The 72,089-nt window shown below is 47.8% G+C and overlaps 1 protein-coding gene across 1 annotated transcript; it reads left to right on the top strand.

Annotated features, from left to right (window-relative positions):
- The first annotated feature begins 35,875 nt into the window (after positions 1 to 35,875).
- On the top strand, positions 35,876 to 64,060 carry LOC126541202 (uncharacterized). Its single transcript, XM_050187884.3, has 3 exons — positions 35,876 to 35,935; positions 61,138 to 61,293; positions 63,168 to 64,060. The coding sequence occupies exons 1-3, from the start codon at positions 35,876 to 35,878 to the stop codon at positions 63,630 to 63,632; spliced, it is 681 nt and encodes a 226-aa protein (XP_050043841.1). The 3' UTR covers positions 63,633 to 64,060.
- The last annotated feature ends 8,029 nt before the right edge of the window (positions 64,061 to 72,089 follow it).

Below are 72,089 nucleotides of genomic sequence, written 5' to 3'. Positions count from 1 at the left end.
TAGCCATGACTCAGCGCGAATGTCTCATGGAATGTACGTGCGGTTTTCTACAACTGCGTGCGCGGCTTTGAGAATGGAATAATGCAGTTCTGCCCCTGGAGACATTGAATGAATCAAAACTGTTGCGACATCCTGCTGGTACAGCCGCGTGCTCACGTGCCCTGCCCAAGTTCACGTTAGCTTCGCACTGAGGCGCATTTGTGAGCTGTGTCGAGATTACGATAGAAGAAAAAATAATCATAGTAGCAAATCATTAGAAAAAGGATTGCGGGCGTGGTCCAGAAAGAGGTCGTGGTTGAACGCGCGATGGCATGCCATTATCACACTAAAGTGAGAAAAACATGAATACCCAGGCACAAGCATACTGGCTATATAGCTGTGACCGCAAATGAGACGTAATTTATTGAGGCCGCACACTGAAAATTGATAGCGATGGAAACGCCTACAGTGTTCCCCGCCTCAGTAATTTGCTTTTGGGTCAAGCATTAAATGACTTAAGGCACCTTGGGCAGCTCATTTGGCACCAGACGTAACGGATGGCATCTCGTATGCGATTTAGTCGTTGCGTATAGAGAATGATAATTTAAAATAAGGATAACGTTTATTTATCATACTTAGTCTTTAGGGTGTGTCCTTTTCAATTCTTATGTAAGTTACCAATAGTGCGGTTTTATTCGTTAGAAAAGGTAATGCATAGCCCGGTACGATATTACACATGATTCTCGCTTCATTTTCAACAGTTCGGCATGTCGTAAGTGTTTCTAGAATTTCCCTTCAGGGACAGGGACTTGTCATGGAGCCCACACATATCATACGTGAAAAAACGGTTGACAGGCATCTGCCACCTGTTCAAGTTTTTCGCTGGCAAGACCTGGGGAATGTCGCCTAGTGCCATGTTACAATTGTACAGGGGGCTTTTTCTAGGATTTCTGCGATACAGCTTGCCAGCAATAAACAACGCAGGCAAAACGAATCTACGCACAATACAAAGTCTTCAGGGTCAAGTGCTCCGGATCTGCTAGGCCTGCCTCAGAGTGCTTCAGCAGTGGCTACGATAGCAATCGCTAGAGACCACCTTGTCAAGACCCACATTGAAATTGAAGATCTCAGGACCCATATAAGGCATCTAGCCAGGACTCCTCGTCACCATTTAACCTCTCTACCAGCGGACAGGCCACACGCATCTTTCAGCCAAACGATAACTGCATATGATGAATCATTGCCAGCTTGTTTCACTCCGGCTGCGAGACCTTCGATCCCTCCATGGTGCCTCGCTCAGCCAAAAATCAACCTCGCAATACCTGGTATCTCGAAAAAAGCTGATCTGTCATCACCAGCCCTTAGACAGCTCACGCTACTATATTTGTACGAGAACTACCGTGACTCTACGCATATTTACACTGATGGATCTGTCCTTCCAAGCAGCTCCGCGGCGGCAATCGTCATACCAGCGAAAGCTACAACAATCAAATTTAAGACGACCCATGCGACAACATCGACGGCAGCAGAGCTCGCAGCGCTCTTTACTGCCCTTCATCACATTGGTGATGAACCGCCACACAAATGGACAATATTCTGCGATGCGAAGGCGGCACTGCAGTCTCTACTGTCACCTTTACGATGAGGACCGCACGAACAGCTAATATTCCATATTACAGAGACGTTACACCATATAAGTGATGCAGGCCATGAAATAACCTTCCAGTGGCTTCCAAGTCACTGCGGGATTATCGGCAATGAACGAGCGGATCACGCTGCCCGCTCAGCCCATACTGAGGAGCGTCACGTCCCAATTCCTGTTTCTAGAACTGACGCGGCACGGAAGCTCCACCTACCTGCTCGGCAGTGCACCACGTCGCAATGGAATGAGCCACATTTAAGATATATGCGACTGTACTCACTTGATCCAACATTAAGTCTTCGAGCGCCATCCCAGCTTCACCGTATAGAGACGCCACGCTTTTATATCGACTTTGGTTGGGCGTTGCCTTTACTAAAGCCTATGCCTTCCGCATAGGGATGACCGACACACCAACCTGTGACCACTGCGGCCATGAAGAATCAATTGGCCATATTTTGTGCGCCTGCCCGCAGTACAGTCCACAGAGGGCATGCCTTATCCACGAACTTGACCAACTGGACGACCAACCGCTATCCGAAAAAATAATTCTACAACATCGAAAGGACCTACCTTCACAGAAGAAGGCCGTGCAAGCGCTTTTGCGCTTCTTGCGATCTACCGGCCTGTGTGAACGACTTTAGCTGGAACGCCTTTTGTGTGTGTGTCTCCATGTGTGCGCGTTCCTTTTTTTTTTTTCGTTTTCCTCTCTGTCATCTTTCTAACCCCTACCCCCCATCCCCAGTGTAGGGTAGCAAGCCGGAGACTCATATCTGGTTAACCTCCCTGCCTTTCCTCTTCATTCTCTCTCTCTCTCTCCCTTCATAAGCAATCATAACAAATGGCAAGCGTACGGTGTTAGAAATAATTAATTATTAGCAATCTGTATACATATGTGTGAGTGCGTGCGTGCATGTGTGCGTGTGTGCGTGTGTGCGTGTGTGCGTGCGTGCATGTGTGCGTGCGTGCGTGCGTGTGTGTGTGTGTGTGTGTGCGTGCGTGCGTGCGTGCGTGCGTGTGTGTGTGTGTGTGTGCGTGCGTGTGCGTGTGCGTGTGCGTGTGCGTGTGCGTGTGTGTGTGTGTGTGTGTGTGTGTGTGTGTGTGTGTGTGTGTGTGTGTGTGTGTGTGTGTGTGTGTGTGTGTGTGTGTGTGTGTGTGTGTGCGCGCGTGCGTGCGCACACCCGGCTATGTTAGGTTTTGCCGTTGACATCTGTGATTCCTCTCAATATGAAACACATCATGGCGGTTATTAAAAGGCAAGCTCTCATCAAAGCAGGCGAAAACGTTCTTGCCGCTATTAGTTACTTTATGAATTGCGTTACAACATTTTGTAACATGTTTTACAAATATAAATTTGTTTCTTGCCGCAAGCCAATCTCTTCAACATATCTTGCCACTGTCAGAACTGAAAGCTTTAGGTCAGTGCTCCCACAGAACATCCACGCTAAAGGCCTTACTCGCGTTATTAAGTTTCCTGCGGTCTGCGGGGCTTCACGATAGACTGTAAGTACGCCAACCCCTAACGCTCTATAGTGTACGCGGTTTGGTCGTGCTCGTCTCTATTCTTTTCTATCTCCCCCTTCCGCTCTCTTTTTCTTTTTATCCCCCCTTCACCCTTGCACCCGTGCAGGGCGGCCAACCGGAACTGCCTCTTGTTAACCTCCCTGCCTTTCTATGCATCCCTTTCTCTCCCTCTCTCTCTTGTGTCGTGAGTTTCGATTCCCTCTCACGAAGATCATATTACATGCTTTGTATTACTTCTGCCATAATTGGCCTTGATATTTATATTCGGAGGCCAGACGCGTACTGAAAGAGTCCGTTTTTACAGAATGAGGTTTACTTAATATGACTGCGTTTGAATATAACGAAAGATAGCAGAGATGCTTCTCGAATAGGGATCAATTCTGACAGAACTTCGTGAAATAAAAGCTTTAGTAAAACTCCAGGCTTTCTTCTACATTTTAAAAGAAAGTTGCTTGTTGCAAACTCTCACTAGGTCTAAGCGAGAATAGCGCGACCGCATCTATGCTCGAATGCCAAAGCCACGGCTTCCAAGCAATTGCATCTCAGATTAAGATGCTTTTAGTGTGGAACAATGTTGATAGCACTGTTGAATGGATAAAACTCTGGCTTCCAGATCAAGAAGTTTAAAAGCAGGACACCATGCATTTTTTGTACCACATACATTCTGTAATGGCACCGTTTTTATTTGGCGAGCAATATTTCGCATTTCTTTTGGCGAGCATATGACTTGATGGAGAATACAGAAATTAAACGATACAAATGTCACGCACTGTGGGAATCAGCGCTATGCGAATAATTTAGCAGGTATACCGAGCAATACAGCACCACTTGGAGTTCTTCGAAGAGTTAGCAGATGACCCAACATGTTGGCGTAAAGCAAGAATTTGTGTTTGACGCGAGCTAATGCGTGACGCCAGAAGCAAGACGACCGTGAGAGTATGACGGCGACGGCCTTGAAAATAGCTTTTTTTGCTCGCCGGGAAGAAACGTGAAAAGCAGGGAAGGAGACAAAGGGGAGGAAAAACAGGGAGGTTAGCCAGTGTAAGTACCGGCTGAGAGAGAGAGAGAGAGAGGGGTAAGTCAGTGGCCGATGCAAACTCGCTCATGCATACGCACTCTATATAGCCCGTGCTATATGAAGTGACGCACGTGTCAGTCATCTCAAAGAGCTAGTCGGCGTTGGCACGTGAGAAACAAAAGAAGTGACCTAACGGTGGGGCGGTGGGATCGAACCTCCGATGCCAAGCGCAGGCTGCTCTTTTTGGCACCAGATGTTCGACCCCACTATAGGGTGCTTCAATTTCCTTTTTTTTTAATAAACGAGGTGAAAGAGCAACCCACCTACCTCTCTACCTTCCTACCACAGACCTAAATACTGCAAAATGGAACACCATGAAACACTACGTAGTTATTTCTGGAAGAAACTACTTTTGTTCCCAGTGTGTATACAGCTCAATAACGGGCTCGGGTAGAGATATCCTTTAGGACGCTGGTATTTGCTTGTCTGTGTTTAGAGAGCACTTGTTTAGAATTACCTATGTTTCTTACAGTGATTTGTTGCTTTTCGTATTCACGATTACTTTCATGTAATTAAACGCTCACTAACGAAAAAAGAAAAAAAAAACTATCTTCTAGGTTGTATCGGGACACAGCCGAAATGGGGTACATAAATTGTCCTGCACGTGGTGCTGATGGTGTAGGGTCAGTATAGGGTACAGAAATGGGACTCAACTAAATACAGAAGTGGTATTTATTATCTCATTACAAAGATAACATGCTTAACTTATGATACAGCTAGTAAGGGTCATAAGGCCTACTCTTGCAATCGTGCTCGCTCCCTATTTCGCAGTGCATGCAGTCGGCGCGCCGTGGTCGAATGTGGTGGGCGTGAATTCGCACCCCTCTGTCTTGATACACGAGTCTTTTCAGGCCATTTCCGGGCCCTACGTGTCAAACACGGAGGCGTCATAGCCGAGCCGTCGTGAAATTTCTGCAACAAATTGCACATGTGTAAGCCTTATAACACCTTATGAGCACAGGTTTGAATTTGATGAATTATGCTTACTACGGCAAAGTGTGCTCTCTCACAAGCGACCACTCGCGCACGGATCGATAAATGCCTACGCATCCCTGAATGCCGAGCGAAAGGCTAAATTTAGCTCCTAATGCGTAATGCTTGGAGCGACAATCTGTTGACGCGACACATGCGTGATCGAGTAATAGCTCGTGTCCTCTACACAAATATACTAAAGTAAAGCACATCGATAGTACGGTTACAAATATATAAGTGATATTAGGGTTTCGCGTTTTAGTTATACATTTCGTTACACGTGGTTTTAGCAAGTGACCTCCTATGCGTGCTGACCAAAATGAGTTACGTTCTGATGTAAAAAAAGAAAACAATAAGAAAAAAAGGGAAAAGCACCAAATAGGTTAGTAGTTTAACGACAGCTGTATGCGGGCTAGATGGTGCATTGCAGATAGACTAGCACTGCAGTAGTTTAGCACGTATACGGTTCGCAACTGTTAGTGCATGAGTTCCTCTCCAACTTGCAGCAGTGGGCACTTCAAGTTTTTCTTTGCTTTATGGAGAGGATGAAGCTTAGAATAAAGAGACGGCATCACGACGATAACACGATAATGACGGCTACAACGCCGTGGCAATAAAGGGTAGACGCATCGACGGATGGACATAGCAAACCTGCCTTCAAACTAATGGCTACTGTTGTGACAAAAAACAATAAAGAAAATTAAAAAAGCTTGAGAACGGCAGGAAGCTGTTATGGGTCGCTCTATTCCAACTATCTGTAACTTACTTAAGGCCTACAAATCAGTGCTCAGCATTGGATGGCCACCAAAATGAACGCTCCTGCAACAGCCACAGCTGAAACGGGAGCAACGCGCATACTCCTATAGGGCGACGAGCCCACATAGTCAAATAGCAGAAGGAAACGAAACTCTCGGGTCACTTGGTTCTTCGTCTGTCCGAACGGTGCCCCCGCTCCACGCAAAAAACGCCGTGACACAGACTCTCTCGCGGCTTCCATTGTTAATTACAATACAACACGGGCACTGCAGTGCGGCGGCGACTCTGACCGCTCGAGCCGCAGACGGCGTCCGCTTATCGAGCGAAGATCAGCAGCTCCCACAAAGGGAACTCTCTATGCGGGAACTGACCTCGTCTCGAAGCAAGAGGTGTACGTGCATTGCTCAACGGCTACGCCAGCGCGGGTTTATTCTCGCACGCTGCCTTTTTGTGAAAGAAAAAAAGGAGGGTAGGCACAAATGAGCTGATGCTGTTGGATGCACGCACGCGCGCGCACGAGCTTCGCCGAACACTATCAGGCGGGTCACGGGTGTGCATGCGGATTGCAGTTCACTTGTGTGAAGACCGCACGTTCTTCGCAACTGTTTGTTCGTCTTTTGTGTCGCTCATTTGTACGCGGAGGCCGCAGCTTTGTGCCGCGACTGGGACATCGGAGAAAGGTGTTGCCTTGTGGGATATTAACGAATGAATTATTTCGACGAACAAAAAAAAAACGAAAAGAAATCCGACGTTTACGGCGAATGTCGCGTTTCGGCACAAAGCCATAAGTTTGGCTGATGTTCGACATGTCTGTAAAGTCAGCTTGTGTTTGCGATATTTTGTGTTTGCATGCTTTCTTGTTGACCCATTGACCAAAGAAAAAGATATTACGGATATCATACGCACGTGAAGGAATACATATGCAGCGAAGCTGTAGTGAAGCGTTCAACTCCTTCCCAAATAAATGAGATCTTTACAATTTTGTTAATGTCGTTGCAACGTCGAATCTCGGTCTGAGGCGCTCTATGATGTTTTTCGAGGAAAGAATGGCCGTGAAAGGTGTATGGCATAAGGAAGTACGCCACACACATAAATCCATTTAAAGATGCGTTCGCTCAGTGCTATCGAAATGCACGCATGTTCATCCCGGAGGATTGTCAAAGACAGGGCACACATCCAGTGGCACATGCGCAATGCCTCAGGAACAGGTACTCCAAGTATAAGAAACTCAAAGAAATCAAGAAGCCATTGAATATGAAGCGCTCTTTGATCGAATGTTTGTTGACGTACTACAGAGATTTCTATTTCTATATTCTATGATTACTATATATATATATATATACATATATATATATATATACGCGTGTGTGTGTGTGTGTGTGCGTGTGACGAGTTGAATCACAGGATCCGGCAGTGAAATACGTAGTTGAAAGAATAGAAGTACGTAGGAAAAAATAATAACGCGTCCTTACTGCCGTTTCGGCCGCCGTACTGACGAAGGGCGGTCCCGCGGCGAGAACGTCAGTAAAGTCGCCTTCTTTTTTTTTTTTTTTTTCATACGTGCTTCTGTGCTAAGGGGCCATGGGCCTTCATCATGCTGCTGCTGCAGCTTTTTACCCAGGTATTCCGCCAGTCCTTTGTTCTGGTAAACAAAACTGACTGATTTACTTATTTATTTATTTCGCAAACAAATGTTTAATTACGCCGAACAGAAGTGCCCTCTCTGGGTCGTCTTGGTAGGTCAGAATTGAGAGCCACATAAGCCGGTCTAGTTGGCAAGGGAGCACCGAAGGCCGCAAATCGCGGGATATGATGCAAGGAAAGCTTCCCTTTAAAGGAACAGAAAGCAATAGCAATGGAGTTTAGAAGGCGCACCTCGTTAGCGGCTCTATTTCTTGTCGTTCTTTCTGCCTACCAGCGAGGAGGCCGGAGGAGGCAGAAACGAGAGGAGGTGGAACAATCACACGCGACAGCCGCTGTCTGTCATCGCAGCGCGCGCCATTCATTCACTTTTTTCCGTGACCCTGGCTCACAAAATAGCCTTGTTCGCCTTCCACGACCGATGGCCGCGCATGCGGTTCTGAAAAGCGTAAAACACGAGGGGTGTCTCGAGCCCCGGCGTCAAGGCTTGCCTGTTTCGTAGCGCTCACAGAAGTGTGTGTGTGTGTTTTTTTTTTTTGTCTTCTTCTAAGCGAAGGCCCTTTTAGAAGCCGCGCGCCAAGAGAAACCGCACGAATAGTGTGTCTTCCCCCGCATTTTCCGCTACAATGGGAGCCGACCGTAATTGCGCTCCCGCGGCTGTCTTTGTATTTTCTGGCCGCGCTGTTTGCTTTTCCTTCTATGCTCCGGCGGCAAGGTGGGGGAGGAGGGGAGGCGGTGAGGTTGCCGGCCAGCGTGGCTGGGACACGTCCACGTGCCGAGGAGTCGCGACCCAGATGCCGTTGCGTAAGAGCTCGGCCGACGTGGGTCGAGGGAAACCGCGCACACGCGCGTATGAGTGGGTGAGAGGGGTGAGCCCAAAATGCCCTGGGAACGGTCGATGGAAAGTGCGCGGTTGCGGTGCGACCGCAGCGTCCGTTTCCACTGCGCTGTGTAACGTAGTTTATGCTGCTGCAGGACATGGCGTAGTTTTCTTGCTTACTTGTTTGTTTGCATGTGTTTTTGTTTTCGTTTTTCGGCGACAGGGGCTCGGGGTTTTGTGCAACGTGCGGGCCGACTCGAAATGACTCATTTGGCCTCCGGCTTGGTCTGGTCGTTTTGTTTCCACCGGGTGCTTTGGTTGCGGTAATTAGGGCGAAAGTTATTTAGCGCGTCGACACCTTGTGCGTTCTTTCAGCAGCTGTGCGTTTCCATGCACGGGAGCGCTGCTGTTAGGTGCTTGAAAATGAGTGTGTTCTAGTTTGTTTATGAATGTGCCTTGCGTCGTTTGTAACAACATATATGGAAGGTTAGAACACCTCATCATTGGCGCTCTTTCTGTCGCCACTAATTTCTTCCGTTGGTTTTAAGCTTGCGCCACAGATCCTTCTTAAGCTCCTCATCAGTTAGTGCACGTCGTGATTTTCAAATAAAAAACGCGATATGCATGAGGACACCAGGATTTCTGAACAACTAGAGTAAAACAACACTTACTGATTGGCGAACATATAACTATGAAAGTAACAGGGTGAAATCTCTGCACTGCAACTGCACGGCAATTTCCACAGCTGCAACTGTGGAAATTTCGTCAGTTACGTCGTTCATGTTTAGAGCGAAGCTTTCTTAGCCAACAATACTGGACTTCCCTGACCATCGCCGATGGGCGGCTGCTGCTGCTGTCTTGCCAAATAGCTTACACAGAAAAGAAAGAAAGAAGTAAAGAAAGAAAGAAAGAAGGAAAGAAAGAAAGAAGGGAAACTTAATTACTCTGCCCTACGCTGGGATATAACCCCTGACTCTAGGGGGCACAACCGTTTTGCAGACCCGCCTAAGTACATTCTGATATGGATGGATGGATGAAAAACTTTATTAGGGTCCTTTAGGGCGCGCACTAGCGCGCAGCGGGCCGCTCCCACGTCGGGACAGAGAGGCCGAGTCTCTCCGCCGCGTCGCGGGCCCGTTGGACAGCCCATAACTGTTCTTCGAGGTTGGGGCTGTGTAGGACCGCATCCCAACGTGAAGAAGTGTTGTTTTCATCGCTGTGTAACGCGGGACATCGCCAGAGCATGTGAGGTAAATTCGCTAAATCATTGCATAGTGCACATGCATTTGTTGTCTGAATTTCGGGGTACACCTGGTGAAGAAGTAGGGGGTTTGGGTAAGCCCCCGTCTGTAGAAGCCTTAGTGTCAAAGCCTGAGGTCTATTGAGTTTGCAATGTGGGAGGGGGTAGATCCTCCGAGCCAAGTAAAAGTGCTTAGTAATTTCGGTGTACGTGGAAGGAGAGTCCCGATTGTCAGTACCCCCAGCGTCACGCTGCCCGGTAGCTACGCGGTTGATGATCCCTCGCGCAGCTCCGTGTGCCGACTCGTTGAGGTTGGGCGGGGCACTCTCGATCTGTCCCATGTGTGCTGGAAACCAGATCAATGTGTGTGGCTTGATCTCCTTGCTTCCTAGTATCCTTAGGGCCAGCTCGGATATGGTTCCTTTGGCAAATGCCCTAACAGCTGATATGGAGTCACTGTAGATTGATGTCCTCTTGTTGTCCAATAAGGCCATCGCTATTGCAGCCTGCTCTGCAATCTCAGAGGACGTCGTCCGAATCGAGATTGCGTTCGTTATCTGCCTTTCATGATCTACGCTAACTACAGCGAAGGCCTGTCCGTCGGCGTAGCGCGCTGCGTCTACGAAACTGTTCTCCGAAGCCCGTTCACGAGCCTTGTCCAGGAGAGCCTTCGCGCGCGCCCGACGTCTTCCCACGTTGTGCTCTGGATGGACGTTTCGTGGGATCGGGGCGACAATGATGCGGTCCCGCTGCTCTCGAGGGATGCTACAGAACTTTGTTTTGATTACTGTTGGGGGAACGCCCAGCTCCTGTAAAATGTGTCTTCCAGCTTGTGTGGTAGATAGCCTGACGAACTGGGCCCTCTCCTGTGCTTCCGCTATTTCCTCTAGCGTGTTATGCATGCCAAGCTGAAGTAAGCGTTCCGTGTGAGTGTATATGGGGAGGCCGAGAGCTCTCTTGATTGCCTTCCTGATTAATGCGTTGAGCTTATCCCGCTCCGATCTTTGCCAGTTGTGCATAGCCGCGACGTAAGTGAAATGACACATTACGAACGCATGTACCAATCTCACGAGGTTATCTTCTCCGAGGCCTTGCTGCCGGTTGGCCACTCTTCTGATTAGTCTGATGGCATTGTCCGTCTTCTTAGTGAGTCGCAGCACTGTCTGGTTGTTTGAACCATTCGACTCCACTATCATGCCGAGAATCCGGATAGCATCCACCCTCGGAATATATCCTCCGTCGTTTGTGCGCAGTTTTATGTCGCATTCGGCGAGTGGTTTCCACCCCTTTGGTTTCGGGCCTCGGCGCTTAGGTCGATAAAGTAGCAGTTCCGACTTGTGCGGTGAGCACCGAAGGCCCGTGGACGCAAGGTATCTCTCGGTAGCATCAATCGCCTCTTGCAGGGCCGTCTCTACCTGTCCGTCACTACCTCCCGTACACCAGATGGTAACGTCATCTGCGTATATGGTATGACTGATACCGTCGATGGCAGAGAGTGTCCTGGATAGTCCAATCATGACGAGGTTAAAGAGGGTTGGGGATATGACTGCCCCTTGTGGCGTGCCCTTAGACCCCAGCTTGATCATGTCTGAAGTCAGGTCCCCGATCTTAAGGGTGGCTTCTCTGTTTGACAGGAAAGATCTCGTGTATGAATGAAAGTGCTTCCCCAGGTTGAGACTCGAGATGGTGTTCAAAACGAACGAGTGAAGAACGTTATCGAAGGCCTTTTCCAGATCTAGACCTAGTATGGCTCTCGTATCCCGCGTATTACAGTCAATGATGTGATGCTTGATGAGCTTCATCGCGTCCTGCGTCGAGAGTCCGACCCTGAAGCCGATCATATTGTGTGGGTAAATGTCGTGGTCCTCCAGGTAGCGTGAAAGCCTGTTTAGGATTGCGTGCTCAGCAACCTTCCCCACGCACGATGTGAGCGAAATTGGGCGGAGGTTATCGAGGCTGGGCGGCTTGCCTGGCTTGGGGATGAGAATGGTGTTGGCCGATTTCCACATTTCCGGGACTTTACCGCTGCTCCATGTTTGGTTAACGATGTCCGTTAGGTATTCGATGGACTTCTCGTCCAGGTTCCGTAGAGCTTTGTTTGTGATCTTGTCCGGACCCGGAGCCGATCTGCCGTTGAGGGCATGGAGCGCCTGCCTGATCTCCTCAATCCCGAATTCTGCGTCGAGCTCAGGGTTGTCGGAGCCTTCGTAGTCAGGGGAAGGTGGTGTAGGGCCCGATGCGACTGATAGGTACTTCTTCACTAGTATGGATAACATTTCATTGCTCGAATATTCTCGCTTTGCTGTGTGTAGAGTGCGCGCCAGTGTGTTGCGTTGGTTGGTCTTAGTGTTCGTCTCGTCGAGGAGATGCTTTAGGAGGTTCCAGGTGCCCCCGTTGCGCAGCTGCCCGTCGATCGAGTTACACACCTCATCCCACTGTTGTTTAGAGAGGGCTCTGCAGTGTTCCTCTATAGTTCTGTTGATTTCCGATATCTTTTTTCTTAGCCTGCGGTTGAGCCGTTGTCCTTTCCACCTGGCGAGGAGCGACTGCTTGGCCTCCAACAGGTGAGCCAGACGGCTGTCCATCTTTTCCACTGGAAGATCGGTACAAACCTCTTTGGTGGTAGCTTTGATATCTTGTCTAACCTGCACAACCCATTGTTCGAGGCTAGGCTTCTCCACACTCTCCGTTCGCTCTTCCCTAATTTTGCGAAATTTGTCCCAGTCTGTGTACTGGAACATACGCTGTCTCTTCTGCTCGACTTGGAGGTGCGTGGCCAAGATATAATGGTCGCTACCAAAGTCTACCCCGAGGTTCGTCCACTTGACGGCTGCATTGCTCCTGACAAAGGTGAGATCCGGTGTCGTGTCACGGCTCGACGATGTTCCGCATCTGGTGGGGAACGCTGGGTCCGTGACTAGCATCAAGTTTAGGTTTATAGCCTCACGCCAGAGCTCCTCCCCCTTGTTAGTGTTATATGGGTAGCCCCAGGTGTGGTACGGCGCGTTGAAATCACCAGCTATGATCAAAGGGGAGTCGCGCGCTAGTTGCGTGGCCTTGGTGATTAGGGCTTTGAAGCGTTGTCTTGGAGCTTTGGGACTGCTGTAGACATTCAGGATGAATATACTTTCGCGGTTAGTTGGGCTAGGAATTATCTCTATCATCAAGTATTCGACTTTACTTGCGGTCATGTTAAGGTCGTGAGTGATGTGGGTCAGCTTGTTGCTAATCAGTACGGCGATCCCCCGTCCTTCTTCGTGTTTGGCTACGGGCTTGTAGCCAGACAGCGTGACGTTAGATGTTAATGTTTCTTGTAAAACGATAACATTTGGCTTTTCTGCGTGTGAGCGAATATATTGTTGCAGGGGAGCCCTCTTGGGAAGGAAACCCCTGCAATTCCATTGCCACATTCTGAATGAGCTAGTTTGAGTGGCCATCGTATTGCTCTTGAGGTGCTGTGCTAACCTTTGTAGGGCCGATCGCCCCCGAGCTCTTACTAGTCGATGCTGTTGCTGGGAGTGTAGGAGGTTTAGGTCCCAGCACAGGTGCTACGACGTTTTCTAAGAAGGATTCAATTTTGCTGATCCGCTGATTAGTGCGCTCCTCCATGGACGTCATGTTGCTGTGGAAGAGCGAGAACTTTTCATTTATCTGCTTTATGCTGTCACTTAGAGCGGAGAGCAACTCGCGAATCTCCGATTTGGCCCTGCCTGGTGCTCTTTCTTGCTCGTTAGCGATTGCCCTCTTCATAGCGGGCCTCTCTGTATCGATCATCTCAACCATGGGGACTTCCATTGGCTGGGGAGATGCCGGTTGCTTATCCGTATCGCTCTTCTCAACCATGGGGACTTCCATTGGCTGGGGAGTGGCTGGCTGCTTGTCAGCCATCACGGGTTGACTGCCCTTCTTAATTTCGGCAATTTCTGTCATCAGTCGAGCTATCGTGTTCTTCATCATCTCGTTTTCGCGCTCAAGTTGTGCTAGTCTGTTGTTACCTCTATCATGCCCTGGCGGTGAGCCCCGCGTTACCTTTTCCGGCGTTCCGCGAACTCGGTCGGCCCAGGTTGGGGAGCACTCGGGTCGGCGATCCCTGGAGCAGGACCTCGAGCAGGACCTGAACCGGACTTGACTGCCTCCGCGCCGGGATCCGGAGCGACCCCTGGAGCGTGATCTGGCCCTGGTTCTGGAACAAGAGCGCCCTCTGGATTGAGAGCGACTCCGTGGGCTCCCTCTGGAGCCAGAGCGTCCCCTGGATCGGGAGCGCCCCCTAGGCTCTTGCGGTGGAAGTTGCTCGAAGTGATTCTTGATCTCGCTGCTATGTGGTGTTGACGAAGCCCCACTTGTTGAAGCTTCCACCGTCGCACTCTCCCATCGTCTCCTTCTGACGATGTACGGGACCTGGAATCTCTCCTTGCACGTTTTGTCCGCCGTAGGGTGTGGGCCCCCGCACAACCCACACTTTGGCGTGCACTGGTGTTGATCGTCCGGGTTGACTGCCCCACATCCTCTGCAGGTGGACTCTTCGGGAGTCGGGCAAACGTCGGCCCGATGGCCGAGTTTGCCGCACGCGTAGCAAATATCAACTTGTTTGCGATAAAGAAAGCATTTCACAAGGACTGGGCCGAATTAAATACGGAGCTCGATACCCTGAAACCGGAAAAAGTGCGTACGCCAGTGAAGCGGAAATTTCTCTGCGACTCAGAGTGAAAATGTTTTCCAGGCTGAATCTGGATTCCATCTCTTCATCAGTCAAATTGTTTGCCGTCTATTTCTCTTTCGACATGTTGAGCATCCGTTCATGCGTGAGCTGTTGCAGCTCAAATTGGTTAATTATTTTTTAATTAGGTAATGCTGTCAGCTGTCAATTATATTCCACAGGCTCATTGGGGCTTTTTGAATGAGGTTCTCGAAACAATATACTTTTCTTGTGGGCCATAATTGTACGTATGCTTCTATCGTGCGAACGTCAGCTAACTCTTTGAGGTAATCACCACGTGTTCATAATGGTGATTGTGATTTTCATACTATGACACATGCCCACATCGGGGGATTGGCCGAGAAGCGGGTGGCACAATTAAACTAAATAAAAGCAAATGATGAAATGAAAGGCAAGAGTCTTCACATTGCATAGCACCGGAGCGCGAGAGCACATATGCGCGTGCCAGTTTTCTTTACGCCAATTAACGGAGGAATAAAATGGGCAAATTTATAGCATTTAATTAGCCGATGCACGACAGCTTCGCTTCTCATAGATTACAAAATGTGTGTGGGACCTTCATATTTCTTGTGAACGCTTTGACCGTACGCTTTTTTGTTCCAGTTTTGAAATGAGATAAACGTCGAAGCAGGATTTTGTGTCTGTTAACTCAACAGTAACCATTCGCTTCAACGCGCGCAGTGCAAATTTTGCATGCTTTGCATTTGTGTCAAATATATACGTTAATAAAGAAACGGGATAAGTGTTTCTTTTTCTTCTCCTTCGTTTCCTTAAACTCAATTGCTCATTCATTTAACGCTTTCAAATGAAAGCACTCACGCTTCCTGAAGACTATACAGTGCAACTCAAAGCGACTTCAGAGCTCATTGATACATCTGCCTTCACTTTGAAAAAAATCCGCCTCCATTGCATGCTGTCAAAGTGAATATACATCGAAGCTGTTGCCGACGTTGGACAAGCACCCCCACCACAAGCGACGTACTACCGCATACGCTCACGCACGTGTGCAGAAGTGCAGCATACATCCTCATTCTTCTAGGCCCTCCGCCAAGCACAAGTGTCTTATTGAATTAATTGAATTTTTGAAAGCAAACTCCGTCAGAAAATTGTTCAATTACGACTTGCGCACAAGCTGTAGATATGGTAGCTCCGGATTGTATTTCGGCTATACGAGAAAACAATCCTGCTGCGCGGAAACTCAGAAACAAAGGCCTTTTCCAGCTGCCGTTTGAGGTCTGTCTAAGTGGTCGCGGCCGCAAGGTGCCGTCAGTGGTTTTGGGTGAGCACGAGTGCACGGAAAATGCCGACCAACTAAAGGCTAACAGCCCCGCTGTAAAAATGACGTGCCACTATATGCGCGGACTAGGTATAGGTGACTTCTGTAAATGAATTGCAGTATTTGCCAGGGCAATTACAGACCACGGCGCATGTAACGGCTCTTATTGTCGGGCCACGTAATGCGGTCCTGTATAAAATTTTTGTTGCTCCGAAGCTAGAGACAATGAGGAACAGACAAACAATTAGGAGCTTAAAAATAATAATAAGATCTATTGCGTCATCCTACCTGCCCTGGTGGCTCAGCGGCTATGGCGGTATTCGCTGCTAAGCAAAAGGTCGCGGGTTCGAATGCCGGCCACAGTGACCGCATTTCAATGGGGGAGAAATGCAGAAACACCCATAAGCCGTGCATAGGCGGGACATTAAAGAACCTCTAGTGGTCAAAATATTCCGAAGTTGCCCCTACGGCGTGCCTCATAAGTATATCGCCGTTTCGGCGCGTAAAGTCTGAGAATATAATGTTGCTTTATTGCATCGCCCTGGCACGCCAGACGTATCGCAGAGCGCACCAAAATGGAAAAATAGAAACCGATATAACGCCAAGATATTCTACTGGGAAACGCAAGAAAGGAAGTGATAAGAGTTTTTATTGTATCAGAGAGTTTGAGTGTATTTGAAGAGGTTAATTAGCGCACTCATAGACTTGACACGCTGCTTCATTAGTGCTCCCGCCAAGCAGCAGCCCCCTAATGTAAAACCCCATGAATTATTGGAGCAAAGCCATCGACTCTTAAGGTACAGAACAACTTCGCCAGGGCGACTCGATAAATGGACTGGGCAGATTCGCAAAAGCACAGACAGATTGATGCACGGCAAGATGGATGGATGAACTTTCTTTCATGCAAATGTTGGGGAGGTATCTGGTACCTGTGCGCAATGCACCCACGTACGCAGGCTCGTTCCGCAGAAGTATACCTGAAGGTGAAATCGGCACGCGCGGAATTGTATGCACTTCCGGCAGAGAGTGATCGCCGCTTTCGCGGTTGACGCGAAACCCGACTCACTGTCACAAGCACGACTTCATTTTAAGGGGTCGTCGGGGGTCGCGGGCGAACGAGGCGGAACAACCGCGTGACACGAAGACCATATGGAATCGTATTTTGACGAGCCGTTGTTTGAATCGAATGCAGACAGCCTGCGAACGGTGGTCCTACTTACTTGGCAGGCTCCCATCACTCTTTTAACTCGAATGCTGTCAAATGGCACGTTTAATGCGTGCAGTTCGGAAGCTTGTGATCTCGCGTATTTCTTAGCATAGTTCCTGGGGGGATTCGCAGGCTTTTATTCGTTGTTGTTGTCGTCGTACTTGTGAGCCCCTTACGTTGCGCAAGCCCACGCTTCTGTAGCAATCTGGGTGTCTGCATGTGTGCATATGGGTTAGTAGACTGCAATCACAAAAGAAAGTATGGAAAACTGGCCACACCCACGCGTTTAACGAAGTCCTCGCCGTCCACCGTGTAAGCTGCAGTAACAGTTTCATTCCAACTCGTTTGTTTCTGAAGTGTTGCCGTCAGCTCGATGGAAAACGAACTTTGATGGGTCCAGACGTTCACCGCGCAGAGACGCCGGCGACGTGGAGAACGTCTCGCGAGATTCACTTTGTCTTTCGTAAGGAGGCGAGCGTCGCCGCCTGTGGTCCTCAGGAACGGGTGCGTTTGCGGCGCCTCATTGTCCGCGGTGGCAGCCGCGTCCTTTGTTATGCGGTCGGACGCAATAGTGGCCGTCTCCCTTTCCGGGTAGGTCGCGACCGGTCGTTTTGCGTGACATGAGCTCACTTGCACGTATGCAACGAGTCTCGTCCGTTAGAGAATGGGCCTTAACGCCTCCGGAAGGCGAAGATGATTTCTGAGAACGGGTACTTCCCTTGACGATGCGTTCAGGTTTTTTTGATGCCCAATTAAAAAAAAACTGAGTCAGGCCAGGGCCCTTATAACATAACACTGCCACTCCAATGCTACTCATTTTCGCTCATCGTCAATGGTACGATCAGCGCTCCACCCACGTTATCGCCGAGATCGGCTGATCGGGAACGGTGGATGATAAGAATGGAATAGTATCGAGTGAACTGAATTCTTAACTTACACCGACCCACACTGACGCCTCATCCATTTAAATTGTAATTTGCATTTACTTTTGGAAGGAGGTAGTTTATTAGCGGAGACAACATACCTCGAACTTAGCTTCCAGAAATTTATAGCCATACTGCCATACTTCGAGCCAGGAAATTCGAGTCAGACCACGATGAATTCGTAGACAGACTTCATGATACTTTCTCAAAGCGTTAGTCATTTCGGCGCGACAATAGTTCATGAAGGTCGAGAGGTTCATTTTCTCGATACTTGGGATGCGATACGAATTAATTTGCCACTTAATCATCAGCTAGCACCGGCAGAGGCATTGAAAATTTACTAATCTAACGAGAGCTCATGTGGCAATACGAAGGTGGCATCTCCAGTTGTTTTGAATGTTTCTTGGTGTGCCAGGCCTTTCATCACCTTAAGATTGGCGTATCTACAGTGCTAAAGGTGTGAGGTTGAAGTCTACTTGAAGTCTCGTCCGTTAGAGAATGGGCCTTAACGCCTCCGGAAGGCGAAGATGATTTCTGAGAACGGGTACTTCCCTTGACGATGCGTTCAGGTTTTTTTGATACCCAATTAAAAAAAAACTGAGTCAGGCCAGGGCCCTTATAACATAACACTGCCACTCAGACTCAGCTTATAATTTCCTTAGGTGCTAAGAATTTTTATTAACGAAACCCGCGAAATAGCGGCACATTCTTATCCTGTACAGATGTCACATGATGTAGCAAAAGTGTTCAGTATTCTCCAAGCAAGAAAATAGGTGTGCTGCCCAAACTATAAGGCCTAGCCGTCATCTGGGTGTTCTGTTTCATTACCGGCACTCGCAAGCTGAATATTACTATAGCTATAGCTATGCTATAGCTGTCCTAATGATATAGAGCATGCAAGCAGTCACTCAAACTGCGATAAGATGAGGCTGCAAGATGCAGTGGGACTTTTAAGACCCAAGACGGTTGTTATGAGCAAGAGATGACAACGCCCAATTACATGTAGTGCTTCGAGCAATTCCGGTGAACACTGCAAGAAAGATGTTTGTCTAAAAGGCAGGAAAAAGTTAAAGGGGGCGGAGGGCAGTGCGTGTATGCTGAAGTCCCCAGGAGGCAAACGTAACTGAAAGCGTACAATAGCGATCAACTAGAAGATCGGTGCATTCTTCCAGGTTTGCGTGCGTACCTTCTTTGATGCCCACCTCTCACGCCTCTCGCACTCTTTATTACAGGGCGCTTTATTGAGCAGTGCATCTCGTGGCGTACTCTTCCTTATTTTGTGTACATATGCAGCCTATCTAAAGCAGAGACAGAAAGAAAGAGACTTAGGATGCTCCTAATGAAAATAAGAAACTTCTGCCACTGTGTACACAACCACCCACATGCATCTCAGGATACGTAATGAGAAGTCTTGCTGCGTCCATATTTAATATCGAGATGGACACTAGGACATTCCAACAAAACACTGAAGAAGAACGGCAGATTGGAGGAGTTGGTGGTTTTCCATAACGTTTAAAAACAGCGCTAAAGACGTACACCCTCTATTATGTTGTCGGGTGCACGTCTTCAGCGCTGTTTTAAACATTATGTAACAAAACACGCTTGACAGCTTTATTTCGTTTTTTTTTTTCGCTCTCACGTACCGTTGAAACATTCTGAGCCACGTAGCTCAGGTACGGACTGCCTGAGTGCGGCCCTTTGCAATGTCCACAGTCTGTAGTCGCCTACAAGATGTAAGTGTAATTTGTAGAGCGCGCATAACAAGAACCTTCAATGCATGCATCATAAATTTGACGTGCACCTCACGGCAACTTGAACGGCTACTTCATACATATCTTGCCTTAGCGAAACTATGACATATTTTGTAGTAATTGCGCGCAGAGTTATTGCCAAAAGAAAACAAATGCACCAAAAGCACAAGTGCGCAGCCGTGTGCCGCCACGCCAATTGCATACTGCTGGTGCTAGACCACTCTCGAGCAGAGAAGACCAGGTTTCCTTGCTTTTCCAAAACACCCGAGCTTCGCGTATGAAGCAAAAGAGGCTCAGACGCAATGAAGAGAGTTGCTGTCATGTGCACACAACGGCTTCGATTCATCTGAACGAGACTTGCCGACCCCGGCTGCTTAAGCTTGTTCCGAATTTCTCTCTCGTCGTTCAGAACAGTAGGTGTCGCAACTTTGGTTTCGTTGGCATAATTGATTAAAGACATGTACTCTACAGCAACACTCACATACGTGGCGCAGCGCACATTTTCCTTAGGGAGGGTGCGCGAGATTTACACAAAGTTGCGCCATTACATTGTCAGTGAGTCAAAATCGCGTTTTCTGCTCTACTGAGCAGCGTCGTTTGCGATCTTGGAGGCGTGCGTTACACACTCTAGCTTCCCTGTCCAGACCTAGGTTCCCATCAGGCGTTGAGGTAAGCCGATCCAGCCAATACTTGAAGCGCGTATCGCCCCATCGTTTTTCTAACAATACTTTGATTATTCCTATACGCTTACTTTCTTTCGTCATGTTTTCTCGCTGTGAAATTGCACCGCTGTGAGGAAAAGTAGAGTAAAGGGCTTCCGATTATCGGTAATTCCACTCGCACGAAGTGGTCGACGACCGGTGTTTTGGAAGACGCACGTGAGCGTACGAGTCCGCACACCTCATTGTTTCTTATTTATGACCAGGCTGAGAAAAAAATTCTCGAGGGAGCCGAGAAAACCGCAGGGCGCGGCCCGGTCGCCGGGCCGCGCATTCGCCTGCTTGCGCGCCGCAAACAACATAAACGCACGCACCTCCACCCAACCAGCCGCGTAGACGATGGTGCATACCCCTGTAGGGGCAGCAGCAGCAACGCGCACGCTCAGCGCCCGCATGCAGTCGTGCGCTTGCGCGAGATCGGGGTGAGCAACCAACAGCGCAACAAAGTCATGGCTCGTCCCCGTAACCGAGTTTCCTTGCTCGAGTTTCGCAGTAGCATACGTCATCGCCGCCGATTGACGAGAAGCCGAAAAATCGCGGCCCACGAAAAGAGTCAAGGAGACGGCGACGAATTTCCCCCGCACGCAGGCCGCGGGATTTCTCTCTCTCTCTCTCTCTCTCTCTGTGTATGCACCTGTAAGTGCGCGGTCGCAGAAATATAAACATTTCGGAAGAACAAACGAGTCGATTCGAACGCGGCTGGCCAATGTTGACTGGTCTAGAGAGGCGGCCGCGAACTTTTGCGTGTAGTATGTGCGTGCCAGCGGCAAGGAAAATACGTTGAGAAATCGTTCTTTTTTTTTCTCCCCCCCCCCCCCCCTCCCCGCCGTCTCGATCGGCAATGAAAACAATCGTTCTCGAAGAACAATGAACTCGATCGAATCACTCATGGAGTTTTTCGAGCGAAAGGAGCGGGGCATGCATTCGGACAACGCGGCTCTAACTCGCGAGAACGTCCGCGCGCGCGTTTTTTTCGCGTTGTCGACATAGCGGAATGCCGCTCCGAAAGTCTACGCCCGCTCGCTGCGCGTGTACAAGATCAAACCGCGGCAAGAATGCGCCTGGGCCATGTTACAGATATATCGACGGTGCCCATGCTCGCCTGCCTCCCTGTAAGCGTGCGCGCGCTGGCATCTTAAGTGAGTGTTGAGGCAACTCTACCTGCGGGCAAGTAGACGCCGTGGAGCCATTCGACGAATGTGCTGTTTGCGCTTTCTTTTCCTTTCTTTTCTTTTCCTTTCGTTTTCCATCGGGCAGCGGGTGCCGGGCACTGACGAACGGGGAAGATAAAACATATGAAACATTTCGAGGACCGCCGGACTCAGTGGTCGGCGGAAAAAAAAAAAAAAGTGGAACGCTCGGACCCTCGCGGCGAAAGTATCAAGAGAGAACCGTGGCTCAATTATACCCGAAGTGGCGGGCGACCGATCATTATGAGTCGTTTCGCGTCTTGCTGGTTTGGCTGCATGGCGGAGTGTCAATGAGGCCATCTCCGTGTGAATGAGTCAGAGTGGAGGGAAGAAAAAAAATGGGTGGGCATTACATTGCGTGAAATTTCTCTTAGGCCAAAGTATATGCTTCTCCTAAAGTTCGCACATCGCGTGTCCTTCACCTCCGTCGAAATTGGCCATGCTGAACAGCTGGCGAAACTGCATGCAGGAGCAGCACTCGGAGGAATAAAAATACAGTGTGTCCTTGAGTTATCTCACAACTTGTATGGTCGAATGAATGCCCACGGGTACTGTGGATAACATACAGGCCTTGTTACCAAGGTAAGTGGCGTGCCGCACCAAAGGGGTGTGATTGACGAGCTCCAGTTAGGCAGCAGTTGATTTAAGTGTGGCGTGACTGCTTCGGCATGTTGGTGCGCACCTTCAGCTACGTGGCTGTGCACAAAGTGCGCTCAACGATGGGTGAATTTGTTGCACTTTGTAGCAAATAAATACTTCGAGGCATGTCATTCCACGTTGATTTTATTAATGCCAAGGTCTACATGGCTTATAGAGGAAATTTGCGGCAGAACAAGAACAGGAACACGAAGGGATTCTATGATAGAACGCTTGTATACTTTTGTCCCAGCCACCGTAGTCCTCCATAAAGAAAGCAAGAAAATCCAAATAAAGAAAGACGTCAGGCAGGGAGATACGACCTCTCTAATGCTATTCACAGCGTGTTTACAGGAGGTATTCAGAGACCTGGATTGGGAAGAATTGGGGATAAGAGTTAATGGAGAATACCTTAGTAACTTGCGATTCGCTGATGATATTGCCTTGCTTAGTAACTCAGGGGACCAATTGCAATGCATGCTCACTGACCTGGAGAGGCAAAGCAGAAGGATGGGTCTAAATATTGATGTGCAGAAAACTAAAGTAATGTTTAACAGTCTCGGAAGAGAACAGAAGTTTACAATGGGTAGCGAGGCACTGGAAGTGGTAAGGGAATACATCTTCTTAGGGCAGGTAGTGACCGCAGATCCGGATCAGGAGACTGAAATAATCAGAACAATAAGAATGGGATGGGGTGCGTTTGGCAGGCATTATCAGATCATGAACATCAGGTTGCCATTATCCCTCAAGAAAAAATTGTATAACAGCTGTGTCTTACCAGTACTTACGTGCGGGTCAGAAACCTGGAGGCTTACGAAAAGGGTTCTACTTAAATCGAGGACGACGCAACGAGCTATGGAAAGAAGAATGATGAGTGAAACGTTAAAAGATAAGAAAAGAGCAGATTGGGCGAGGGAACAAACGCGAGGTAATGATATCTTAGTTGAAATCAAGAAAAAAAAAATGGGCATGGGCAGGACATGTAATGAGGAGAGAAGATAACCGATGGTCATTAAGGGTTACGGAGTGGATTCCACGGGAAGGGAAGAGTAGCAGGGGGCGGCAGAAAGTTAGGTGGGTGGATGATATTATAAGAAGCTTGCAGGGGCAACATGGCCGCAATTAGTACATGACCGGGGTAGTTGGAGAAGTATGGGAGAGGCCTTTGCCCTGCAGTGGGCGTAACCATGTTGTTGTTGATAATGATGATGATGATGACTTTTGTCCCCGTTTTTCGATTTGTTTCCCTGCATTTCTGGGAGCTACCGCTTCCTCCTTGCGGCAACGGATGAAGAGATCTCCGAGGATTTTCCTGATGTGCAGCTGTCAGGTCGGACAGCGTCCAGGAAACGTGGAAGTGCGTCAAGCGATACAGACAGCGAGGCCACTGAGTTATGTTCGGGCAGCTACGACTCGTCGGACGATGACTTCCAGGTCGTGATGAGTAGATCAGCAAAAAGAAGACTACTGCAGGCATCTTCGTCGCCGAGTGCTTCTACCGTGAAGAGTGCACCGCTGCGCTGGCCGCACACTGTGCTCTTCATGCCGGTGGACCCGGCGACCAATTTGCGGCGCCTCAACAGGCAGGTCTTCACTTCGTTACTCGAGAGAATCGCACCAAATGAGATTAAAGACGTGCGAATAAACTCGCGGAAAAATGTCCTCGCAGTTGAGGTGCTACATCGCAGCGCCCTACAAGGCCTACGTAATATAACTGAGATTGACAGTGTAACGGTGCGATCAATGATCCCTACCGGCGGCGATGGCACTGCGGGCGTCATTTATGACGTCGACGTTGCCATCCAGAATGACGACTTGCCAATACTGATCAAGCCAACGACAGGAGGCACTTTTATTACGAGGATTTTCAGACGGGGAAACACACACTGTGTGAAGATTTTGTTTGAACGAGACAGCCTTCCTTCCCACGTGAAAGTAGGACATGTCCACCATCCAGTACGACCTCCAGTGTTTCAAGTGTTGCAAGATTGGCCACGTAAAGGGTGTCTGCGTGAACGTTGTGTGCCCGCGGTGCTCTGAGTCCCATACAGAAGATGCCTGCAGCACAGATGTTCTAAATAGCCCTAACTGCAGCGGTCCTCACAAGGCCTCGTCGAAGGATTGCCCGCGGGTAAGGAAGGAATTAGCGATCCTAAAACGAATGGGGCAGGACAATTCAATGCATCGAGAGACTGCTTCCACTGTTCGGCGACGTCAGCATCGACGCTGAAAGCGTTCACGAAATTCCGCAACTGCAGATAGGAACATGCCATCTTCCGTCAGAAGGATTGCCGCATCAACGCATAGTGCCACTAAGACAGATACAAGGAAAGCGAACAAAGCGGAAAGGCTAGCCTGTTCTGAAGAATGGCCTGAGTTACCGAGGGCAAACTTCCTGCCAAGTTACCTCAAAGCACACCGACTTCGACAGCTTCGGAAACTATTGAGGCGACGCTAGCTGATGATCTCCAGGTCATCAGCATTCTGCGATCACTCATGAATGTCATTCGCGTTGTACTTACCAACATGAAATCTTCGTCTGCACAAAGCGCGCTACAGTTGCTGGACACATTGAGTCCAGTACTTGCAGCTCTTGGTTGAAATCATGGCTCTCCAGAAGCCGTCGTTTCGTGACAAAGTCCCGACCACATCAGTATTTCAGTGGAACGCCAGGGGACTTAAGTCACGCATGTTGGACTTTCCCGACAGTTTGTGTTCACGAATAAGTTCCCAAACATCGTCATCTGCAAGCCCCTATCAGATAACATGAGACTGTCCGGGTATGAGTGTTTTATGTCCGCCACCCACGGAGACTGCAGCAAGATAATCGTATTCATATGACGTGATCTTACGTATGTCCATCATCCAGTGCCACCTGACCAAGAAAACCAGTACGTATGTCTCACAGTGAAGAAAGGCAAGCTCACTATCACAGTAGTTGGAGACTACATATCGCCCTCAAGTCGTCTGGACTGCGAGCGGTTACGGCGAATCACGACTGCGACTCCGCAGCCTTTGGTTATGACTGAATATTTTAATGCACACCACAATCTCTGGGGAAGTTCTAAGGTAAACTCGACAGGCAGAATATTAGTGTCATTTGCCTCCGAACAAGAACTGTCCTTGTTAAATGATGGGAGCCCCACCTTTCTGCGCGGAACTGTCTACTGTAGATGCCTGGACCTTACCTTTGTTTCACGCTCCTTCACTAGAAAGGTCAGGGGGTTTCCGGATATTGAAACGCGGGGAAGTGACAACTTACCTACTTATCTTAGGATTGAAGGATTGACGAGCTCCAAGTTAGCCGGCGTCACGCAATATTTCGACTGGGCAATGTTCAAATCAACTGCCGAAGACTGCTCTCTTAGTGACTTGTCCTCTAGCCTAGAGGACATCATAAAGGGTTCCCTAGAGGCTGCCACACATTCGCTTTCGAGGACGTATCCACGCACCGAATATAACATTGAGCTGGAGAAGCTTTGTGCAATTCGTCGCCGTGCAGAGGGAAGATACAGGCGCACGAAGGCTGTACTTGACTTGAGGTTGGCCAGAAGAACCCAAAAGAAAATTCAGCGTCGCATGGACAAACTTGGATCGCAAAGATGGATGTCCTTTGGATCCACTAAATATTTTACCTCACATATGGAGAACTGTTCGTGATCTCCGTAGAACCCCTCAGCAGCCCTACCCTTTTAAATCTTTGGCCCTTCACCAACAAGGCAGCGAGATTGAAGTCGCTGAAGATTTCTGCAGGATGATTGCTGGCGAAACTAGTTCCGCTGGAACATCGATGCTCCACCACTCACCGATTTCACGCGACCCCCGCATGGACAGTCCATTCTCTATGGACGAACTCGAAGCTGCAATTGCCTTTTGCAAGCGTTCATCTTCACCAGGACCTGACGGGATAACCTACCGTGCCCTATGTAATCTTGGCGAAGACTCGGAAAGTGATCCTGCTCTTGTTAAACAGGCCCTGGCAGACATGTACAGTTCCCCAGGAATGGAAGACCAGTCGCCTAATTCCGCTGCTCAAGCCTGGTAAGTCGCCTGTAGACATTGCATCATACCGACCGATTGCGCTTGCCAGTTGCACCGGAAATTAATGGAGAGGATGGTTCTAGCACGGCTAGAATGGTATCTCGAACATTACCAGCTATATCCAGATGCAGCGGCCGGTTTCAGGCATGGGCCTTCTTCCACAATCAACGTTATCGACTTGGTGACGTACGTGGAGCACCAGAAGTCCTGCAAAAGATTATCTGCTGCCTTTTTTTTATTCTTAAAGGAGTGTACGATAACGTAACGCATGAAGCGATTTTTAACGCGTTAGAGGCAGTAGGACTTGGCAGCAAGGTCTATTTCTGGATCAGCAGCTATCTACATAAGAGATCGTTTTTCGTACTTACCGAGGATGGCCCGATCTCCTAGCATTACAGTAACCGTGGGGGGAGTACTGAGCCCAACGCTCTTCAGTCTAACGCTCATTAGACTCACCGACATCCTGCCAGCACCGTTAGGCTCTCAATAGTCTATGTCTATGCCGACGACATTTGCATTTGGACGTCGCGTGTGACGCGACTGCAGCTTTGCGCGCGGCTTCAGAAAGCAGCCACTTTAACACAATCCTATCTTCGATAACAAGGACTTAATATATCATGTGAAAAGTGTGCAGGTGGTGTTTACCAGGAAATCAATGTCTCCATACGGGATATCCGTCGACGGACAATTGATCTCGTACAGCACGAGTCCCAGATTTTTGGGGGTGGTCATTGACGGAAATCTCTCCTGGACCCCTCATGTGACTTATATGAGAAAACGCCTGATAGGAATTTGCCATATGTTTAAGTTCCTTGCAGGAAAGGCCTGGGGAGTGCCAATACAATCTATGCTGCAACTGTACAGGGTCCTCGTTATTGGATTCCTGCGGTACAGGCTACCGCTCATGTTCAACACATGCAGAACTAACCTGAATATATTCGAAAGCATCCAAGCCCAAGCCCTCAAGATATGCCTTGGTCTACGGCGGAGTACGTCAACGACTCAAATTATTGCAGTCGCTCAATATTCTACTCTTAGAACGCACATTACCATTGAAACAATGCGTGGGCACATAAGACACTTTGCCCGGACCCCTACCCACCACTTCGCAAGTCTCCCAGTAAATGGGCCCCACACGACATCCAGTGCGACTGTCTTCGCGCACCGTGCCTCTCTCAGGTCAGGCTACGCACCTGCAGCAAGACCTTCCATTCCTCCATGGTGTGTGCGCCGTACTCAAATAAACCTTACAATCCCAGGACTTCAAAAATGTTGGACTTGCCGTCAGCAGCACTCAAGCAACTAACTTTACTTCTCTTGTACGAGAAATACAGCGACTGCATACACGTCTATACTGATGGATCAACTACATCAACCAGTTCCAGTGGCGCTGTAGTTATACCAACAATGGGAATACCCAGTGGTTCAAGACTTCCCATGTCACTGCGTCTACATTGCAGAACTCACGGCTCTCCCCGACACGCTTCATGTGATAAATGCTGAAAGACCTAGAAAATGGGCAGTCTTCTGTGATTCAAGGCCGGCCTTGCAATGTGTGTAGTCGGTTCTCCGACATGGAACTCACAATCAGCTCACGTGTGAAATCGTGGAAATTGTCCATCGCTTAAGAGAAAAAGGTCATGATATCTCTTTTCAATGGATACCATGTCATTGCGGTATCATAGGAAATGATGACGCAGATAAGGCAGCTCGGACATCAAACCAAGAAGACCGCTGCGTCCCCATTCCTCTCTCAAGGACCGACACCGCGAGATAACTTCACATTCTAGTACGCACGACCTCGTGAGCAGAGTGAAATACCGCACATACAAGGCACACACGACTGCACAGACTAAACCCGTCACTAGAACTCAGACCTCCGGCCGACCTGCACCGACGCGAAGCGTCTCTTTTGTGTCGGTTGTGGCTTGGAGTTACCTTTACGAATGCTTACTCAGCAATAATTAAAATGGCTGATAGTCCTGCATGTGATGTTTGCGGATGCGAGGAGAACATTGACCACTTATTGTGCCATTGTTCTCAATTCCAAGCACAAATACAATCCTTGTCCAACACATTGAGGAAATTAGATGATCGTCCTCTGAGTGAACACACATTACTAGAGCACCGTGCCCACCGATTATCAGCTCAGAAGGCAGTGAAGGCACTTTTGTGCTTTCTCAGAACGTCTGGTTTGCGCGAGCGGCTTTATCTCAAGTACTGCCCGTACACGTCTCTACACCTTCTTTCTCCCTTCCACTTTTCCTTTGCCCCAACGTAGGGTTGCCAACCAGACTCTTGACTGGTTAACATCCCTGCCTTCCTATATTCCTCTCTCTCTTTCTCCCTCTCTCTCTCTCTTTGTAGCAGATACCGGACTTTCACCGTCACGCGTTCCTTTTCAATGAAACAAAATTATTCGTCTGTCTGCCGCATAAAAGGCGACAGGGCAGTGGCGAAGGCGTTGACTGTGCGATTTACGCTGGCGGTGTGCTTCCCTCGCGGCGGTTCATGATAGCGATAAGCAGCAGACCAGCCTAAAAGCTATGCTCGTTTGTGCACGCAACGCTCGGGAGCAGTGCAATCACGACGCGCAAGTGGGCATGCCACGTGGTGTTTTTTTTTTTATTGTATTTCGCGGGCATCCGCATTAAACTGAAAAACACCAACACCTGGTACATAGAAAGACAAAGTGTTTATTCTGACGTTTTGCAAACCGCGCTGCAACTCTCATAACGGATTTTTTTCCTAGCTTCGTTGCTTCAGAACTTGGTTGATTAATCTTGACTACTTACCTAATTAAGCAAAATACAAACAATACCGTGACATACTACATGCAAAAGGCAGTAACATGCATTTGGTCGCATTATTTTAGAGGGCATCGGCATATTTTTAAACTCTAGCTAAAGTTAGCTGAAACACCCTGTATACGTACTCCGCGCCGTCACTTTGAAAATGACGTGCAAGACATCACGATGACGCGTCCCACTCTTCTCCTCGACAGCCTCGTCACTTCACGCTCAGCGATTTCAATCTCGCCTATTCCAAAAGTCATCTGCTTTCCTTTAAGGAATAAACCAAGAAAAAAAAAAGCAGAACCTGCTAAGTTGGATGGCAGCATGTGCCGTAGCACTTTTCTTGGCCGTCCCATTTGTGCAAGACGTCACTAGGGTGAGCTGTCCAAATTACCTCACCGGGCGGCACGTCGCCGAGCTGCCGAAAGCGTTTAGGCCCACGTCATATTATTAAGTCACCTATATTGAAGGGAAGGCTCTGAACACCGCCTCTCCCGTCATCCTTCTTATTTTATCAATAAGCCTAATGAAACCGCCCTTTTTGTTATTCAGCTCTTTCATTGTACATAATCACAATTATAGATTTCACCTCTTGATGGCTGAAGTTGGGAGCGGCTGGTCAAAAGCCCTGGTTTGTCTTGTTTTAGACAATATGTTAGTATCCCACCGATCAAATTTCTAATTACTACGCCATGTTTTACTTTTAAACTGATCGCATTTCTTGCTGTGCATGTGGGTTCTAGCTATGGGCTTATTTTGACGTTCTAATTTTCCACCTACCGAGCCATCCAGAAAAAGATAGAAAGAACAAATAAAGAAACTGTAAAAAAAAAATACTGCGGTCTTATCACATCCGATTAGGAGGCGCGCCGTAGTCGGGGGATTCGGGATTAATTTCGAACGTCTGCGGTTCTTTAATGTGCTCGTAATTCTAAGTGCACTAGCGTTTTTGCATTTCGCGCCCAGGGAAATGAGGCCGCCAACGGGTCGGATTGAAACCGCGACTTCGAGCTCTGCAGCTCCACGCTGTAGCCGCCGGGCTTCGGCGGGTCAGGATATCTAAGTACATCAAACAGTGGGACGTCCGCTGTACTAGTCTACGCACGTCGAAGGGCACAAGAGTGCAGAATTTTTTTTTATTTTTGAAATAAAAGGTGACCGTTTGAACTACTTACGCATAAGTTGAAGCATGGAGAAGCTACGAATGATCACTCAGGTAGCTTGACCCCAGCAAGGCTCGTGACAGTCGAATAACGTTCTGTGCTATACATGGAATTTCATGCATGTTGTTTACCTTTGCAATTGTTTGTCCAACTTAACAGTAGTATTACAGTACGCTGCCCTACATCTCGCAGCCCCAGAGACGCCAGATAAAACCGTCGTGCTATTTATATTAAACAAAAAAATTTAATTATGGGATTTTACGTGCCAAAACCACTTTCTGATTATGAGGCACGCCGTAGTGGGGGACTCCGGAAATTTCGACCACCTGGGGTTCTTTAACGTGCACCTAAATCTAAGTACACGGGTGTTTTCGCATTTCGCCCCCATCGAAATGCGGCTGCCGTGGCCGGGATTCGATCCCGCGACCTCGTGCTCAGCAGCCTAACACCATAGCCACTGAGCAACCACGGCGGGTCTATTTATATACTACGAATATATACGGTCTATATATACTACGAATCATAGGAACTATGGCGACTTAGCGCGAATGGGAAAAACTAAGGAGAGGAAGGCACAAGGTGAGCGCTCGAGCGCTCGAGACTCCGTGAGAAAATTAGGGAAGAAAAGGTCACAGTTGTGGAGTGATCGATGGCTGTTGCACCAGCACAATGCATCCGCTCAGACGGCGCTATCTGTCGAGCAGTTTCTGACCAGCAAAAACATTACTGGAATGGGGCACCCTTATTCACCTGATTTGGCTCTATGCGACGTTTTTTATTTCCTAAAGTTAAATCTTGCTTAAAGGGAACCCATTTTACCTCAGTTGAAGAGGTTCAGGCAAAAACGGAGAATCTCCTGAAGGGCCTTCCAAAAACCTCGTTCCAGAACTGTTAGCAGCAATGGCAGCACCGAATCCAGAAGTGTGTGAATGCTGAAGGGGACTACTTTGAAGGTGATGATGTCACAGAGAACTGATTATGTAAGTACAATAATTTATTGGACCAGTTTCGTTTTTTTTTTTGTGTGTGTGTGTCAGTCTCGTTTTATTTGTGGCTTTTCAGCGAGCGTCATTCTGGGTATGCGCTGCTCTTCAATGAACGCCTCGCCAACTTAGGTCACTATTTCTGAGGCCAGCCAGGGAACAATTCCCAGTGCTGGCACGCACCTGTGCTCCACGCATTTCATCTCGGAAGCCACGCGCAGACTTGTCGGTGGCACTAATAGATGGCGCAGCGTGCCCAGAAAAAAAGTGGGAGAAAAAAGCCCGGCTGCTGCATGATCCATTTCTAAGCGTTCGCACCGACCGGCGTACCAAACGTGTCAGAGGCTCCCAGCAGGACTTCGCAGTGGTGCTGCTAGGTGTCGCAGCGTGTTAATAGGGAACTGCAAGAGAGGAGTCGGGCTACAGTACACGCCTCGCACATAACGCTTTTGGACGGTGGCAATACATTGTGCCACAAGAGTGCTTCAGTGCTGAACGCATTACCATCGACAATAATCGTGTGATGGGTACCACCAAAGTCTTTCTTACTAAATAAATAAATAAACAAATAAATAATGAAGAAACTTATGTGTTAGCTTATTTATTTATTTATTACGAACCCCAATCGGCCTGCTTTGTGGATGGGGCTCAATATGTGCGCTGATCTCACTTTGCCATAGTGGCAATAGATCACAGACGCCATGTTTTTTCGTCAGCCTCGGTGGCTGGGACCCCTTTTTCTAAAGCGGAGCAGGATGCTGTTGTTTTGGTTCTTTCGGACGACAACAAAACGCAAATATACGGAGAATCTAGATCTGCTGTCAGGGCGTTCGCCTAGGGCTTCATCGCGAAAGAGGCCCATAGTATTCTCAAGAACAGGGCAATCACTACACATACCATTGCTTGGTTTCCGGCCCACTTGGGCCTAAAGCTGGACCTGCTCACCAATCTGAATGACATTGCTCACTCCCACGTGCGCGTACTAACTCTCCGCGCGGGAGGAGGAGCCTTGTCACAGTCCTATGTCCAAGAGTTCCAGGACACTCTATTCATAAAACATTTCTATCTGGAGAGAAGAATCTTTCCTCTACCATATAAAGAGCTCACAAGACGCCAAGTAACAACCCTTAGGATGCTTCAGACTAGCTCTTAACCTAGTCTGCCCTTCATGCACTGTTTATTCGCGAACGTTTTTTAGCTCAATGTCTCCAAGCTGCGGGGAGACATGCAATTTAGAAGACGTGCTCTGGCGGTGTCCCTCGTTACGAGAGCATAAGGACATCACTGAACATAAATGGAACTCGGCCATCAAGAGTTCGGAATGCCGTCGTCAGCTTTGGGCTGTCCAGTGAGCCTGCGATGTGGCTGTTAGGTTAGGCTTAACTGTCCCCAAGGGGGAGTGGCCCACGGTGTCACCCTAAGGGGCGGCGCTTCTCAGGATTCTTTAATTAAAGTTCTTCGTATCTGTGCCCGTATGTGATTAGCATATTTAGGTTACTTCACGCACTTTCAGGAACGTTTCTATATATGGTTCTATATCTCTAACCGTTTTCCCGCCAACTTGGTTTCCTGCGTTGTCCATGTTCCAATGGGAGACTTGCCATGGTTGCTTAGTGACAATATGGTGTTGTGCTGCTGAGCACGAGGTCGCGGGAGCGAATCCGGCCACGACGGTCCTCATTTTGATGGGGGCGAAACGCAAAAATACCCGTGTGCTTAGATTTAGCTGCATATTAAAGAACTCCAGGTGGTCGAAATTTTCGGAGTCCCCCACTAGGGCATGCCTCGTAATCAGATGGCGCTGCCGCCTAGCATTAAGACCTATCTGGAAAATAAACCTGCCATGAGTAACTACTTCACAGGAAAAAATGAAAGCAGGAAAGAAACAATTTAAGATAACTCAAACGGAAGCTCATTACTTTTCGAAGCGAGATCAGGATGCCTTAGAACACGCACCTATAAAGCGAGGTAGAAGAATGAAGAAGAAGCATGTGCTTGCTGCTGTAAAGCTAGGGAAACGATGAACCACGTTTTATGAGAACGTGAATACATCCACCCGACGGTTGATTTAGGCCCCACTGGCCTCCTTGAAGCCCTTGGGTTCAGCGAAAGCAGGGGAAAAGTAAACATGTCCGCAATAGAGATTAGTAAGAGGCGATTGGAAGATTGGTGGAAGAAAACCAGGGAAAGGACAAAAAACGGAGGCGTACAAAAGCAAAGTTCACAATAGGGGCTCACAAAATTTGGTTGTGGGAGTTCATCGTGTTTTTTTTTTCTTTTTGTTTAACGTAGGTATAGGACATTAGGCAGTATAACAGCAAGAGCTTGGTGGCGCAACCCACCACCCCGTTCCAAAGGGGGCGCTAGTAACTTCCATCCATCCATCCATTCATCCATCAGATCCATCACATCCATCCATCACATACATCCGTCCATCACATCACATCCATCCATCCATCCATCCATCCATCCATCCATCCATCCATCCATCCATCCATCCATCCATCCATCCAAGAGCCCGGCTGCATACACGCCTCATACGTGACACGTTTCGACGGTTGCAATAATGTGCGTCGTTACATTGCTTAAATGGTAACCGCATTAGTGTCGACACTCATCGCGAGGTGTGTTGTGCAGGAAACGTTCAACTTTTAACTATTGACGATGAGCTGAACGAGAAAAAAAAGTAAGTTGAGGGGAACAATTATCTTCTACTATGATTGATCTCCCCTTAAGGCAGCAATGCGCATAAACAGACGCGACGGAAAACGTTAAATTTTCATTTATTTATTTATGTATAATTATATACGTACATTCGCAGGTTCTAGATGCCACTACCATAATTCTGAGGCATGCCGTAGTGGAGTGCTCCTGATAAATTTTGACCGCCTGCTTTTCTTTGTTTTAAGCATGAAATGCTTTTAGCTCCCGTTGTCGGCGACCTTCAAGTGACCTAGAGCCGAAAGCCCGAGCCGTTATCCGGGTAAGTTTCGAGAACAAAACAAGATCACGCGAGCAACCAGTAAAAACTTGAGACTCTGGCCCCCAACACTTTGTACAGGACTGCATTACATCCATTAGCTACTGCCCAAAGAAGTTACAAAAATATTGCTTCCGAGTTCTTCCTAATGTTTTTTTCACAATATCACTGAAGCTGTAATCTCTAGTACGCTGAAGTTTTATTTGTCATTTCTAATAGCGACGTTCAAAAGGCAGATACAGGGCACCATACATTTCATTGTCATTTGACGCCGAGACACGGTTGCCTGTGCTGATTCTAACCCTGGCGGTCCGTGAATTCCGCGGCGCGGGTTTCGCGTAACCTCGACAGATGGCGCCACGCGGCATGGCGCCTCCTTCAGGCAATATTCCTCTTCTAGCTGGGCAGTGCTCTCTGTCTCCCTGGCGTCTTTCGCTGCCTGTCGTGCCACCTTCAGCAGGTTTTCTTCTACTAGTTGGGCAGCGTCCATATGCACCAGTGCACAGTATGGCGCGGTGCGGTGTGGTGCGGCGGGGAATGCCGTTGAGAACATGCACTGCACACATTTTGAGATTGCGGCTAGTATCATCTCCAACCAAACTGCTTTGTCGGTTGCCATTTCATGATTGCATCTACTCTCGATTACGGGAGAGCCAGAATTTTTTCCCCTTAAAGTGGCCCCATTGTATGGTACACGAGAGTATCTTTCATTCCGCCCCCATGAGGAATGGAGCCGTCGGGGCTGGGATCGAGCCTGCTGTCTCGAGCTCAGTAGCACAAAGCCGTAACCAGTGCGCTACCATAGCGAGTCAACTTGTTTGTTTGTTATCAGCATGCCATCATCTCGTGACAATCGGACATGACTACAAGATGCAATAGCTTCCCATGAAGTCCTGTTTAAAGCGAAACACATGAGCGTATGAATTCGTTTCACGCCTGTAGTGATCATTTCTTTGCTTTCACTCAGTGCGATGACTGAGTTGCTATATATGGCGTTCGTAGTCCCCTTTTCCTGGTCCAGGCCGATTTCCTTTTTCCGGAACAATTCTCGACGATGACGAGCGGATTCTCACCGTAAAGGAAAGCAAGAACGCTCGTGTACTTATTACACACACACACTTCACACTTTGCTAATTCTTGATGGTGAATATAAATTCGGAGCCCTGAAATAATACGCCTCCCAACCGAGACCCCATGTATCCCTGGAACGTTAAAATAAATAAATAAATAAATAAATAAATAAATAAATAAATAAATAAATAAATAAATAAATACATTGTAGTGAAGAGGAATGCCCGGCGCTGCAGACACATCGCCAGTCGTCCGGGAGGCGCGAGCTCGAGATTGCCTGAGCTGCTCTGGTTAAGGCACGCTGCCAGCTGCTCTCTTGTACCGTATTCGTATTAGATCCTGGTGGAGGTGCTGCGGTTTTCCCCCAACCTGGAATTACGCTCCCGAACTCTGCCATCCGTCATGCGTGACGAGCCCAGCCCGACATCCCCATCGAATACTCCAACCATCGTATGTGCCGGTGCCCAGCGTCAGCGGGATCCTGATATCTTCAGCGGCACCGATGAGAAAGACGTTGAAGATTGGCTGGAATTGTATGAACGCGCCAGCAACACCAACAAATGGGACGATCCCTTCAAGCTTTGCAACGCGATCTTCTATTTATCGGGCGTCGCCAAGCTGTAGTTCAAAAACCGCGAAGCCCATCTCCGCACGTGGGCTAGCTTCAAAACCGGCATCGCAGAAGTTTTCGGCACCCCTGGGGTGCACAAACTTCACGCTGAACAACGCCTATGAAGCCGATCCCATCAATCTGGTGAAACGTTCACCAGCAACATGGAGGACATCGTCGACCTCTGCCGGCATGTCAACCCGACAATGGTGGAGGCGGACAAGGTACGTCACATCATGAAGGGCATTTCCGACGATGCCTTTCAAAATGAATGAATGAATAAATAAATAAATAAATAAATAAAGTAATTAATAAATACACTTTCTTTGCATGGTAATCATGATTCGAATGGACTTTAGCGAATTAGGAAACTATCGAGGTACAAGTGACCACGAAGGGATGATATAGGATGATGAAATGCACAATAGGGGAAAATCAAATTAAGCAAAACTCCAAGTTCGAAGCATTAAAGCGTTAATGCTTCGTTGACTGTGAGAGTGGATGCAAAGGCAGTACAACGGCTTCATTTTCACACCTGAAATTCAAGAGATTTGGGCGAGATCATGCTGTTCCTCTTACTGCAACGTGTGTTTCTAGTGCGAAAAAAGCAAATAAAAGAAACTACAACAGAAAGACCTGAAATGCCTGAAGCTCTTCAAACACGGTACATACGTGACAGCAAAATCTGAGAGCTGATCGAAATGAATTAGCAAAGTAGGAATTCAGAAAGACTCATTCCTAATGGCGCTATGGCTTTCTTGAAACGTGACTCGTCAACTCCAAAGAACTGACCGCCACGTGCAGAACATCCATCTGTAGAGTGGAATCTGCTGCAAGGTTAGAGGACCTCGATGCGAGCGACCGCCAAAAAGAAAGTTTCTTCTACGTGATGTCGCGCTTGCCCTCGTTTAAAATCCCTACAGGCCCCTGTATGCACATTCTTTCACGAGCGAAGGAAGAAACCGCTGCAAAAATTTCCTTTCCCCTTCGCGACCACCTGTCGCAAGTCGGCCCAGCCAAGCGGAGCGCAACCCCTGTTCCGTCATGCAGATGTTGTCACTGAGGAATGTCTCGCGCCTTTAATTTTTGTCATGAAACTCACGCGCCCACTCGTAAAGCTACATGTGTCCTGATTTAAATAAACAAAATAAAACGAAGAAAGGAAGGCTAGCGCGCACTCGTTTCTCCAGCCGCAAGACTTGCACTGTAGTTCAAAGGACACACCCACGTAACAGTGATAAACGCGCCGCCTGTCCGCGCAAGAGGCGCACGCATTACGTGCGCTCGAAGGACCACGCACAGCACCCGAGAAACGCACGCGAGTGGCGGCTGACAAACAACGCAGCAGGATAGCTCGGGCGATGAAAAACCCCTCATGTTCTGCCAGCCCGCGTGTGCGTAACCCCCCCTCGGGCGTAGTTTCCTAACACCCTTGAACTCGCTGGAATGCTCGCGCATGGCTACCACCGGCCGACGACTCCTCCGATTCCGCCATTCGTCCCGACCACAATCGGTATGCGGCTGACCTGCGCAAGTGGGCCTATTGGCACCGCGTAGAACGCTTTACGACCGATCACACGCAAGTCGTGTCAGTCAAGGCGCCTCGGATACGCATCCAAAGCGCACCTTCTCGCCTCGGCCAGTGCTGTAAGTACCTCACGCTCGTGCTGCGCTGAGACGCCCTCGCAGCGCGTGCAGCCAAAAGCCAGGCGTACTGTGGGGGCCCCCACAGGGAGGGCGGCTTCAAGGTCGACCGTCTGTCTACCAAGGTAATGTCCGCTCGTGCTCGCGAACAAACGGCTCGCGCCTGAATCGCGGGCCCCCGCGGAGCAACGCCGATGACGACGACCGGCAGTGGCGGACAAATGGGCAACACACGTGCGGTCAGAGTGCGTGTGTGTGTCTGTGGAAAAGGCGCGCATTTGCGTGCCGGTTGCGTCCTAGCTCTTTCATTCTCTCTCTCTCTCTCTCTCTGTTTCTCGTCGGCGGAATTTCAAAGACGGACGTTTCCCGCCCGCATCGTTTGACAGCAACCATGCCGAGAAATGCTCGGCTTGCAAGGTGGGGGTTGGAGAAAGGAGATGGGGGAGGGGGGGGGGGGGGAGACAGCCGCGCCGTTTCCTCACAATAGCGCACCGTCGGTCAGCAGTAGAGAGCGCCAACAGTTTGCAGCGTATGCTGACGCAAATCGCCCGCCGCGTCGCCCCGACGACGACGACGACGACGCCGTGGTGAGCCGGTGCCAGACTGCGGTGCAGCAGCAGCAGCAGTAGAAGCCGCCGGCGGCGTAGCCCGCCAGGTTTCGTGCCGAAGGGGGGTGAAACCTTGTACCCATTCCGAGCAATTAATTGTTCCCCTCCCGAGCAAGGAGAGGGGTGCGGAGACGGGGCGAGCGCCTATCGGCGCCGGGGCGAAAGCGGTCGCCGCGAGCGCGCGCGCCGAACCAATCGAACACCTGCTCAACGCGCGCGGCCGCTTTGTTTCTTTCTTGGCTTCCTCGGGCTGACACCGTAAACTGATTTTGTCCGGCGTCCCTGCGAAGGCGATCGCGCGGCGGCGCGCTTTCACGCGCTCGCGTGCCCTTGCGAGCCGGCCCGCCCGACCGTCCGGCTGGCCGGCCGCTGCGGAAGGGCGAAAACAAGATCGGGCCTCACGATACCGCGGCCGGGCGCCGGCGCTGCGCGGGCCAGTCGTCGTCTCGCATCTGGGGCGTTGGCCCTGCAGCGGCGCTGCTGGCTGGCTTGACGACGCCGCCTTGTGCTGCAGCTGTACGGCGCCCGCTCAAACAGCAGTCTTGGCCGCCGATCTGGCTCCCCGACGCCGACGTCGTACACACGCACATACATGCGTACCGTACGCTCAGCTCCACTTCAAACGTTTAGCCACTGGCTCCAGCGTGCGTGGGTGCGAGCGCGAGCCTGGATGATTCTTCTGTCGCTCTAGTATTTCTTTTAGCACCTTGTGAGCGTAGGTGTGCGTGGGCGCGCTCTCGTACGTTTGTTTGCTGAGCATTTAGAAGCAGGGACAAAGATTATGTCACGGTAGTGGGTTCGAATGGGCGATGGTCTTAGCCGGCACTGAAAGCATGAAGGGCGTATTTGGTTCAGGTGCCCGCGGAAATTCCGCAGATGGGTCTTTCTATGGAGAAAGGCAAATCACGAGCATACCTCTAGTTGCAGCACTATCTTGATTGTGGTTACGTTCGGCACTCTTAGGTTGAACCCTTAATATTCAATGTTTCACTTTCTTCCTCCGTCGTGTCTATATCTGCGCTGCTGCACCGAGGAGACGTCAAACGTAGTAGAAGATAGGAGTGGCCAACAACTAGATATCATCTCCAATGTAGTATAATTAGTTGTAAAGTTGACATCATTTGTGAACATATGTGGCGACATATAAGGTGTCCCTTAAAGATGCATATAGCCAGGAGTGGCTGCGTCAGCGCTGCCGGCTAGGCAGCCCTCATACACGCCCAGCACACTGCCAGTAGTCGGAAACGAACGAACGAACGAACACAAAATGGTATCTGATAGTGCCTTGCACCTTTTTTCCCTAAGCTGGTGCTCTCCTCTCTGCCCGTTCACTTGGGCCGGCACCGCCTCGTCCATGTTGGCATGGTATGCGTTGCGCCGCCGTCTCCAACAGTTTTGAAACGAGTTACAGGTACGAAGGCCAGAGCGGTGAGGAGGAGGTGGCCATGATGAACGGTCTGCGAGCCCCACCGAGCTTTATCGTTGTAAAGGCTACGGCGCTGAGCGGTGCTCCCGAAAGCATTGCAGAAATTAGTGTCTCTTCCTCTTCACAAACGCTTTCTCTCTCTAAGCTAGCTGCATATAGCACCGTAAGGCAACGCACTAATAAATTTTGTGGATACCTCCTGCCATCAGTTGTAACTTATAACTTATAATTGTGGGTGGCTTTATTTGCTGGGAAGTGTATTTCCCATCGCTTTCGTCTTATACGACGTATGCTTAGTTGCGGCTCGGTACATGAGCGTACTGCTTTTGAAGAGGGCCGGTCAGAGCTGCGCTACCGTCACACCCTTCCCCTTCTATTTCAGCTGCTTTTTCTAGCTCTTTCCAGCTCTAACCCATTCAGCTCTCTGCTCGAAGCCACTTGTTTCTGTCACTCCTTAGGGGCAGGACTCTAACAGAAAAGAAAAATCTCCAACACGTCCGTCACGGCGGAAGGCTAATTTGGTTTAGAATTCCGTCCGCGCGCGCCACTTTCTCCAAAGTCACGCCCTGCCGCGAGTTCGCTTCCGCCCGGCACAGAATTATTCCGGAATACCGGGAGCGCCGGCCATAACTCGGGCGCGCGCGCTCTTCCTGGCTGCGGTTGCGTGGTCGTGTCGGAACGCACGTGCGTGCAGTGCACCTGGGAGTGTGCAGCAGCATTCAGGACATATCTCTGGTATGATCGAAATAATAAAAGAATAACGGCGCTAAAAGTAAAGAAAGAAAAATGAAAATACAAGAGAGAGCAGCGAGGAACAGGCCCGAGAGGAGGCGTAACTAAGGCGCTGGTATTTTCGTGTTCGCGACGCACGAAGGAGCAGTACGACAGCAATACTGGAGGAGAGCAGTTCCGGCGACGCGATAACGACGATGCTTGTGGCAGGCGTGGATGATGCGGCGGACGGATAAAGACAACAGCGAGAGGCACAGCGACGTAGCAGTGGCGCTGGGAGGAGCGCCGGACGCGTTGGCGGAACTAAGCGAGCGATGGTCTCTGGGTGCCGCCGCATGCGGCTAGCACGCGAGCGGCGCCAGCCAAGCGGAACGGCCATTGCGAGACCACTTCAGCTTGCGCGTGCGTTCGCGCGAGCAAGCGGATCGGTCGCCGAGCGACGCTGTATAGGAGAGCGCTGTTGGGTGTCAAACAACGGCGAACCGTCCCACTCGATGAACAACGGGACGGAGGCTTTGGTGCAGTGCGCGCGCGTTAACTTTCTTCACTTATCGCTTCTTTTCTCTCTCTCTCTCTCTCTCTCTCTCTCTCGTTGGGGCTAGTCCGGTCACAAGTCGTGGCGGCGATGACGAGGTTCGGACAAGCGTTGTCCGCGTTCTATTGTGTCCACTTCGCCGGGGTGTTATTCGCGCGCTCGAGCGTTTTGCCGATTGCCCACGTGATTGATGATTTGCGATATAGCGACGGCTGAGAAACAAGGAGATGTTTGATTTCGAAGTCGACTCTACACAGCGTAGGATATTTGTTATTATGAAATGTGTGTACGCAACGCAGGTATCGCCAACGCGAAATGAGGGCAGGCTTTCTTCTACCATGAGCAGGCAGACCTATTACGCGTGTACGTGCTCTAAGACTTACGCGTGCGTCTGACTCATGCAAGGTGTGGTTGCTTAAGGTGAACGAAATTAATGTTTATCTATTGCGGCAAACCCAGTCGCAAACCATGCTTCGCATTGAGAGGTATCACGTGAAAGTCTGTGGACTGTCTTTCTTGAGCCGCTTTGGCACATGGTTATACCTGTAATGAACGGAAGACACACACATCTGTTATCGATCATCGTATACTTTTAAATGTGACACGTAGAGGTGAGCTCAAAAGGTGGGGAAGCTTACTGACGATGACATTGTCAGTGTCACATAACCTGAAGATCATAAACAAAATGTACTGCCAAGCTCGTCGTGATCCCCACTGAGCCCCATAACGAGGGCTTGGTTTCGCGAGGGAGGTGTCACTATTCCACTTTGAGGTGAATGACAGTTTACAACTTCAAGGATATTGGTAATGGCGAGTGAGAATAGATGTGCAGAGGTGGACCCGAATAGGTTCTTGTCAAGAGGGATAGTTGCATTAATTGCAGCTATACGGTCGTCTGCATAATGTCCTCATCGACGAATGTTTTATATAGTTCATTTTAATTTCTGAGCGCGCATGAGAGAATCCATTTTTTTTTCGTGTAAGATGACAACTCTGTACAGAGCAACGGGCCTCAGCAATGTGTCTAAAGAAATAATTTGGAGCTTAGCACGTAGTCTCTAATCGACACAAGAATGACGATGGTAATTACGTTTCAAGTCGCACCAGGCCTCATTACATCAGTTTCCGCCCACTTGCAGTCGTGGCGCACGACTTTGCACATTCCAGTTACCCAACTTCATGTTTATATCGTCTTCAGTTTGCATGTAATGAGCCGAACTTCCTTTTACATGAAAATGCGAAGTTCATTTTTATCACACCGTCTTTTTCTTCCTTCGACCTTCTGTTTCTCCTAGGGTCGCAATCCCTCATGGATTTAACATGCAGAGTAACATGTAGGTGATATGCGCAGGCCGGAACAACTCTCTGTGTTTTATTGCACAGCTTTCTGTCTGTCTTAAATTTCTGCAAACAGGTAAGAAACCTCAGATAGAGAAAGCCCATAACGAGTGGACACTTATGAGCGACATAAGGCCTTATGCGTGACTTTCGCTTTAACTTTCATTGTCCTGGTTCAGGAGCATGCATTCGGGTATTGCAGTGATCTCTTATTTATTTGTACTGTGTTTTTCTGACAGCGGCGAAAATATGGCAGACAGCTGCAACAACCATTGCAGATCGGGAAAGCTCTGGCCAGATCTTTTTGGCTTGTGCTTCACCTGTGTCGGGCTGTTTAATCAACGGAGAGCACCTCTTTTGTGCGTGAAGCACCAACCGAGGCACTACAAGAAAAATACGAATAACCTGATTTCCAGTGCAAACGTCTCTTCGAGGAAGCCTCCCCAAGCCTTCGTGCAGAATCGCAAACTGTAACTCCGTGCTCGCCGGCATCCTAACTGTGTCACAGGGCGTGCTGTGCGTTGCCCCCCTCGTATGCACTTTTTCTCGACGCGTGGTCGCGAGAGATGAGATAAGCGCCTAACGAAATTATTCACGAACGCTAACAGATTTGCAGTTCTCAGTCTCTTGGCGATATGTGCTGTCGACTGGTGTGCCCGAGCCGCGAGAAGGACTCACGGAGGACGGACGGGAACGAGTGTGCTTTGCCGCACAGTGATTAAGCGTGTTTCGCTTGCGTGACCGAGGAGCGGCTGCGGGCAGCTGTCACGGTACTGCATGGAATTTGTTATTCAAAGGACAGCTGACCGTCTGCATGCCGAACACTTGGACGGAAACAACAGCAGCAGTGGCGGGGCCGGCGGAAAGTGAGAGCGGAACGCGACTTGCGAGAGAAGGGCGGCGGCGCCGTGGCACTTTTGCCTTTTTTTTTTTTATTCAGTCCGTTGCTCTCGCCTCACCACCACCACCCCACCTTGCTCTCGTCCCGGTCAGCCGTATAGTGCTGTGCCCAACCACGCCCTGTGCGCAACTGGGCGATCTATATTGTCTGTGTTCGCGCAAACGGTGTTTCCCGCGTCCTTGCCTTTAATAGTGCGGGCTTACGACGAGTTACTTCGTGAGGCGTTGTTCTTCGTCTAAAAGCTTACCGCTCCGCTCGATCTTTTGTTCTTTCCTTCAGTGTCTCTTCGACCATCTTTATTCATTTCTGTTTCTGGTTCGGCTGCAACTATGCGTCCTTCGTTCGCGGTTAGCGTCCTGGAATGCCGGGCGGGAAGCTCATCAACTTCGATGGGTCACGTCAGGCGAGAATGCAGAGTGAGAACCCGGGATGGCGTGGGCTTCAGAATTCTTATCTCGCTCAGAACCTTTTTATTGTTTTCTTCCTTGACACGTGTCGACCCCGTAGGACGCCGTGTGAAGGAGTGCCTCCGACGACCCAGGTACTGCCTGAAAAGAAAACGTGAATGGGTCGGTGTCTTCACATTGAGAAATACGCGCGAATCATCACGTGCGCTGGGTTTGGAAGTAAGTCGACGGCAGCGCGGTGCGGGGAAGATATTGAATGACGCACCAGATGGACGACACATGCAGAGAAAAGAAAAGCAGCGTATGCCAAGGTTAATGGCGACCTATGACCAGCGGTTTCTTGCGCCTTGCAGTAACCTCTTAGCTCTTTGTTATAGCGCCCAGACGTAGGTGCACAAAGGCGCAAGTGCGCATCGCTAAATCGAGGAATGTCCTTGTATTCTTGCCTGTTCATTCAAATTCATTTGTTTAGGCGTGCCCTCACAGTCATGTCAGCAAGGGCATTTTCATATTGAGCTTTCATATACTATGTGGCATACAAATCGCAAGCACTCGTACGGCCAAGGTGGTAGTTCACGGTTATGTTTCTTTGAAAGGCGGGGTCATGCATGTTCCCCTAGATGCATTGTAGGGGTCTGAAGGTCGTACAACCACCACAGAGGAGGTCCGTGCCATAGGAACAATGGAAGAGGGTCTTTCCATCAGCAGCTGTGCTTAGGTGGTTGCGGTCGCAATACTGCCTTTATGAAGCTATAGACTAAGCGTGCACTTGGTGTGCTCAAAGAATTGTACTTCTAGGGGCCGCGTGAGCGAATTGTGGAGACTGTCGTATTTAGGCAACCATGTTTGCACGTTCATTTGTCTTTACTTAACGGCGTATTTAATGCATATATACCTCCTAAAGTCATTCCGGCATCTTCCGTTTTTCATCTATCTTTTGCACTGTAAAAAAAAAAGAAAATGGTTAATAAACTGCGTCAACCCCCTGGTTCTACTTAGTTATAAACGAAGCAGTGAAAAAAAGTAATCAAAAGAAATTAGTGATGTAAATATATGCAATAAAACAATCTCCCTTCTTCTTATCAGTCAGCTCATTAGCTATGTTACTAACTATCCATGGTGAAATCCCTACTTAGTTAATCATCTGGATAACAAGGTTCAAGCTGTCTCTTCAAAGAAATATATGGGCCGCCCTGCATAACAAACCTTTTACCGAGTTAAGTAAGGCATATTTTTATTATGCTGCGAGACAGCCCACATCAAATAAAAAGAGAGAGCAAATAAATCTTGCGAGCTTAATCCACTTACAGAATCACTTCCATCATTTCCTGTGCAACTTTCTGCCAACGTTCAGCAACCGCACTCTAGGCTCTTAATAACAGCGGCTTCCGGAGTCCCGACTTTCCGACTAACATCCAAGACGTGAAGGCGAAATGAAATCAGACTTGAAAGAGGAAAAAGAAAAGAAAAATCAGAACTTCCTTCTGCACGAGGTCTCTCCAGCTCGTTTCCAGAATCACGTTATATGCTGTCGCCGTTCGTTTTCCTCCTGCAACACTGTCAGCGAGCCAGTCGACGGCCTCCCGGCGAGCGCAGCGCACACTCGTTTAAGCGGTCGTGCAGAGCCGGCCGTGGTATAGTCGATACGTAACAACAAACGAGCGATATCTGCGGTGGCGCCCGCGCTCCGCTATGGCCAGTGAGTGTGGCTGCCTCGACGGGGCTGGGTTGCGCGGCGGGCCCTCTGTACTGCACCGCGCGCACGTACCCGGCCGGTGTGTACGAATCGTCGGGGAGAGATTCGTATCTTTGCACTCGGGAATCCGTTACGCATATCCGGGCCAACCGGGGAGCAGGCTGGACCAAGTTGCCTCGTGCTTACTTCACTTCTTCCTTTCCGATTCCTTCGTTTCTTTTCTAACTCCTTCTTTTTTTTTTTTCATTTTCCTCTGCTCCGTGTTTCCTCTTCGATGAAGGGAACTACAGAAGGAAACACCTAATGTGGCGTTATAGCGACCCGGCATTCAACTGGTAGGCAAACACGTCGCCTACCTGCAACGGCCTAGACGCTCCTGAATGACATTGTACCCGGATTACGTTGCCTTCCCAATGTTGCGTCAGCGCTCTTATCCGCCGTGGCCTGTTTCCGGTGTCAGGTGCATTTTCTTATTTTCGTTTTGTAAGGGAAGGGAGGGACTGTTTTCTTTCTCGCTTTCCTTGTAAGTGAAAGTGAAATACCTCGCTTGCCCCATTAAGGCGGTGGTGACTCGTTTCAATGTCTCTTAGGGGTGTACAGAGAACGTGGCGATTGTTCGACAACATGAGATGAGACAGTTTATTAGGTCACGGGGCCCTATCTGCCATCGGCGAAATGGTGTCGACGAAATCATGCACGCGTACCTTCCTACAACAGTGGTAAATGTCCAGGCAATGTTGGCGAAAAAGTTCTACTACTACACTGCTAGAGCGCATACTGTAAGTTATCATGTCTCTTGTCTCAGCATCATTCTATTATGGCCTTGTGTCAATATGCAATATTTGTCCTAGAGTCCTTTATAAGCTAATGTGCTTGCGTGAGTCTATGAACTCATTTGCACTAAGCACGGAACACATAACACGAAGCCCTTCAGCTTTTGCGAATGCACGTATACATCGTTCTGCACCAGCTTATCGTATACACGCTTGATTACAACCACCCACGAAACCATTGCGGAACATTTATTCCGCAGCTGCGCCGGAAATCGCTGCGTCTTAATGCCGTCAAAAGTGGCAGCCGCCGGCGCTGTGATTTCGCCTTTCCCGATACCGTCGTTCACGCTGTCGACCCCGTCAGGAGCGTGACATCGAAGCGAGGCGGGAGAGGGATGCGTTCCGGTTTTTTCCTCAGGCCGGCCGTCACCGCGAAGGGCGGACGCTTGCTGCCGAGATTACGGCCGTTCTTTCTTATTTTTTCCTTCAGGACGTTTTTATTTTTAGACCTTACTCTCTTCCGCAACTGAAGCTGTGCCTAAACGAGGAGAAAGCTGACGCTTCTGAACGCGTCCCGTTGCGCCATCTGGGACCGATGCCGCGAAACTGCAGAGCTATGCGTGCGAATTGGTTGGAAGCATAGTTTCATACAACAATTACTAGAGGGAACTCTGGCGCTGCAGTCGTTGTATCACCATGAGAATGATGGGAAGTGCATGGATTTGTTTGATCTTCGTGCTTGTGGATTCAGACGTTCTTGTGGCTTTGTATATTACGCTAAATAAGCCTTATTGTCGTAAATTTCAGCGCAATCAATACTCTATGAAGTGCAGAAGACGCCGCGAACACGCACAATTGCTATTAATTACAACGATTGAGCTTGTCCAGGTGGCCAAATCGAAACGCGCCAAGCGTCTCAAGGCACTGGCATGCCCGCGACAAATTCATCAAGGCGTTTCATTCGCTCGTCGATACATGCGTCCGTGGTATTCAAGTCCGATTGAGCAATGTTTTACCTAACTTTGTTGTCTCGATGAGGGAGGGTGGGTGTTACGCAACGAGTAAATTTTTACGTGAGGTGGTCGTAGCATTTAGATTTTTAAACCACCACTTTTCCATAGAGTATTTGGCTACAGTCAGTCGTAAGCGGATAAGCTCGGATTTAATAGATATTATGTTCCCAGAACCATTATATCGATTAATGTACCGCGAACGCCAAGGGAAAGATCTGCTAAAACGTGTGAAATGAATGATTGTACCGGGGGGAGTGAAAACATTCTTTTTTAAACTACATACTAACACCTTGCCTGTAATAACATGGCTAGAAGAAAGAGGGGACTATTTACCATGGGGGGCTAACTGTTTGACTTGCAAGAAACCAAAAACTATAGAACACGTTTTTCTAGACTGTTGTAGTGCGGTCTTCTTTTGGGATATTATGCAAAGAACTATTAAAAAAGAATTGCCGTTAACAGCGCATGGTATCCGTTACCTATCCACAGTGCAAGACAGTGTACCTTATGACATGTTCTTTCTTCTCGGCCTTCACAGTATCTGGAGAAATCGCATGACTGTAAGGAATTGTGATAGAAATGTGAGAACAGTAAACTCATATTTTGCTGAAAATATCAGTAAACTACGGGAAGTGTTTCAGAAGTTAGCGTATGACGATGAACTGTTGTTATTGATGGATGCCCTTGCCAAAATGAAAGTTTTGTAATCTCAACCGCAAGCTCCAAGCGCAGCGGTGGGAAAGTGAATATTGTCAGAATTGCGGTAGCAATGTGTATTGATGTATTTGTTGATTGTCTGGAAATAAAGAAAAAAAAGAAACATGCGTCCGTGGCTTAATGGTTTCAATATCAGGCTTCTGCGCTAGAGTTCCTGTGTTCGAATCCTGCCGTCGTACAATTTTAATGATGTGTGTTCCATTATTTCTTATGCAGTACATTGTTGAAAACGACGAGTTTACAAAGCCGTTTGAAGCCAAAAGGACGAAGTTTAGGCAAGTCCATGTACTTCCCATAATTCCCATGCTGGTACAACCGTTCGCACTGCAGCTACCGTAGACACTAGCGCCAGAGTTCCCTCTAGTAATTATTGTATGAAACTCTATGGTTCGAACTTCGTTAAGCTCAAATAGAGACCTTTCAACTTGCGCGTGTCGTGCTGCGCGAAAGAGCTTCGCTTGGAATAACTTCAAGACGGCCAGCGAATAGGTGAAATTGATTAGCAGAGATTAAGTGTATATATATATGACTATTTCGTTTGAAATGTCTGGCAGTGATGAACAAAAATAATACATTTTGGGGGTCAACGAGCTGCACAAAAGAATGAACATGAAATGGATTTCCAGGATCACACCATGCAGTTTCAAGATATTTATTGCCAAAATGTGCGATGAAATACACGGGCGTTCCAGTCACTTTTTGGGCTTCAAAGAACGAAAAGCATCTCCCTTAAAAAAAAAAAAAAGAAGAAGAACAAAAAAAAAAAAAAAACAGATGCTTCAATTGTGCATTTTTACCGCAAGTTTCAAGGCGTGTATTTCAAAAACCATGCCAACCTCAAAATTAAGCTCTAAGCGGATATGTTTTGCAAGCTCACGAAACTCACCGGCTACAACTCGCATATGCAACGGGCGCCGTAATTATTTAAGCATTTAGTTAGCGAACTTATGTCTCATAATTCATTACTTGTTTCGGTTTCTCGTGCAAGTTATGTCTGCCTCTTCGAATAATCCAGCTCAATGACTAAAATGAAGCTATCTGGCAGGGGTGATATTTTTTAATTCTATAAAACTAAAAATAATGAACCCATATATCAGATGGACTGCATAATTGCTATACGGCGTGGCCATAAGCGGATGCAGAAGCGTGAACAAGAAAGAATGCGCTGATCGAACCTTACTGAGACACAGGTTGCTTGATGCGAAAATGTTTTAATTAGAAGATGCCGGACATTATTCTCTCCTCATCCTCTCCATTTATGTGTATTTATTGAAAATATCGGTTTGGTAGATATTGCTAGATGTCGATATTGATTTTGCGTGTGCATGTGTGCGCACGCATGTGTGCGTGCTCTTTTAAATTTTGCCTGTTCCCAGTGGCTAATTTGATTTACTTTATATTCTACGATTTAGCCTCTACGTACGTGCCACTGCGTGTGCATCAAATTCTTGGTTAATCAGACTGCCCGTTCTACGTATTTATTTAACTGGCGGGGGTAATTTATTCACTTTTCTTGATAAGACCCCGATATAATAAATATCCCTCCTACAGTACGCAGCGTTCTGCACATTACACAGAGTATACCATGTGCCATGTACGACAATGTATTTCCTGTTGGTCATGGGTCTTAACGCAATCAAGTAATGAGAGCCCTTGCACCATTCGTGAAGGCGACAAATCTAAACCTACAATTATAGCGTACGATTTCGCTGCTACTTTAGGGCTAATTTGTGAACCATTTGTTGGACCTTAAGTGCCTCCCGATGACGTTGTGAGACACCCATGCATGTTTTATTCATGTGTTCTTATTCAAAGTTGGGAAGTTGAAACGCGCAAGATCACAAATTGCTATTAAGAAAAGTTGAGCCGCGATTTAGCGGAGAGAAAGCGGTTGCGTTACTTCACACCTCTTTGAGGACCCGAATGCATGATTTAAATCGCGTTCGCCACATTGCAAAGTGAAGTGCAGCACATAGTAGTCCGGACGAGAACAACTTTCAGCTGCACCATGTATACAGGGTGTTTCAGCTAACTTTAACCAGAGTTAAAGACATGCCGATGCACTCTAAGACGACGCGACCACATTGATGTTGCTCACTTTTGTATGTAGTGTGTCACGATATCTTTGTATGTTGCTTAATTAGATAATTAGTCAAGATTAATTGACCAACTTTCGAAGCAACGAAGCTAGAGGAAAACGTTCCAATTATAAAGTCGCAGAGTGGTTTGCAAAACGTCCGAATAAACTGTTTCTGCCTTTCAATCGATTAGGTATTAGTGTTTTTCAGCTTACTGCATCCGCCACACAGACACACACACGCACGCACACGCACGCACACGCACACACTTCCTTCCCACTCTAACATTCCCAATGTAAACGCATTAAAAAACTCCTGAAATAGCCTCCCAACAACTTTACAGCATTGCAAACAAGCTTTGTAAGAAAGAATTTCTGCGGTAACACTAGCTTTCTTGAACCGCTAAGTAGATGGTTTTAAAAAAAAGATGAGAAGTTGTGGAAAAAGAAACATAGTCTGCAGAAGCACTTTTGTGCCGGAAAGCATCACAGATTGTAGCGTAATAAGTTAAAACTGCTAGATGACTAGACTGGTGCCGCTACACTTCCCAAACTGCAGGCCTCACTCATGCAAGTGACGCTACTCATCAAAGGGGTTCCCAGCAGGTGGCACGGCCTAAAAGAGCAAGACACACTACGAATTGTACAGGCACTCGTAACGAGTCCAATAGCGTAGGTATACTCCCTATCTCGGCCTCAAATAAGCAGACATGGAGAAGCTAAACTCCCTCATCAGAAAAGCAACCAAAATCACCATTGGAGTTTCTGAGAAAGCTTCGACGGCCCACCTAAACAAACTGGGGCTCCAGAACACGTGGGAGGAACTACAAACCCACAAGTCAAACCGAATTTAACCCCTAAATCTGACTCGAATGGGCGAAACACTACTGCGCTGTCTCGGTTACATACCGCCGGCCGAAGAAATTTAGGCAAGACAGCGAATTCCAAGTCAATTACGGGACACCATTACGGTGGCGCCCATTCCCCGCAGCATCACAACATATATCCACCACACAGAGCAAAAACAAGTGAGAAACCAAGCGCTACACAAGAACTACTCGATCCCCGACATCCGCTATACGGATGCGGCAAAACATCCGAAATGCTCAGCCTTCGCTCCGAGTGGCAAGGAACTGCCATCACGCTCACAGCGAGTGACCCAGACACGGCGTAACAAGTGGCAATCGCGCTAGCCATTTCTACGTGCGCTCACTGAGTGGTGATAATCAACGACTCGCAAGCGGCATGTCGCAGTTACCAAAAATGAAGAACACTCGAAAAGAGCCCTGGGCATCCTTACGAGAACCTCTAACGGAAGAGGAGGAGATGTTCCCGAAACCTACGTCATCTGGACCCCGGGACACAAGTTCCTGGCGGCGAACGAAGTGGCCAATGCTGTAGCCGGAGAGCATACAAGCCGGGCTTTCCTGTCAGAGGAAACCATGAAGGCGACGAGGCTGGAAGACACCCTGAGGAAACACACTAATATTCTACAGAACCGTCGACTCAAACGAAGAATGTGCCCACTACCTCATCTGAAACTCTACAGAGAAGACGATGTTATTTTAGGAAGACTGCAAGCTAATTCTGATCTTAACGGTGTCCTATAGCATAGGACATCGCCACCGCAATGCCCGCACCTCTGCAAGTTTTGCGGAGTCCCAGACAACATGTACCACATGACATGGAATCCCTGGGACTGGCGCTACCCTGCAGTAACCGAAGCCGGAAGATGATGAAACAAGTGAAGAAGGAAAGACAGATTTTATTTCAAAATTGTTCACAGTATTTTCTTTTTCTCGAATTTATATCTTTATCTTTCTTGAACACGCGCTCTGCTATGCAAACTTAGTTTTTTGTGTAATCCTATTAAAAGCACTTGAAACGTCCTGCATCGTGGCCCCGTTGTGCGTATGAGCCAATGTTCGGACTCGAGAACAAGAGCGAAAAGAGAACAAGGAAGAACTGTGGAAGGCTATGATAGAAGACCGTACCAAGCCATGGTGTCTTGAACAAACCTGAATGACCAGTGAAAGCTGGTGGACCGGGCGATGGCGGAAACATAGTTAATGCGGAAGCCGCCCATCTTCGAGTAAAGAGAGCAGATCTCTATCTCTGTCTCACCAGTTCACAAATAAACAATTTTTTTCTATCTCTCTTTCAAATACGAAAAAATATGGAATATTTCATTTTCGAACGTGAATACGAATAGTTAGTGTGTAGTTCTTTATTCGTATTCAAAACTTCGGATATTCATCCACCTCTAATAAATACACGCACATGAACCCATGCACGCCCGCACACATATCAAAACAACACATATGAACACACGCACACATGTCAAAAGATGTTAATCTTGGTTACGTTATTGGTGTAGCATACATCCATATGTGCACTTGTTCACGCAATATAGTTTCCCTGAAATGGGGGGCTCCAAGGCTACGGAACTTATACGATAAATTGCTGCATTGTCGGCCAGGAGTTTAAGTGCTGTCACAGCAGTTAAGAATTCGCAATATGACGTGAATTGGTGGTCGCGTGGGCGACGCATGTAATGAAGAAAAAAATCCCCCTGTGCTTTAAGAAAGACGCACGCCTCAGTAGGAAATTTCAAGCCTTGTTTCTAAAGCTGCTCGCGAAGCTGGCGTGTTATATAGTCACGGGTAGAGGTTACCAGTCAAGCAAGGCGTGAAACACGTCACGTTTGGTCAGCCAAGGTTACTCGAGCAAACTTATTATGTGTGCTCACGCAAGCATCATTACACGGATAAACAGTTTAAAAAGAAACTGGCTGCTTTGCACTCATTACATGGGCCACAGAGTCAAGTGTCTGAGGCTGTACACCGGCGGGGATTATGTGCAGATGCAATCATGAAACTTGTAATGGGCGTGCCATAGCACGATGCCAGCTGCTTCCATGAGCCTTTGTGTTTGCATGAGGCCCATCGATGAGCAATTGATCGCGTTGCTGCGAGTACTGGGAACACAAAGGAAAGAGAAAGGGTGCTGGTTACAAAAGCACGCCTTTTGGAGGCCAACGAATACGCCCATGACGTGTGTAGACAAGGGAAACGCGGGAGGCTGACACCAAGTCCCTTCAATCGCTGGCGCAAATAGGCGTTTAGACAAAGGTGTTCTTTACGAGCTCAGTGATTTGCATGTGAAAGCGCAGACGCCTGAGTAAAACATAACTTGGACTGGAAGAAAACGGCTGACAGGCGTTCAAAGTCTCGGACCTGAAACTTCGTCAATGACCTGGTCATTGTTGCAACCACCTCATTTTAACTATTTTTTATTGGTCACTCGGCGCAGCAGAAGTTCTACTGGTTGCCTTACTACTGCCGAGCTGCTTTCTTTTATTTTAATTTATTGAAAAGCAGTTCTTTGTTAGCAGTAGGAAACACGGTTTCAGATCCATCAATTTCAATTAAAAAAGTGAAGGCCTGTGATGCAGATGAAGCGACACCATGCCTAATTCTAACTGTGCCCACTGGCAGATATAACTGTCTAGTTCTTTCTTTCGTTACGCCTTAGCCAATATTTTGATTTCATGACAGAACCCTAGCCGAGTACACTTTCAGCAGAAGATACAGTGCTCTCTCACACACACACACACGTACACACACAGACAAACATACACGCAGAAACGCATACATACGCACACACGCGTACACACGCGCGCAGGCACGCACGTAGACAAATACACACAGTTATATAAACAAACATACGCGGATTGCAGTCAGTATAATCCTTCCGAGCATCAGCGATCGCCATTTTGGCGGCATGGCTTGTGTAACGTCATAAATTTCGGTGCCAGTGCTCGGCGATTGCTCCAAAGTATTCCGAAACAATGTGCGCACCGTGCCGAGATGATCCAGGCTCACAGCGTGTGCAAGTTCTCCAAGCTCCAGCAGAACCCTACCCCTAGGTTCTGCTACAGACAACAGCTCGTCAATTCTTCGGAAGGCGCACTGTGTCTTCAATTCTTTCATTCGCACGATAAAAATAGCACAAACGAAAGAAAGCATGCACAAATTATCTTGGACTGACCATCAAGACGCACATGCAAAAATAAATGAAGAAAAATAAGAAAGAGAGAAAGAGAGAAAGAAGAAGCAAGCAAAGAGACATTGAAGGATTTCCGGCTCTTGTAGTACCCGAAAGCATAACCTTGGACATGGATTTCCGTTAATCCAACAAGCCCGTCATTGGAAGTATGATTTCATTTCGTCATCCATTAGTGTTGCGATGCTGATGTATGTTTTAGCTGTTATATGTGAAAGAACTATTCAAATGCAAGTTTTCTTCTGTATCACTTTCTGTGACTTTCTGTGAGAAGCGCACGTTTTAACACCTAATGCGTAAATCAAGCTCGGAAATTTAGTATCATGTACCATTTTATAACGAGGATTCATGCGACGGGATGGATCATACGGTTAGTTTGTTCACAGTTCAAGTAGCTCCCGTGGAGATATCCGCATATAACCAATATTAACAACGCACAATTATTCGGTGTGCTATGTATAATGGAATGGAAATCACGATGACCTAAGTGGATATCCCCTATAATACATCTAGGAATAATCGTACCTGCTTTCTTGACATACTTTTTCCTGAGAGCCCTGGCGAATGCCAGTGTCTGGTAAATATAAGATGGATTACAGGATTTGCTGTAATCAAACTGGGACGGCATACTGCGTTATGTTGTTTCGTACATTTATTACCTCCATTCCACACCTGTCCATTGTGCTATCCTCGCTGCTACTAAAATTCAGCCATCGCAATGGCGTTGCTTTTAAAGCACCACGGATTTGCTTTCGTTCCTGCCTGTATGCATGCGAACTTTACTTCTGCAGTAAATGTTGCATAATTTAGCGCCGTGTTCGTGTATCTTTCTCCCTTACTCTTTCCTCCCACGCTGTAACCGTTCATTTCTACACATTTCCAGCGCATTGGTTTCCAGCTTAGCCCATGTCAGTGGGACGATCTAGAAACAGTATATTTAGATGCTCCTGTTAGATGCCTCCAAATACGTAACGTTTTTTTAGTGTGCTGGTAAAAAATATGCGATAATCGGTGCACACTGCGTCTGCCGCCTAGCCAAATTACGTTGTGTTAAAATAAGGAGCATGGAAAAGGACGGACGCCATTGATGTGCTCAAACAAAACTTGATGCACAGCTGTTCCTGCTATCGAATAACATACATCTGCATATGGCCCTCACGACACCTGCTTTTTTTCCCTTTTACTTTTTGCCTTTACTGCTGATATGTAGCTTTAATTTGTCCGCCACAGCGCCAGTCCCGACGAGTGGCGCGTCGAAAAAAACTTGCAAGAACTCCGCACTGGCGCCTGCAGTCGCCCATCAAAGGAATATATTTCCTTCAAACCGGTACTCGCTGGCGCCCTCCAAGATGAGCATCGCCTTCCTTACGAAAGATGGCGCAAGTGAAGTGCTGCCGCTAGTCGCGGAGACCGGGCGCACATCGAGGCACCCTAGCTGCCGCCCGGAAAACGATCACTGCGTTTCTTTCGCGATAGTCTCCACGTGGAGGGCTTCCCACCGCGTATGCTTTCATTTCGCGGTTACGGGACTTCGCGCTTCTTTTCTGCTGGTGGCTTTCCGGTTGTGGAGGCCAAGGGATTGGGCAATCGCGTTCGTGTCTTTTGCGCAGGTTAATCAATTTTAGCGATGACAGTTTGTGCTAAGCTGAATTATTTTCAGGTGTACACTTCCTATCTCTATTTCGGCGCAATAGATGACCTGAGGCAAGGGACAAAGCCCAACCCATTGAAATATAAAGTTCTCAACATAGGGTGCTCCTCAGAGCTACACTAAAGAGAAAAGAGAAAAAAGAAACCAAGAATATTGAGCTGAATTATTTAATTTTCCTCCTATAATACGAACAAATCCACTCCTACCGTGAGCTTATAGGCATTGTAATTACAAACACAGAAGACGCAAGAATAGCGGACAAGGGGCAACGCCATCTTCAAGTTCCCGGAACAGCTCGCCGGGACATTATGGATGTTGAGGGTATCTGCTCGGACTTAGCTAACTTTGTATTGTTGAAGATGGGCCAAGTTGTGTTCTAAAAGAACCAAAGGCTCGAGAATATTTACTGAACAGCAAAGGAACAAATGGGAGAAATACCTTTGTAATCCGTGATGTCACACGGGCGAACTGGCGCTTCGTATCGGCGCAAAATTTCAATTCAAATGGAAACATGGCTTTCGTTTATCTTCTTGCGTTTAGCGCCTTGCAACCAAATAAAAGAATTGTGTTTTGAAAAAAAAAAAATCTGTTATCATTTATAGGGATTCACTGCTTCTCTGTAGCCTACACATGAAGTGAAGTTCTGGTTGCAAAACCTTTAGAATTAAAAAAAAAGGTATCATGAAAGTGCTGAAAACTACTTCATATTAAAAAAATTTCTGACAAAGCTATTTACTCAGAATGCAAACAATACAATTGTGTGTACTGTAGATATTAGACTCTCTAAGTTAGTCTGAAATGTTCAGTTTTACAGATTCTGTCATCTTTTAAGTCGTATACTTGAGTTATTAGCAAGCCATATTAATTAATTACATTCAAGCGCCTTTATAACGAAACGCTTGTGACCTCCAAAACCCTTCGTTATAGATCTCACGTCGTTCTAAAGATAGCGCGCCGTACAGCTCACTATAGATCAGGCTAAGCGCGTTTGGCGAAAGGAAATCTTTATTTAGCACGAATTGAAGTGATAGTAGGGGAATGCGCTAATTTTCATCCGCACATTCGGGTTGACGGAATGTGCGATTGCAGCCGAAGCTATGGCAAAGTGGTTCACGGCATGCTCAGCGGCGAAATGTGGGAGAGATGCGAGGTGCGGTGGGTCGACTGCCGCCTATCGTCATATCTCGTCTAAATTCCTGGTTACTATGGTGGCTCTTCTCCACACACTGCCTGCGTCGACCTTCGTTTGCATTCCGTCCAAGATAGCCTCGACGATGTCGTCGGTTCCCAGCAGATCATCACGTCGGTCGGAAGCGCCTAGGGGGGAGCGGGTGTATCATAGCTACTGCGGTGTCCGGACCCTCTTCCGTAAGGTGGTGCGCTCCCTATGTACACCACCGCTCTATGGTAGTCGTAGTGGAGTGGCGTCGTCGCTACGTGCGCTTGTTCTAAAGCAACAAATGACCTCTGACAACCGAACAGCGTAGGTCTTATAATTGATCTTGCAACACACTTCTTCTTTTTTTTTTTTTTTAACGGCTCAACTGACGCTAGCTGGGATACATGGTAAACCGGCCCTTGTACGAGCGGCTCGAACGATTCTTATTTTTCCATTTATTTATATTGTAGGTGCCTGTGTAAAAGCTACTATTGTGGATAATGTATTAACGCTACATGGCGATTTACTCGTAAACGTAAAGTAAGTTTGCTTCTAATTCAGGAAGCATACCGAAATTGCATCGAAAAGCCTTCGCTTTTTTTACTCGTCGCCTTTAGTATAAGTCTGAGCTCATTTAATAAAAGCAACGATTCTCTGCGTTGCTCTGCTTTGCGTTGATGAGCGTGAGCATATCAATATAAGCTCACGCTTCATATTATACACAGAAAAATAAAGCATTCAACCGGAAAGCATTGCGGAATACACAACTTATAAAAGTTCTCATTTCTCTTTTGTTGCCGACAGCGACAAAAACGACATCGCGTGTGCCGATTCTACTAAGAGCAGTTCTACTACCTGATGATGCTGATGAGCCTAGAAACAGCGTATATATTTTAAGATGATATGAATTAAAGAAGTAGAGGTACAATTCACCAGTGTGCGCCAGTTCAGACATACGGCACGCAGAGCAAAACCACAATAATAGCACATGATTTCTGGCGCCGTATCTCGGCAAATAACTTTCAGTGACTCTTTATTTTTTTAATGCGTGCTCATTAGACAAGGCAGCCATAAAGCCACCTGTGCAACATGACGTCTTAATTCAGAGAGCATTGAATGCAGCGGCAAATAAAAGGAGAAGCATTCAAGAAAGCAGTCGAGTGAAAATTGGCGCTTTCATTATTGTTTTACGCAGTTTCAGTTCATTCAATTACGTACCACACATGCAGGCGACCTTAGTTTTAAAAACAGCAGGCCTTTATGAGCAGTTATCGACATCCTTTTTAGAGCTTACTGTTCACTGTGAAGTAAGCTGTCGTATTTTCTTGAATGTCGAGCGTCGACGAGCACACAGAGTTGAGATCCATGTTTCGAAATTATTGTCGTGCAATGGCCTGGATCATAGCAAGCGTGACTAGTGGTGGATCGGTGGGTGTCGCGGAGTAGGATGGTGAATAGGTGACCTCGAGCTTGAGTTAACGACACGTGTTACATTGTCACATGGGATTACCTGGCAGGGATGGTCCTCACAAGTCGACGTAGCAGGGGTATTCGGCAGGCGCACGATGTAAGGCGTGTTGCGCCGGCTCTTCACTTGTTCGAAGCGGTAAAGTTCTTTAAGGATGGCGTCAATAATAGAAACGTTGCCGAAAACCAGCAAGCTGAATGCGTCGTGTGCGATACCCTTCAATATGTGAGCCACTTTGTCTGTTTCGCACATCTTGTCATCAGCTGTGCGGCAAAGAGCCAGGACATCTTGTTTGTGTGAGACCTACGTAGGGCTCTGTGGGGCTTTGAGCAGGGTAGCAAAGCCCCCCCCCCCCCCTCCTTTCTTTTTGGCCGTGCGCCCGAAGGGATCGCCGAACAGTTCGCGACGTTTTAATTTGAAAATGTCCCACGCGTGGGGTGCCGCTCAGGTAGAAAACGATGTTAGCGAGCATGACAGTTGGGTCCCACCTGTTATTAGTGGGGACGCGTTCATAAAGGTTGACCCTTTCTTCTAAGTCCGTGCCGTCCTAGCTGGAAAACAGACCAGGGTCGCGAGTCTGGGAAAGCGTCACCACTCGAGCAGTCTGTCGAGTCGTAACCGACGCTGATGGGCTCTCATGTTCGGAAGGCATGGTAGCAAGCTCGATGTAGCGACCACTTCGAAGCTTCATGGAGAGGACGGGGATGGCAAACCTACACCAAAATGGTATACGTGCGGAGGGACACACACAAAGGAACTAATTACAATGTATTTACAAGAGCAGCCCAGCCAGAGACTTAGATGATGATGATGATGATGATGAGGATGATCTTCTGTACAAATCGCACATACCCACCGTGGGAGATCGGCCAAGAATTGGGCGGCTTGGAGAAAAATGAATAAAAAAAAGTTTAGGAAAAAATTAGAAGATATATCCTGCTCGCTGTTCTAATTAATTATTGTAATTGACTGTTTTAGAAAGGCACTCGATCAGAGTCAAGGATAAATTTTTGGAAACCAACTGGTGTCAAATCCAGATGGGCATCTTCGTCTTCCTTTGCGCCATGTCTCTTGAGCGCCTATCATAACAATATCAAGACGTTTTTCAGGGTGGTTGTCCGTTGTGAATTTAGCAAGGGTACCCGTTAAGAGATAAAATGCCTTCGTATACAGGTAATAAGAGTTAAAATGCTATCTGTCAAGGGCGCAAGCACTACGTTTAAGAAATTCCCGAGGCAAGTTGACCATCAAGTGCTTGTAATTCAATTACCTCCAGTGCTTCTCTCTTTACTGCTCTTTGCGCATGCCATAAACGGAGCACAGTAGAATGGCAGGGATACAGTTCTATTTTGTTTCTCCTGTCGCAAGCCGATGACTCATATACTTAGGGCCTCTTCAGCGTTTCTATATACAAGCATTTGGAAGCGTTGGCCCAAGTTGAGCAAACGTTTTTCTCTCCGTACAGCGTTGTGGAAGCGACCAAGAATTGGTCGCGCCAGATGCATTTCTAGAAGCTTTCTCCTCGTCCCGATGACAAATGCGGGCACTTTTCCGAGCACCCCTGGTCGCGTTTTCCCCGACACCCGCTGTCGTGCGACTGCTCTTCAATGCGGCGCTTTAAAATGCAGATGACGGCGCCTGCCTGTCTTGCGCGTCGTCGCGCATGAGAACACGGCTGGGTGCGAGGCGCGGTACCCGTTCGTCTCATATGCCCGAAATTTCGCCCTGACCCGGTTCGCGGCTGAAATGGGTCGTTTTCGTTAATTTTTCGAGTACGCGAGCGAGAGTGGCGAATATGCCGACAGCGTGAGGGAAGTGTGCATATATATATAAGAATGTGGCACGCCGATGTCATTCGAGACCTTGCAGAGAGCGCACGAGGAATACGTACCACCGAATCATGTTTGCCGAGGTAAGCGACCAGCAGCGACAGCCCGAGCCACTATTTCAGACATCGGATTGTGGTCAACATCGACAGTCTTAAGACGTCGTTGCACTTCACAGTGTTTGCTATTTTCTGCTCATAGATGTTTAGGTATGTAGGCAATCTCGTTTGAAGTTAGACTGGCGAGAAAACAATTTTTCTGGGAGATTGCTAACAATAACCTATTTATTAAAATCAAACGTCGGTGCTAGCTGCCCTAGTATGCCTAGGAGTGACGTAGGAGCATCGCTTGCAGGAACAGCATTATCTAAGCGTCAATTTAGGTGCGAATAAATTTCAAAAATTAGGCCATTGCTATGTTGTCCGAAAAGAAAAGAAAACACCCAGTGTAGTGGACGTTGCATCAGTTCCGTTATTCTTGACATCTTTTACTATCAGGGTTTGAAGGCGATCCAAAGCAGTGAGCTATGTTATAATTGTAAACTAGGACAGCCGTAGCAATCAAAGACTACACCGTCAACAATATGTTGAGTCGGTCGCTTTGCATTTTTTAAAATTTGTCGAATAGGAGCGAAAAGAGATCTTTAAAATGCTTTTGTGGGGTGACAGCAGCAGCAACAGCAGCAGCAGTTGAAACACACAAATCTTGTAGTGTCTACCTCTGCATGAGAGCTCAAGTATTAATCAGATATTGCTAATTCGGCGCACCGTAAACCTAAGTTTCACGTAGGATTATTTTTCCCGGCATCGAGCCATTCACGAAAACCTGTTTGCATAGGCCCCGTCTAAATGCATGGCACTCTTAATCGGCGAATGCTTCGGGTGACATTAACATCGATATTTATGAAGGAGAAGCTGAATTTCTATTGTATATTACCAAACATTTCCAAATGAGCTTAGTGGAGCTTCGAAAAGCTTTTTGCTGCCCATAATTTTGTCATCTGACATCCCCATCACCAGTAAAAACTAGAACATACGCAGAAGAATTTCTGCGAACGCGTCCTGGAACCACATAGGTACACTCGAGAGCAAAAGTCCATAGAGACAGCGGCATCAGCAAAAAAGAAAAAAAGAAAAAGAAGAAGAATCAATTTCTTCGAGCACAGTCAAACAGGCGCACGTAAGCAGTACCACTTGATTTCAGCCTTTGAGCCTGGGCTCCGAAAAAAAAAAGCGATGTGTGTTTATTAATATTGTTTCTTTTCCTTTCGACGTAATTGAAACGATTACAAGTAACAAATAGACACAAATTAAGCAGCGATAACTGCGTGGAAAAATCGGCTCCTTCGCTCTCCCATGATCCTGGCGTCCTCCCTTCTGTTGCATCTCAGGCCGTCTTCGTGGCGCTGTGCCTAGCAGGTGCCGTTTCCGGCGGCGCCGTCTATCCCGCCCCGTCCCCACTTTACGCCCCGGCACCCGTTCTGGCAGCTCCCCGCGTCTATGCCGCTCCCGCAAAGCCCCTGGTCGCTCCTGTCGCTGCGGCGCCGGTAAGTACGATTACAAAACACGTGCGGAATACACGGGGTTATGCAGTACTACATCCCAGTGAATGCCGCGCTGCATTCTATTATAGTATTTACCCGCATTCGGAAACGCTACTAAAGTAGCACACGAAATTCACTTCGCTCGTGGATATTCACCCACTCGGATGAGAACATCACACGCATGAGCCCGTATGCTGTGACGGTGGCTTTCTTTGCATCCGTCTAAGTATGTGGACAAAACTTTCCAGCAATGATGCAGAACATATCAATATTCACTATATGTTACAGACGAAAGTTTTTGAGCTCTTCTGGGCCTCATACGCTCAGCCGGACTTCTGTGCGGCTCATATATAAAAGAGAGCTGCCGCTTCTCGCAGGTAAAGAAATGCTCAAATAACAGCAGGCGAGGGTGTTACAATAAAGTGAACGGGAAATTCGTTAGCACACTTTTGGTATTTTATAAGGTTTGATGCCTCTTTCTGATGTACTGCGCTGTTTCTGAATTACTTTGATTCAGTTCAATCATTATTCATCATAGTTGCCCTTGGTGTATAGTCATTAGGTTTGTCCACAGTGTCATAGCCAGACTTCGATATAGTCATCCGGATAACGATCACCTTAGTCATTTGCTGAAATACTGCAGACCAGAATTTATTTAGACACAGGGATTCTGGGCTATGTATGTGCGAATCTTCGAAACTTTGAAATAATGAATCGAATATTGTCGTATTCGATTCGGTCCTTGAATTGAATAGCCACTATTCGGATATGCGAATGCTTCACATTGCTAGTTATGCACAATCAATAAGGGCACTGAAGCAAAAATGAAGCAAGTTTATTACCAGCTACAGTGAACCTAAAAAACGCAAAGTCACAAGATCATGCTGCAGCGCTCTGAAAGCCACACTTTTCCAGCTAAACCACAAAAATTCGTTTTCAAATTTCACTCAGGCTTAGAATTCGGCAGTGGGTATTCCTTGGTACTATTTATTAATCTTGCCCCTGCGTGGTTCTCTTGGGACGCTCGATCGCAATAATACTTAATATGACGGTGCCATCATATGGAGCGTCAATGTAACTAGAGAATAAAGCCTAACGGGCTGTAAGGCGGCTTTTTAAACCTTCACTGTGATAATGCACGACCATGCATGAGCTCAAAAAACTGACTATTTCATTTTAATGCTCTGTTCTAGCTTTTCATGAAGGGTGCTTCGCAATAGCGAATACTGCGATGTCAATATACTCAAGAAGATGATGTCCGTTTCGCTTCTCACTTGATTCTGTCGCAACAATGACTGTTCGCATACTCCTGTTCTCGCATTCAAGAGAGCCGCTCTACCTAGTGCGGCAACTGCAAATAATAATTGTCACCTCATGCTGCAGGAAACTATTCACACAAGAATCCGTGGTTGTAAGATAAATTATCTTCTCACGGTTAAAAAACATTCCGGCAGAACCCATCCCACGATGAACATCAACGTTATTGCGATTATCACTGAGGCAATGCAGCGCTGCACCTTACTGCCAAATTGTTCGCTTCTGCGTAGCCGATTTCTCCAGTTGTCTGTTCGGGTACATACTCAGATGAACGTTCCCAGTTGCACACATCCAATGGCCCCCAAGTTGTCTATTCTTAAATTGTCTATTCGTGCACATAACCAGGCCCGAGTTAGTGTGAAATAAGTAAGATACGGACGGACATACCGAAATGTGCACGAAGTTGCCAAAGAATGCTAATTGCATTCATACATATAAAAAAGAGAAAACAGGCTCGTAATCCGGGCGGCGAAACCTTTGCCTCCCTCCGTGCTGAATTCGTCACCGCCACGCAACGTATCATTCAATGCGCGCGCTTCTCCCCCTCGCCCCGGTTGCAGGTGACGGCGCAGTCCTACTCGTTCGGTTACAACTCGGCTGACGAGTTCGGCACGCGCGTCCAGCGCCAGGAGTCCAGCGACGTGAACAACGTGCGCACGGGCTCGTACGGCTACGCCGACGCCAACGGCATCTTCCGCCACGTCCAGTACGTCGCCGACGCCGGCGGCTTCCGCGCTGCCATTGACACCAACGAACCGGGCACCGCCCAGGGACAAACGGCTGGCGCCCTTTACAACGCCGCGCCGCTGCCGGCCGCCCCAGTGGCCCGTCCCGCACCCGTGGTCGCCGCAGGGCCGTACAAGCCCGCCGCCGCCGTACCCGTAGCGGCACCGTACGCAGCGTACGCAGCCAAGCCGGCCGCCCCTCCTGCACCACTGTACGCTCCGGCGCAGCCCAAGTACGCGGCCGCCGCGCCAGCGTTTGCCCCGGCGCGAGCTGTCGCGTATGGACCCAAATATTTATAAGCACGACGCAGGAAGCATCCACCCACCCGTTTGTCCGAGTGGGCCGAACTGAGCGTGACGCACCTTTGGGGTTGAGCTATTTCGACGGTCATTAAACTTTTCGTTTTATCCATCTTCAGAGTGAGTGCACGCGACTGCTGTATTTAGATTGCCCATATTTGCACGAATGAACTCGTGCATGAATTCGAAACCCTGGGATGAAAATTACTGCCGGTTTTAGTAATCTCCGCAGTATCCAGGGAGCGGTATATTAACTTATGTAAACTTAATTTTTTCTTATGGAAGACGACGATGACCGCAAGGCTAAACGCGATGATGAGGTGTAATATTTTAATTAGAAGAAAGCAGAACCCCGTACGAAGGTGTGCATTTAAATTAGGCTGCATGATTTCGGTCTTTCAAGGAAACCTTTTCTTCAAGACATTACAATGATTGGCGAACTGTCTTATGAATGTTTCGCGTTAATTCGAGGAAACTTTCCTTATCTAGAAAATGCAAGTGCACGCATCGCCTCGGCGTTAGTATTAGCCTAGGGGATGCTTGTAACTTGTACCTTCTACACAAGCAGCGAGATAGAGAATGAGACATGAAGACTATTAGTAATAATTGCGTGGGAAGCAGCGGGATAGAGAATGAGACATGAAGACTATCAGTAATGATTGCGTGGGTGTGCGTGCGGGGACTACTTTAGTGCTCCTTTAGTTACCAGTTCAGATGCTTATGTTCACAATACGAAGACCTCGAACTTCGAGTTGCCTTCAACGAGGGTGCGATGGCTATTATGTCTGAGCTTGCACTTTCCTTCTATACCCCAGCTTTCAGCTGCCGGAGGCGGAAGTGTAAGTTGAGCTTGGTTGTGATTTTTCAACTTGTAGCTGGGAGAGTAGAACTCCATATTATGTTCCCTCCGTCTAGATGGTGCCTAGCGATCCCTGTTAATTTTTTCTTCGTCTTGAATATTTTTTCACTGTATGCAATAAACATTATAAACTAGTGGCGGTATTACTTCGTTATTCTTCGCACACACTCCATGCTTTATTTTAGTACATTTGGGGTACGATCTTGTACGCGTTCCAAAATAGAACGGAGGTGGTTAGTTCCACCGAGCCAAATACGATTCGTCAATCTGAACCGTGCCGAACGCCATGACGTCAATTGTGACGTGATATCTGCTGTCAGTCATTCCGTGTCGTCTGCTATCGGACGAACGGAACGGAACATACCGCCTATTTCGTGACGTAACGAACGAACCGCCTCCGTTCAATTTTGGAACGCATACAAGATCGCACCCGTGGTTACCAGCCAAGCACAGCCACAGAAAATAAAAGACATGACTGAGATGGATGCCTTGTATAGCCCTGAACAGGATGAGAAATCCTAATGCATACTGGAGGTGTTTTCCTGGATATACACGTAGCATACTACTCAAGGTGACAAAGGTGATCGATGCATCAAATGGCCCAGTTCATCATAGAATTCACGCACGCTACATACACATGCACGCACCATAGCAAGCAGCTATAGAGTCTGGTCGAGGCCTGTGTCACCAACGAAGAATAAAAGCACCTTGGTTGCGCGCAAACGCTAACGGTGCTACTTCAAGACCCAAGTACGTAGTACAGCTCAAAGGCGATGCTACGTAAATTTAAATCAGAATTTAGAATAGCTCTGATGATTGCAAAAAGTGTGCAGGTGTATCGTACATAATTTGTCATCGCACACCATGCAGATACTGGGCATCGCCGAACGTGCCATTTGCTGTTATTAGGGCTGCAAATAAAATAGTATGAAATAACAAATCTCAGCAGTTTTACCTTGACAGGCAATTCCTTTATTATTGGCACAAAAGAGGAAAAGCCAAACTTTTAAACGAAGGTCGAGAGAGAGAGACAGAGAGAGAAAAGAATACAGAGAACGGTAGGGAGCTTAACCAGAGGTAGTTCCGGTTGGCTACACAGCGCGGAGGGAAACGTTAAGGGGGATAAAAAGAGAAACAGAGTGGAAGGGGAGATAGAGAGAAAGAGAGACGAGTACGAACAAAGTGCGTACACAAGAGCGGTAGGGGGCGGCATTCTTAAAGTCTATCATGAAGACCCGCGAACCGCAGGAACCTTAATAAGGCGAGTAAAGCCTTCAACGCGGATGTTCTTTCGGAGGACTGACCTAAAGCTTTGAGTTCTGATAATGGACGATTGTCCAACTGGTCCAGCAGTCTGCACGTCACTTGTCTCTGGACACTATATCGCGGCCAAACACAGACAATATGTGCCAGCGTCTGATCGATGTTGCATGTTTCGCACGTGGGGCTGTTGGCCATTGCAATACGGAAAGCATATGAGTTCATAAAGGCAACGCCTAGCCACAGACGGTACAGCATGGTCTGTTCCCGTCTCGGTGACCCAGGCGGGAGGTGCATCCATATGTCCGGAGACAACGAACGCAAGCGACAGATGGTAGAAACGTTCGAGTCCCACAGGGGCAAAGTACGATCGCGTGACATCAATCGCAGTCCAGCCGCAGCGTCTGTTCGCGAAAGCGGAATGAAGACTCGTTGACCACTTTCATGCGCAGATGGGGCGGCTTCGTCTGTGTGGTCATTCCCGCTGATGTATCAGTGCTCTGGAAGGTCGACAAAGATATGCATGCTAGTACTGACTTGTGTGCCTCACGAATTTCGCTGTAAGTTTTGTTCTAGGACTTTAATAGCGCCCAACGTGTGTCGTCTGTTTTCTTCTTTTGGCCTGCTTCTGATACGCCAAGCCTATCGCCTCCTTCCCTAGCAAGTAGAAACTTTCGCGCTAACCAAGTCAGTGAGATTCCTTTCATGAAATTCTGTCACGAAGGATACTGTGTTTTCACGTGTATGTAATATCTACCATAGAGAAAAAACCTTTTGTGCGAGACCACAGGACTAGCAAAGTGAAAGGATTTATATATGCGACAGAACCAAGCTGCAAAAAAAAAAAAAAGAAAAAACAAACGGTCGGCAGCATGTTACATTCCTGTGACACGTGAAGGCGAAAGCATAGTCCGCACGTGGTAATGCACTCAGCTATCCGATCGGAGGGCTCAGACTTTTTGCAAGGCATAACTAGCTGCAGTGTCAAGTAAACGTATTGGGCTGTAGGACGATCTCGTCAATGACACATGCAAGCGCACTTAATGCACAATCTAAACGTTCTTTCGTTCTTTCTTTCGTTCTCTCTTTCTTTCCTTCTTTTGTATTTCTTTCTTCCATTCTTTCTTTCGCTCTTTCTTTCTTTGTTCTCTCTTATTTTGTTCTTTCGTTCAGTCTTTCTTTCTTTCGTTCCTTCTTTCTTTCTTTCGTTATTTCTCTCATGTTCAGCCATTGCATCTTCGCTTGCTTATGGGCGTATGGGCTATTTCAGAGTATGTTATCTTTTTCGAGCACGATCCATTGCTGGTGATTATATTTTTTGTAGCACTCGTCTACTTTTTTTGTATCACTGGACCAGATGTCGCTTCTTTCGGGTATGAGCCATTGAAACGAGCCACTTATGGCTTTAGCCTTAAAAATGAAACAACTGAAACCTTAGGTTTTTATATATTCTGAGAGGGAGTACCGAAGGCGTAGGCAATATTTCTCGAACGAAGCGGTACATTACCTCCTGCCATATGGTTGCGTGCACGAAAGAAAAAAAAAAAACGAAAAAAACGCTTGAATTGATGCTTAAAGGGAATTTTACATCAGTTTAAACTGACAAAATATTGTTTAGAATGTTTCCCTTCATTAATTCGGCCAAATGAAATTAAAATTTGCAGAAATGAAATTCCGACAGAGCTCTTCTTGCGATGAATGTCGACGTCAATGCAGTTATCATTGAAATGATGCAGTGACACACCGTATTGCTCTCTCGAACTTCAGGATCAGGCCGTTCGTCACAGAGTGCACGTTTCAACGAAAGTGGAACTATTGCAAAAAAAGAAAAAAAAAAGAAGAAAGAGAAATAACGCTGAACACGGCACCTCTGCATATCAACGTATGCTGGAAATTTTAAGAGTGATGAATTGGGCCAGTTGGTGTACGTTCATTGTTATATCGCTATGTACACCACACACTAACGGGGACTATATGGACGCTAGATCGGAAGCGAACGCGCACTTTATGGCATTGTACTAGAATAAAGCGTCGACTTATTTCTTATGTAGGACTTGATTTCACGCTGTTTTTTCTCTCTTCCTCGGTATTTTATTCACCCCTTTGGCAGGTAAAGCACGCGACTATGCTATCATTTCGAGTCTTGGCAGCAACCGCATGCGCCGAGCCCTCTCTTTCTCCATGGTTGCAGCAAGGTCGTATTGAGCACGACTTCCAGCAACGCTTCCGCACATGTTGGGTCGTTTTGGCCGGATCCAAGTATTGAAGCTATTCGCGCCCCGCATCACGCGATTCCACTGGCTCGCGGCAAGCACACCTTCCACTGCGTCGTGAATGCAACCCATGTAGCGAATCACATGAAAAAACAACTTCCTGGCAGAGTTTCTTGACAAATGATGCATGCATATGCACGAGAATCACGCGACGGGGCAGCTCAAAGATCCGTTTGGTGCGTCATTGTTTATTGCGCAGCAGTCAAGTGCAGCTTAGTAGGTCTCAAGGCACGGTAGTCGTAAAGCTGCCCATGTAGACAGCGTCTCCATACGTGCGATATCATTTATTCGTCTCCGTATCTCGTCTTCATGTCCTTGGTCTCCGGCAAACTGTTAGTGCCCGTGGCAGGTGCAAAAGCAAACCGAAAAAAATAGAACAGGTTACTCAAGAGCCTATGAATGCCTAAATTATAACAACCATCAAACTAGCACTTATGGTGCATATAAACCTTACATGGCAATGTTTAAGCATCACCAAAGTTTATCGTTTTATTTAAAATTTACTAATGCAAATTTGTGTGATGCTTGAATCTTCACAGATGTCACTGAAAAACTACCGCAGAAGCCATTGTAGGGATTTGTACAACATACCGCTCAGTGAATACAATATTATAAGAATGTGGCCTCACTTGTCTTTGATACAATCGAAAAGAAAAGCAGCTCCTTAGTTTCTTAAGTTCATCGGACTATGGTGTTGCTTGTGACTGAACGACGAAAGCTTAAGCCCATGTGCGTACGTGCTATTAACTTTTGTGAGATAATCGCAGGTGACATAGGGTTACCAAAAGGGCTCAAATTGTGCGAAGACCCCCTCATGCGAGATTCGCTAATGCAGGCCCCTTTTTCTACAGAGGAACTATAAGATACTCTGGTGATTTGGAGTCTTTTATCTATGAGCCCATCCGACGATATAATGTACGCCACCCTTCGCCAGTTGACCACAAATCACAGCAGATCCTGCTGAATATTTCATGTATAGGCACGGTGTTTCTCAATGTAAACGTAGCCGTCTTGTCCCAATTTGCTAAAGTAATAAAAATCTGAGTTACAACTAAGATCATATCGGTTTGCTGCTTTCGTCACCTGTGTTGGGAAAGCATGATCTTCCCGCGCCTTGAGTGGTTTCTTGAACAATGTTTATATAGAGACAATGACAGACCTTCGACGTAGCCGTTCATCGGTCGACAACGTCGTCGATCTCGAGTCTTCAATTCACAACAGAAATCAGTCACGTGTGCCTCTGTAGCACTATTATTCCTAGAGGAGAAAGGTGCTTACGATAATGTTTCCCATCGAGGCATCCTAGACGCGGCCCTGGCTGCTGACATTGGAAGCCACACCTTTGGCTAGAATCGGAGTTAAATGGCCTGCATAAGCTTCTCTATTTTCACGGAAGATTGGCCACCTACAGAACGCTGCACAAGCCATGGTGTCGCAAAAAGGGGCGTTGACTCTCGCTCCTTTTGGGACAGCGGATTCGTCACCACAATCACTCACTCTGTCAATTTACTAAGATAAGGTCTATATCTCGGTTTCAGGAGTGGCTGGCCGCAAGTCCGTGCAAGGATAAAAATAATAAAAATGCTTACGTTTACCTACCTTTGGAGACGATACCCCATCGCCTGGACTGAAAAGTGCGCGTTAGTCGCCTGGAGTGAGTGAGTGAAGAAACTTTATTGCATCTCCTGTGAGGACGCCAACTCGTCGCGCACCCGGCTAGTCCCACGTAGGGACCGGCAGGTCTAGCACGCAGGCCAGGTCTCGGGCACGTCGGACAGCCAGGATTTTCTTGTCCAGAACGGGGCTACGCAGAAGCGAGTGCCACTCCTGCTTGATGACTCCTGCTGATGACTCCTGCTTGATGACTCCACCCAAGGAGCAGTCGCATCTCAATCAATCGTCTTTTGTTAATGTCACCGCAAGAAAAACATGGGGTCCATCGGTGTGTTGGGGGTTTCAATGGTGCAGAGCGTTCTTAATGAGTTTCTTGCGTTGCACAACTCCACTACTATCAAAAACGACGAAGGCAATTCTTAGAATGCTTGAGAACACGTAAGTTGCGGCGCTTAGAGCCTGTCTTGGTATTACGCGATACGCCTCAAAAGCCACAAGAATTGAAATCGCCAGGGATCATTCCATCAGTATGTATATTGCGACTACTGCGCTTTGAACACATTTTCTGCGCCTTTGCCGGCTCAGTTCTGAACAGTGCATTTTTTCTCTCGGAAAGTAGGCAAGAGTGAACTGTTTCGAGGATGACCGCCTTCCAGCTTCACTACTCCATCTGGTTTCACGTCTGCAGCAAGACTACCGTCTACTTTGTTGTGTCGCTGCCAACCGAACGCGCCTCACCATTTCTCGTGCTGAAAAGAAGCCACGCCTGGCAATATTTGCCCTAAGGCGATCCACTCTGCTTCTATTGAATGGCACGCATTCCCACTCAATCTATATTTATACAGACTGATCTTCGAATCTAACCAGCTCCACTCGAGCTTGGTTGTTCCGTCGGCATCGGCCTTCAGAAAGCTCTAGATCAGCCACATCCCAACATCGACAGGGTCCGAACTTGTCGCCCTCCGTAGCGCAGTTTATTATGCTAATGGACAACACCATATTCCTTGGCTGTATTGCGCGATTCAAAGGCAGTTCTACAGTATCTTTTCTTACTCTGCTTTGCCGCCTACGTAAACAACTGGTGTCAGAGATTAGATTACATTGCCATAAAGCGGTTGACAGAGGCCAATACATAATTTTTAAGTGGTTACCGAGGCAGTCTGATATTATCGGCAATGACCGTGCCGACAAAGATGCCAGTGAGGCTCATGAAGAGGGCGAGAACATCTCGATACCGTGGTCGAGATCACATACCAGCGAGGCACCTCAGCGGCCTTACCTGTACCATCATATCAAGTAAGTGCAATGCACTGGTGTTCACTATGGCACTACCTGGTGCTTACATGCCACGGACACATACATGAAGTTACAGATTTAGTCAGTTTTATTCGTCCTGAGGAAACAGTGTATCGCCTGCGAGTACGTTCTTTCTTTTACAAAAGCGTATTCGTTCCTAATTGGAATGGCTGGTGGCGCCAATTGTAACAAATGTGGCATAGAATAAACTTTAAAACACTCCATGTGTCACTGCCCATCATACGAGAATCAGGGGCTCGGCCTTCAAACAGCTCTAGCGAAATTAGATGAACAGCTTTCGACAAAAGAAATCTTGAGACCATGGCCTCGGTCGTCTGCGATGTGCAAAGCCACAAATTTTCTGCTAGGTTCCTTAAGGGCCCCTGCCGTATGACAGATTGTAACTAACGGAATGATCAGCGCTTAGTATGCGCGCGTGTGTCTGTGGATACTGTGAACTTCTTGCCTTCTTGTCTTTTATTCCCCTTTCCGCTTACCCAAATGCAGTTTAGCTGACTGGGCTCAGTCTGTTCCTCCCAATCTTTCTCTCATTATTTCTATATCTCATTTATTAATTATCTGTAGATTAGGCTAGCAGCCTTTTAAGTACTCGTTAGCAGCTGCCCTAGGCTAACTAACAACTAGGCATACGTATGTTTTTCTGCCTATGAGAACTCTGAAAATCACCGTTAGCTCTCCGGCAGCCACAGCAGCCACCTATGCTTCCAGGATTCAAGAAAGTTAGAATAAAAACAAGTTTTAAATTAAATTATGGGGTTTTACGTGCCAAAACCACTCTTTGATTATGATGCACGCCGTAGTTCTGGAGTACTCCGGAAATTTCGACCACCTGGGGTTTTTAACGTGCCCCTAAATCTAAGTACACGGGTGTTTTCGCATTTTGCCTTCACCGAAATGCGGCCGCCGTGGCCGGGATTCGATCCCGCGACCTCGTGCTCAGCAGCCCAACACCATAGCCACTGTGCAACCACGGCGGGTAAACAAGCTTTAGAATTTTGCGAGAAAACTTTGAAAAGACCCACTGGTGTCTAAGTCGGTGTGCACGCTAGCTCCTCAGTTTCACCGATAGATAGATCTAATCTCTCGCTTGTGAGGATTCTTTAAGTACGTTCACGAGTATTGCCAGTAGCATTA

Source organism: Dermacentor andersoni, chromosome 2 (assembly GCF_023375885.2).
Source record: "Dermacentor andersoni chromosome 2, qqDerAnde1_hic_scaffold, whole genome shotgun sequence".
Classification (NCBI taxonomy): domain Eukaryota; kingdom Metazoa; phylum Arthropoda; class Arachnida; order Ixodida; family Ixodidae; genus Dermacentor; species Dermacentor andersoni.
This window is presented reverse-complemented; position numbering and strand designations above follow the sequence as displayed.

Bases quoted from the DNA above. Each gene is read 5' to 3' on its own strand.
- LOC126541202 (XM_050187884.3), top strand. From the start codon at position 35,876: ATGGAGGACATCGTCGACCTCTGCCGGCATGTCAACCCGACAATGGTG. The intron at 35,936-61,137 runs GTACGTCACATC...GTTGCATCTCAG, and splicing joins CAATGGTGGAGGCGGACAAG to GCCGTCTTCGTGGCGCTGTG. The intron at 61,294-63,167 runs GTAAGTACGATT...CCCCGGTTGCAG, and splicing joins CTCCTGTCGCTGCGGCGCCG to GTGACGGCGCAGTCCTACTC.